At 36.6% G+C, this 72,089-nt stretch overlaps 3 protein-coding genes across 16 annotated transcripts; 2 read left to right on the top strand and 1 right to left on the bottom strand.

Annotated features, from left to right (window-relative positions):
• The first annotated feature begins 30,983 nt into the window (after positions 1-30,983).
• On the top strand, positions 30,984-35,559 carry LOC147481698 (ferric reductase-like transmembrane component family protein). 2 transcript variants are annotated; one of them, XM_086576323.1, is made up of 14 exons: positions 30,984-31,467; positions 31,570-31,732; positions 32,065-32,113; positions 32,204-32,317; positions 32,429-33,235; positions 33,320-33,421; positions 33,669-33,784; positions 33,865-33,967; positions 34,070-34,161; positions 34,234-34,387; positions 34,480-34,611; positions 34,753-34,881; positions 34,983-35,061; positions 35,273-35,559. In XM_086576323.1, exons 1-14 carry the CDS (start codon positions 31,119-31,121, stop codon positions 35,380-35,382), a joined length of 2,499 nt encoding a protein of 832 aa, XP_086432449.1. In that variant the 5' UTR covers positions 30,984-31,118; the 3' UTR covers positions 35,383-35,559. The 2 variants fall into 2 exon arrangements, with proteins under 2 accessions (XP_086432449.1, XP_086432448.1); XM_086576322.1 differs by having other exon boundaries at positions 32,429-33,421.
• Positions 33,634-39,180, bottom strand: LOC147481697 (dirigent protein 17-like). 13 transcript variants are annotated; one of them, XR_015203954.1, is made up of 5 exons: positions 35,798-36,289; positions 35,533-35,583; positions 35,304-35,432; positions 34,180-34,360; positions 33,634-34,088 (listed from the first exon to the last, which is right to left on the bottom strand). XR_015203954.1 is itself a non-coding variant. In XM_086576327.1 (4 exons), the coding sequence occupies exon 3, from the start codon at positions 36,287-36,289 to the stop codon at positions 35,804-35,806; it is 486 nt and encodes a 161-aa protein (XP_086432453.1). In that variant the 5' UTR covers positions 36,290-36,347; positions 37,331-37,802; positions 39,027-39,180; the 3' UTR covers positions 35,225-35,432; positions 35,798-35,803. The 13 variants fall into 13 exon arrangements, 5 of the variants coding, with proteins under 5 accessions (XP_086432452.1, XP_086432453.1, XP_086432450.1 ...); XR_015203951.1 differs by having other exon boundaries at positions 33,634-34,360; XR_015203950.1 differs by lacking the exon at positions 35,533-35,583 and having other exon boundaries at positions 34,176-34,360.
• Positions 39,181-43,971: 4,791 nt separating this feature from the next.
• On the top strand, positions 43,972-45,111 carry LOC147481696 (WUSCHEL-related homeobox 3-like). The gene is made up of 2 exons (XM_086579406.1): positions 43,972-44,555; positions 44,677-45,111. Exons 1-2 carry the CDS (start codon positions 44,202-44,204, stop codon positions 44,947-44,949), a joined length of 627 nt encoding a protein of 208 aa, XP_086435532.1. The 5' UTR covers positions 43,972-44,201; the 3' UTR covers positions 44,950-45,111.
• Positions 45,112-72,089: the final 26,978 nt, after the last annotated feature.

Below are 72,089 nucleotides of genomic sequence, written 5' to 3'. Positions count from 1 at the left end.
TTTTGAAAACGTTCCTAATCTCCTCGAAGTTGGTATCCCTGGTTAGCATGGCTAATTTTTGAGGGAATGGTGGTTTTGCTCTATATTTAGCGTATGGCTCGACTTGATGTGTAACCTTGGCTTTCTGTTTCTTAGGTTGTGGTTTAACTGGTACCTCTATAGTGGTAGGTTCTTCAGTTTCTATTTCAGTATCTAGTTCGATATCCGGTGTAGGGAGGACTAATGGGGTAACTATAAGCATAATTACTTTGTTATCAACCACTTTTCCAGAGCGGAGAGTGGTGATGGCATTTAGGTCACCTACTATTGTCGTTTCCGTACTAGTATTACCGTTTACCTCAAAGGCTGTGTTTGTTGTTTTAGGGTTTGGTATCGCATCACCCGAAACCACACGCTTTTTGGGCTTTCTCTTGGGCTAACTGTTGTATGCCCTGATTTATGGATTGTAATATCTGTTGGTTTGATTGAGTCATTGATTGGAAAAGTTGTTGGGTAACCTGTATAAAGGCGTCGATACGGTCCGGTTGTGTAGGTGTAGTAGTCCGCAGTGGTGCGACCGAACTATCTCACGTTGATTATTTATGGGTAGGTTTTGATAGTTACTATTGTTAACCTAACGATACCTCTATTGGTATTATAATTATTATAATTATTCTGACCTTGTGCTACACCTTGTCGGGTTTAGCTTAGTTGTTATAATTATTATAATTTCCCGACCTTGTCCCTGTCCTTGCCTAGGTGGAGCTTGATTATAGTTGTTTGTTTGCCTAACATTTTGGTTATTAAACCTTGGAGTTGTAACTTGTTGATTGTTTCGCCAACTAAAGTTGGGATGTTGTCTCCATGGGGCATTAGGAATAGGATAGTTATTAATGGAGCAAACATTATCTTGCTCTAATTGTTGTTGTTCATAGGCGAGAGGACAATAGGAGTCAGGGTGCTCAGGACTCAAACAGAAATTACATGGGTTGGAGTTGACATTCATGACGGGAATAGGCTTTTGTTGAATAGAAATAGCCTCTACTTTTTTAGTTAGAGATTCGATTAAATTTTTAAGTTCTGGGTCGGGTTTCATCTCAAACATACCGACGGCCTTAATCAAGAAGAACTAGCGAAGCGGGGATATCATCACTCCCCAATTGTTATTGCATTTAGTTTGTTCTTCTAAAAATTTATAAGCCTCTGAGGCTCCTTTACTTAGGAAACTACCCCCATTCATTATGTCAAGGACTTCTTTATGGTGATGTTGAAGTCCTTTGAAAAAGGCACGAACTAACGTGTCTTTTGCTAGGTTATGGTGTGGACACTCTATTAGCGATCGGTAAAAGCGATTCCAAGCCTCGAGAAAATGATTCATGAGGGTTACATTTTAAGAAATGAATCTTGGAAAGCATTTCATCCGTCTTTAGGGGTGGGTAAAAATGTTCCATAAATAGCTGAACAAGTTTAGCCCACGAGTCCACAGAGTTAGTTAGCGCTTTGGGCGTTAACCAAGACGCCGCCTTATATCGGCTAAGGTGAAGGGAAATACCCTCCGGTTTAATTTGTTCCGCACCAACCGTAGGATGATGGAATGTTGTAAGGACTTGTTCAATCCTACGCGTGTTGGTAAGGTTTTTCATGGCCTAAACCATGGAAAACGGGTAACAAATTAAATATGTTTGGGGATTCAAAATCCCCAATCGGGTCCGCTAGAACGATGCAAGATTTAGGGCTATCGCCAAAGCTTTGTAGAAGTCGGAGAGAGGAGTTTCTCTTTCTTCACCCATTATGTCGTATGGTTAGTGGAATAGTAGTTAGAGGTGTTATGATTGGTATACTTGATATGTTTGTTTGTTGACGGTTAATTACGCTCGTGTTTTTCTCCCACCGCACCTTAATCTCATGCAAGTCTAAGTCTAAACACGAAAACAACCCAAACAATCTTGATATATTAGTATGAACCTCTAACTGGAGATGGCGAGGTATGGAAGAAAGGAATACCGAAAGGGTCCTTGCTTCGCTTATGAATAGCGTCTTGTTTACGCGTGTTCAGTGTAAATAACAAGTTAGAACACTGAAAAACTTAGAAAATCGAAGTTCGAAACAAACCTGTAGAAATCCCCAAAATTTTGCTTAGGGGCGCAGGTGCTTCGGGAGAGAGCGCGGTCGCTAACCTAGTCCAAAGACGTGGCCGGTGGTCGTTGGTAAGAGGCGGGTCGCTTTGGGTCCAAGGGTGGTCGGTCGCCCAGAAGAGGGTGGGTCGCGCTCAAAGTCCAGACTATAGGGCGCAGGCGCGCTCCTTATAGGCGCGATCGCGCTCCGTGTAATTTTTCCCGGATTTTTTTTTTTTTTCAACGCTGAAACGAATAACCACAGTATGAATCAAACAAGGGTGGGTGGGTTTAATGGGACTTAAAAATGACTAATTCTACTATGAAAACAATGCTAAAGTGCAACTAAGATGGCAGCGCCGGTTTGATAAGAGCCCAAAACTGTAGTTTTAACCCTTTAACAGTCATACTTTTGGACCAATTATGTGAGTAATAATTAAGAGTTAACACTGATTACGTGTTTTTATACATTTCAGGCTTCAAAGTCCATTATGTGCAGAAATGTGCCACTTTAGTGAGATAAAGGAGAAAAGGTCGGTTACTAAGGAGTTCCGTGATTAAAGGCCAAGATTCAAGAAGATAAAGCCTTCCTAAAGCCCGGTCAAAAGCTGAAAAGTCGACACGGGCTGAAACAGCACACAAGTCAGCAGAACTTCCGAAAGCCGTATATTTGGATTCAGACCTCGGAATTGGGCCTACCTTATGTCAAAACGACCGGATCGGAAAGAGCTTTCCAATGGTCTAAGCCTTGATCCAATCAGAGGAGTAGAAGTGGACGAAAAGTCTATGGAAGCCAACTGCAGCTGAAGAGGCCTTTTTAGACTGAAAGAATTGGGTTTTGGGCCAAATTCTCTGGCCCAAAACATGGCTCCAAGCCCATGCACGATTTTTGGATCTGAAAGTATAAAAACCAAAGTTTAGCTCTTTGTTAATGGTAGCTAGTTAGACCTAAAATAATATAGATAATTCTAGATCTGTTTTCATTAATTAAATTAAGCTTTAGTTCCATTTTCAATTCTTGTTTTAGATTAAGTCTTTGAATCATTGTTCTTGATTGATTAGATAAATAAAATAGTTGTTTCTCTCAATTTCGAATTATGTTATTTCAATTTATAGATCTGATTTTAATTCTTGTTGATTATCATTCCGTAGTTTAAATAGATTGAACCATTGTTAGTTAATTTAGTTAAGTTAGAATTTTAATATGATGTGTAGTTATAATGAAATGGGAAATGATGGTTTGATGACTCAAGGCTAAAACCTCCATTAGAGGGGTTGATGAAGCCTTGATGAAAACTTAGTGGTATAGTGTAGAAACTTTGTAGAATCTATTCCAATCTAGAAGGTCGTGATTCGCCATGAGAATGGGTGGACGACCTCACATGCTAGTTAGTACTTGGTAGAAATGCCATGAACACTAGGGATTAGAACTCGAATTTCTTGCCGTAAGAATGTAAGAATCGAGATACAAGAATCTATGTTAGGCTATTAAGTTGGATTCGAGGTGGATTCAATTCCCCTCTAATCCTTTATCTAGATTCAAGCACAATCATATTTCCATAGCATTCGTAGTTAAATTCAAGTAATCAAATTCAGTAAGTATCATAGTATATCACCTTCGTAAAGCTCTCATTAGACTTAAGACCGAATAATTAGATTAGAAAACATTCCATGCTAGAGCACTAGGAGTGGAACGAATTCGTTACTCCACTCTATTTCGTTACTTCTTTATCTCGCTAAAGTGGCACATTTCTGCACATAATGGACTTTGAAGCCTGAAATGCATAAAAACATGTAATCAGTGTTAACTCTTAATTATTACTCACATAATTGGTCTAAAGGTATGTCTGTTACAGGGTTAAAACTACAGTTTTGGGCTCTTATCAGCAAACATGGAAATATTGGTTAAACCTGCAATAAAGCACGAGGAACGGCGTATATATGAATTCTCCCAAATCCGCACAGAAGCATCAAACTTCCAAAGCTCCTACCTCTCGAACCACTACTCCGAATGCGACAAGAGAGCTGCTCAGACAATCAGGGCGATGAACTCTACGCATTGGCGGGAAGTTGTAAAACTGCCCAAAATAACGGATCGCCATCGATCGCATTATGGGCCCACTATGTGGGGCACAAGATTGGATGAGTCATCAATCATGGAGCATGTCAAGACAAAAATAACAAATTATTGGTGCAAAGTTGACACCTTGCATGTAATAAATTAGATTAGGTGTTAATAGTGAAAAAAGGCAAGGTGTCACTTTGTTTTAATGTGGTGGATAAAATGAATTAATGTGGTTTGATGATTCACGTGGGAGGAAATGAGGTTTCTCTCAAATGGAGAAGAAATTAGACAAGGGTGGGGGACACTCCATTTACTCCCTTGACTTATTTTCCTCACATGGCATTATTTTAGTTCCTTAGTGAAAAAAATCATAAGTTAGTTTTTAGTTTTTGTAAGAAGCTTGTAATAGTTTTAATGGAGGAAACACTTGTTTTCTTCTAGAAAATAAATATATCAATGAGTTTGATTGTTTATCTTCTTCCTTTCTCTCTCTCTCTTTTGTGTTTTTTTTAGTTTATAAATTCTTGTCCCAAGGATCATGAGCTAACTTCCCTTTTAGGGAGTTAATCCAACTCATGTGAGGGTAAATCAATTTTTGTTGGTTTGGTAGGTTGTTAGGAAGAACAACTAGCTCTACACCCTATCCCAAAATGATAGTTGGTGTAGTGTCTAGTTAGGAATCAAAGCAATGAGCTTAGAGATAAGTCATTGCTTAGTTCTACTTGCTAGCATGTGTGAGCTCTTAAGTGAGCCATACATGCTAGGGATCAAATCTTTTCTTCCATTAGGGGCTTGTCTATGAGTCTAGGAAGGATCAAATAACCTTTTTCAAATCAACATCTAATGATAGTTTCACATGAGGAGGATTAACTCTCCACCTTTTCTTTCAAATCTCTATTTTGGTATTAAGTGCATGTTTTCAAACTTTAATGTCTTTCTTAATGTTTGTGTAGGAAGGAAATCCTAGCTTTAATATTATAACCTTACTCCTTAGTTCCCTTAATTGTAACATCCAATTTGTAGTTGTTCTAAACTTTAGGTTAGTTCGAATCCTTATTCAAACTCTACGAAACGAAGATCGTGAGTAAGAAACCTTGAGTGCTTTTGCATCAATTTAGAGAGTTCAAACCTCTAAGTAGTGTTAAACAAGCATATATCAACTACCCTTCATTCAGGGAGAGTAGTTGATAACAAAGTAACTATGCCTAAAGATCACCCGCAAATAGAAGCTAAAAATGAAACCATACCAAATACTGTCATAGAAACTGAAGACCCTACAACTGTAGAAGTTCCAGTCCAACCACAACCAAAAGGCACAACTTTACCGAATACCACCATAGAAATTGATGATCCTACACATGTAGAGGTTCCAATATGGACACCTTGATGGAAAATGGCTAAAGATAAAGCAAAGACTAATAATACTTCTGACCCTTATGCTAAGTATAGAGATAAACCACCATATCCCCATAGACTAATTTTGTCTAAAAAGGATGAGAATTTTGATGAGATTAGGGTAGTGTTTAAAAATCTTACTATAAACCTATCTTTTCTAGATGCTATAAAAAGTCTACTTGGACACGCTAAGTTTCTAAAAGAATTGTGCACCAAGAAGAGGAAAACCAACATACCCAACGAAGCCTTCTTAACTGAACAGTATCTTTCCTTATCTAAACATAATGGAATCGTTAAGTACAAGGACCCTGGTCGTCCTACTGTACAATGCACCTTGGGAGATTACTTCATAACAACTGCTCTATTAGACTTGGGGGCGAGTGTTAACTTAATCCCTTTTTATTTATATAAACAACTAGGTCTAACAAACCTTCAACCAACCAAAATGACTTTGCAGTTAGCCGATCGTTCTATTAATTATCCCAAAGGTGTAGTTGAAAATATTCTCGTTAAAGTTCAGGATTTTTACTACCCAGCTGACTTCGTTATTCTTGACACAGAAGCTGCTCATGATTCTATTTTCATCATCTTAGGGCGTCCTTTCTTGGCAACTGCCAATGCCCAAATCAATTGTCGGGATGGCTCAATGACTCTTTCTTTTGGAAATCTTTATGTGGAAGTTAACATGTTTAGACCAAAAACAGGGATAACTAAGTTTTCCTGTAGAAGGAGAAGTGAAGTCCATTGAGTGTTTTGTATATCATATTAGTGCTTCCAACGATCTCGTCCCCACACTAGTAGATACCCCTCTTATGCAAGAAGACAAATATCACAATTTTGACTCCTTGATCATAAATGAAATAGAGAAAGAATTTTCCACCCTGCCTTCCGACCCTATGAGAGATGGAGTCAATCTCACAATAGACGAGATAGATGAATTCCTCAAAGATTGAGATGAATACCATAATTATGTGGATGCGACCAAGCTAGATGAGGAATTATATAAGTTTCTAAGAGCTTGTGATGATCCACCCTCTCAAACACTACCTAGAGCACCACCCGACCACCATTCACATAAGCTAATCCCTCATAGAATCCAACCATTTTTTCCATTCCATCCTTCTAAAACTTATCCACATCCCACATATTTTCCAAAACCATCCAATTTCTCATGCTCATTCACTTGGCGTCCCTTTCGTTGGAGGAAGAAGAAGAAGGTGCATGCTCGGTTTGGTTCTAGATCCATCAGAATTCACTCCCATTCCACTAAGCCACGTCATAGAAAATCTTGGTGCTTGATTTTGTTTAATGGTGCATTACGTGTTAACTATTTATGGAAAGATTCACAATTATTTAGATTATTGATATATGTTAAACTGCATGTTAATACATATATATCACATTAAGTCTAGGGAATCTGACTTTAAAAGACCCAAGTTTTTGTATAATACCACTTTTCTGGAGTATGGGCCAAACAAACATTTTCAAACTTAAAAAGAGTTTTCCAATTTTGTTTGGGGGTGGCGTATTTTGGTATTTCATTTCAAAATGTTTTGCCACCCTTTGCCTGCCATGTTACTCCAATTTAGTTAGTACATAACAGTTTAATTGTGTTTCATGTTATCATATCATTTTTACAATATTTCTGTTACAGGTACTGCCAATTTTTGCTACATTTCTATGGTAAATTCTTTCCTTATCTCTTTACAATTTGAGGACAAAGCGTTCGATTATTTGGGGGTAGGATAGAAACATTTGCAAAAATTATACACTTAGTGATAATGGTATTAGTCTAGAAATGGTATTTAGTGATAATGATATTAGTCTAGAAATGGTATTTAGTGATAATGGTATACTAGGCACTTCGTGATAATGGTATTATTCATTTCTCCATGATGATATTAGTTTAGAAATCTCACGTAGTACTTGAATTAAGATTTAATTTTTGAAACTTAGATTAATATATAGGTAATAGTCATTACATCTTTTCACGAACATCTTGCATAAACATCTTTGATTGTACTTGGCAGTATTTTTCTGAGACCTAGGTTAGAGTACTTAATACATATCATGTGAGCATCTAGCCTAAAAGCCTTATAAGAGTGAAATATCTGAGTGATGACACAAGGGGAAGTAAATTCCGAGTAGAGAAATCACACATCCACTTGCTTGATTACCATACCATATCCTAAGCGAGAATTTAGGCCCTCTTTGGATCGATATAGCGAGAAATTCACACCTATATGAAATTTATTATCCGCTAGTCGCCCCACTGAGCCTTTCATTAGCCTTTTCACAAACCAAAAATCATTTACCCAATAAAATAAAATAAAAAATAAAATCAGCCTACCTATCTGGATAAGTCTGAGAAATATGATGAGTGAAGAAAAGAGAAGAGAAAAACTAGTGTAAACAAAAATTAGTTAGTTACTTTAAAAAAGAAAAAGAAAAGAAATTTTTCATCCAAAGAAAAGAAAAGAAAAATAGAATAAAAACTCCAAAAATAGAATAAAAGGAGTCAAAAAGCCAAAATAAAAAGGCTAAGGATGGAAACAAAGTGTAGAAGTAAAAGAACATGGTTTTCTCTAGTTACATAATATGAAGACCCTATTTTCTCAGACTTATCTTTTTGAATATCCATTTTCTTCCTTCTTTAACCAACACCTATGCCCCGTATCACCTAATAAAAACATCTAGCTCAATTAGGAATAGGTTGGTGTGATAGTAAGTGGTAAATGTGTTTGATCGACCTCGGCTTTCTTGGATTGTCATTGAGATTGTGAGGAAACGTGTGCCCACTGCACGCTGGAGTTAGCAAACTTGAGTGGAAAAATCAGAGTGTTATATGTTTTGACACATTCCTTGTGAGAACCTACTTGGGCACGCTACCCAAAAGTTTCAGAAACGGACCTGCCATTGCATTTCATATCATAGTTCATTGTATAGTTATTTATCTTAAGAGGATTTGATTATTATGCATGTATTAGTTTAAGTTTTAGAATAATTATCCCTGTTTAAATACTGGTGAGATGTATAGATTCTAAGATAAAATTAGGGAACAATTACATTTTTTTCTTAGTCGTTGTAGTATAAATGAAGTTTGTGAGTACCTTCTCTAGAAAACTCTCATGAGGCTAGAACTCGTCCACTAGAGAATTCTTAGTGGTTTAAGGCCTTAATACATATGGTCAATGTAGTCACACTCAGCGAAACGAGACTAGTTAAAAATACATTTTTGGCCATTTATTTTAATTTCACATATTTTCTTGAGGACAAGCAAAATGTTGTTTGGGGGTTGTAACGCCCGTATTTAAAATACGTATTTAGTTATTAATTTATTAATTAATTTATTTATTTATTTATTTAAAAATCGGCTGGATTGGATTTGGGATACGTGGGCCTGGTTTTTGGGCTCGAGTCTATATTGGACTTGGGTTTCAAACCCAAGTATATAATCACATTGTTCTAGAGAATAGGGTTTTAGAGAATAAAAAATAATAAAAATGGAGGCAGAGATAGAAACTCGTTTCTATAAGCGTTGGAACGCGACAATTCGGACTAGGAGGATTCGTGGAGCTTGGGATTAAGGTGAGTAGATTAGTTTTTCTATTTCACGTATAATTTTACTGTTCAAAGTTTTCGCTCATTCTTCGGTCATTATTGTTTGTCCTATCGTTGTTAAACATTGGTTAAAATTGTCGTTGTTAAATATTGGTTAAACTGTCGAAACTCTGTTGAGGCTAGAAAATCGACATTGAACTGTCCAAGCTTTATGGGCATTAATGGCAGATAAAGCCCAATAGCATGAAATCATCCTATACCTTTGGTTGAACTCTGTTGGGGGTGGTCTGGAACCCTTACTGATGAGGTTATAAGTGAATGATGTTGGTTGGGTTATGGGGGATGTCGGGTTTAGAAGCGGGGGATGGTGCTGTCGAAGCTCTGTCGGAGCTCTGTAAAGGTATTCATGGCGGCACCAAGAAATCGCTTGTCCAAATTTTATGTAACTGTCCTTGTTGTTTTAGTTTTGTTGTGGACTGATGATGGGTTGTAGATTCGTGGAGAGGGGTGTGAGTGCTGTTGAAAGCTCCAAGAAACTATTAATGGCGGCGGGATCGCCAGTTAGGATTAGTAATATATATATTTTAAATCTTGGTGTGTGAATTAAGTTTTGATTTTTGATGGGATGATGTTTGGTGGTAGTGGGGAGGATTGGGTGCTTGACAGTAGGGCGGATTGAAGCTTCGAATCCGGCGTTAATGGCGGTGCGATTCTAGATCTAGTTTTGAAGAATTATATGGATCAAATGATTTGAGGTGTTTGTGTTAATTAAAGTTGTTTGGGTTTTAAGGAGGAGTGAAACCACTGGAAGGAGGAGATGAGGGGTGGTGACCGGCGCATGAGCTGGTGGTGGAGGTTGCTGGAGGAAGAAAATGACACTGTTGCTGTGTTTGGGCATGGGGTTTTGGGCCGAATTCATTTCTTTTGGTTTTTGGTTTGGGCCGGTTTAGATTAAGTTGGTTGGGCCAAAAACTACTAGTTTTCCTTGGGCCTAAATCTTTTGTTTGGTTGGGCCGGATTCTAGTTTAGTTTTCTTGGGCCAGTTTCTATGATTTTGTTTTTGGGCCGAATCCAATTGAGTTTTGGGCCAGTTCAGATTAAAGTTTTTGGGCCAATTTCTATTTCTTGATGGGGCCAGTTCTAATTTTTGTATTCATGGGCCGGTTTTCTTTTATTTTGTGGGCTGGGTCATTTTGGTTTTAAGTGGATCTGTTCCCTTTAGATATTTCTAGTTGGGTCCGAACCATGACCTTCGCCATGAGCCCATACACCTTTGACCTTGGCAATGAACCATGGCTTTGACCATGAACCTGTTGAACATGGAAACGACAGTTTGACTTCGACCATGATGTGTTGACTTCGACCATGATGTGTTGACTTCAACCTTGATATGTTGACTTTGACAATGATGTGTTGACTTTGACTTTGACCGTTGACCATGGAATGTTGACTTTTTCCAATTTTTCATATATTTAAAAATATGGACAAATGTAGTAATAAAATATTGTCGAAAAGGGTATAATTTGGTTGTCATTATATAGGAAAAAGATTTTACGTTGATATTGTGTATATTTGATACGTGATGAGATAGAAACTTTAGGAGATATAATTATTCCTAAAACGCTATAAAAATGTTATGCGGTATGTTTAGAGCTATTGTGACGTTATGGGGTATGTTGAAATTGTTGTTCTATTAAAGGATATCATATGATTAAATATTGATTAAATGCAATATCTTTGAGAACTTTATATAAACTCTTCATTATTATATATGTGAGATGCTACTATGAGGTAGTATAGTATTGGTGAATATTTTCCCACGGGATTGTGGCTTAGTGCAATAATATATTGGCACGTGAAAGAATGAAAGTGGTTATGAGATATAATTCAGATATTTCTAAATATTATGGCATAGTGCAATAAGGTATTTGACATGCACGTGATATAGTGGAATTATTATGAGTCATAAATGGATGACACTTGAATAAACTACGTAACGAAAATCCTAGAACCTAGCTACCACAACTTATGTGATTTGGCCCTTCTGGCGTTTCAGTGAATCTGAATGGCCTTCGGGCGTAAGTAATGTGATTGGCCCTTCTGGCGTTTCAGTGAATCTGAATGGCCTTCGGGCGTAAGTAATGTGATTGGCTGATAAGCATGTAAATGTTATATTATTTACGGCCAATTTTATATTAGTTAATCCATTTATTTTATTTGTTTGATTAAATTAGTGCATTTTCGGTGATTTTGCAGGAAATCGAAATAATGTATGAAAGTGTGGTAAAAGCGTAAATTGTTCACTGAATACATGTGTTGCAGCAGTAGAAGGATGGGCCACCCTTAGTTGGGCCTTAGTAATAGTACAAACTTGTGAGCTATGGGCCAATATCTAAAGTCTAAAATCGCATGACTAAAGGAGGTGCTGAAGACCGGACCATGTGCAACTCAAGAGACCAGCCCATACCCACTAACTAAGGGCCACACCATTTCCCATCCGGCTTGATGTACCGTAGCAGCCCTTAGTTACTCCAGTTCAAATTCATTCCATCGCGAATAAAATCCCGAAAACCCCGCCTTTTTATCCCGACCAAAAGAGAACCTTCCTCCAAAGACAAAAAGGAAACTGCCGATCCCATACCGAAAGAAAAAAGGAGTTTCCTTTTAAAAGGGGATTCTCGTGTATAAAGTGGAGGCGACAGCAGTGAGTGAAGGGGCTCTCGGGGCTAAAAAGCGAGGGAGGAGAGAAAAACGAGTGGGGGTCGCCCGTTGGCTGAAAAAACGTGGGCGACAGCAGTGAAAAGAGAGGTCGTTCTTGGCTGGGGAAGGAACGCAGGACAGCAGTGAAAGAGGGCGTCTCTTGGCTGAAAGTGGAGTGCGTCTCTTGGCTGAAAGTGGAGGGCGCCTCTTTGCTGGAAAAACGCAGAACACAGCGGTGAAGAGAGGCTCTTGGCTGGTGCCGAACGCAACCGCTGACGCAGAGAAAGTGGAAGAAAAGGGAAACCTTTACGCAGGATTTTCGGTTTTGTTTTATGGGTTCTTTTACTTTTACTTTCACCGTTATATATATCATGTGTAACTAAGTTTCAAACTAGGACGATTTAAGTCCGGAACAGTTGTTTGTGTTTGGGATTGGGTATCCGATTTTCAAGATATGCTTTATTTTTATATAAATTCTTCAATCGCTCATGATTAATTAACAAAAGGTTTAATCTTTCATATGGTATGTGATGCATGCGATATTGTTTGGTCACTTTTGTTATTAGTTACACACATTTTTTGTTTTAAGTCCAGTTGTGTATTATTTAGCGGCCGTAAGAAGACGAATATTTATATGACCACGACCTTAGTGTTGAACCGTTAGAAGATATGTATCGATTAAGAGTTACCACGTTCACATCATCGAGGACGGCAAATAATACTCATTGCCAACGCCGCCATATTAAAAACTGAAATAGAGAATCCAATCATACAAATACAAATAACGGTTTAAGACGGAGTCATAGTCCTAGTATTCCCTCCACGCAATGTAAACCCAATTATTTAGTTTAGTTTCGCTTTTAGACCGTGAGTTAAGTAAAATAGTTTTAGCAAGAATCAATTCAAATCAACAAATATTGTTCGAATTAGGATAAGTAATATTTTAGTATTCAATTGTCTCTAAACAGCAATCCCTGTGGGATCGACCTCCTTCTTGCGCACCTATTATGATAGACCTCGTGCGCTTGTGAGTATTAGTATAAATAAAATAGGATTTAATTAGCCTGTTTATTTAAGCCGTTAATTTCCTATCAAGTTTTTGGCGCCGCTGCCGGAGATTGTAGTAGTACAATTGAGTTTTAAAGTTTTATTTATCGTGATTCGTAGTTTAAGTTTAGTCGTAGTTATATTATTTCATAGTTTACGTGTCTAATTTTAGTTATTTTTGCAGATAATTAAGCATAGATTTCTTCTTATAAGGGATAGTCGTGACTTTGTTGTGGACGTTGTGAATTGCTTGCTGTCGTCACCCGGCGTCGCAAGTAGCCCTCGAAGGCTCACGCCGGAGGTACGTCTTTTTCCTTTGTGGGTTGAATTTTGTTTGTTTCGTGGGTTGTGCTTGTTTTATTGTTTCTTGCATTTAGGAAGGTTAAATCACATTGACCAGCCTTAGGCATCTTGCATTAGGACAGGTTTTAGCCCGCTCACTAGGAAAACCTTTTTTACGTGTGGATCGAGTGACGGTGCTTTTTGCACAAGAACTGGGAATCGTGTAATTTGGGTTTAGGAGCAAATATATATTAAACAAGTTTTAAAATTCAATCTGGGTTGTAATTTTTGTTTGGTATTGTTTGTGTGAATTGTCTGCATCTTTTATTAGAGTCTTAGGTTTTAGAAGTAGTTTATGGTAGTAACTCGGTCTGATAACACACCTGTTACACCATTTGGTCCTGAGATTGAACGCACTCTCCTTAGGAGAAGTAGGCATCCCGAATTAGAGGTACCCGTAACTTTTGTTGACAATACACCAATTTTTGTTGACATGGAAGGTAATAACAATAACGTGGTTGCCCAAGTACCTAGATCTATTAAGGAATATATATATCCTACTAGGACAACCCGACCATCTTGCATCGTTCACCCTGCAACCAATGCTAATCACTTTGAGTTGAAGCCCAATCTGTTGGGGCTCCTTCCTAAGTTTAGGGAACGGAAGAGGAAGACCCATATCTTCATGTGAGGGAATTTGAGGATATTTGTGGGACTATTAAGCTTCAACAATTTAGTGACGGCTATAAAATTAAAATTGTTCCCATTTTCTCTTAAAGAAAAAGCCAAGAGTTGGTTTCACACTCTCCCATCGAATTCCATAACGGGATGGGAAAAGTTATGCATTGTGTTTTTAAAGAACTTTTTCCCTAATCATAAGGCGATTTGCTTTTAGAAAAGACTTGTCATCTTTTGCCAAACCGATGGAGAGTCATTATGGAAGTGTATGGAGAGGTTTAAGGACATGCTCTTGCAGTGTCCTAACCACGCCTAGAGAACGGTAGGCTAGTGTAGATTCTCTATGAGGGTCTCGATTTTAATTCTAAGGCTATGATTGAGACCATGATGAGTATTGGGATTTCTGTGATAAGATCAGAAGAAGCGTGGACCTTTTTAGAAGAAGTCTCGAGAAGGTCCAAAGAATGGGAAACTAGTCGTGAGCCTAAGAAGGTGGCTAGTAGTACTACTACACGTAAGGGTTTGTTCCGCGTGTTGACAAGGAATTCGACCCTAACGCTTAGGATGGCCGCTTTAATTAGGAGAGTTGAAGCTCGAAGCTAGAAAAAGAGACAAAGTCTCTAGCTCCAAAGAGCCAATGTTGAAGTCCCTGGGTGTCTGTTGTGTGAGAGTCTTGATCACGTTATAGATAATTGCCCTGGTGTAAATGCACAAGTCAATGCTTTTAATTCATACCAAAAGCCATGCAATAATCCTTTTTCTAACATCGTATAACCCTAGATGGCGAACCATCCCAATTTGTCTTGGTCTAAAGGTATACATCGGGGAGGCCCCGTGGTTAACTCAAACCCAAGATCCAAGATGCACCTCAACCACCTAAACTTTCACCTATAGAAGAGGCCATTGCTCAATTAACACAAAACACCATGAAATTCCAGGACACAACGTAACAGTTTATGCAAGCCAGTCAAACGGCTACTCAGGATAATGCTCAAGCCATTAGGAAGATTGAAATCACCATAGGTCAAATTGCTAATACTTTGAATGAGAGGGACAAGGGCAGGTTTCCTAGTCAACCAAGAGCTAATCCGAGGAGTCGGGTTGGAAATAAGTTCTAACTTAAACCAGGCTCACCAGGAGCAAGCCAAGGCTATCACTGTTCTTAGGAGTGGAAAATGTGTTGATAATAGGGTTGAGATGTCTAAGGACGCTGAGGTCAGATCTGATCCTATAGAGTGTGAGAAGGAGGAAGGTGAGGTGAGTGAATCTAATAGTCATAATACTTCTAGGAAGGGTGTAGAACCTCCTACTTTGTGGAGACTAACCCCTGTACCATCTTATATACCTAAAGCTCCTTTTCCCCAACGTTTGATTCCGTTAAGAAAGGTTCTAATCTTAATGAAATAATGGAAATGTTTAAACAGTTCAAATAAATATTCCGTTACTTGATGCTATAAAACAAGTTCCTTCCTATACCAAGTTTCTTAAAGATTTGTGTACACAAAAACGTAAGTTGAATGTGCACAAGAAAGCTTTCCTAACTCGAAAGCAAGTGAGTTCTATTATCCAAAACCAAACTCCACCTAAGTTTAGAGATCCAGGATGCCCTACTATTTCTTGTGTTATTGGTGATCATATGATTGAGAAAGCATTACTTGATTTAGGAGCTAGCGTTAATTTGTTGCCTTATTCAGTTTATTTACATCTTGGTCTTGGTAAGTTGAAACCTACATCAATTACTCTTCAATTGGCAGATAGGTCTATTAGGATTCCACGTGGTGTTGTTGAGGATGTTTTGATTCAGGTTGATAAATTTTATTTCCCTGTTGACTTTGTTGTTCTGGATACACAACCTGCTTCAAGATCCTAAACACCATATTCCAAATATTTTAGGTCGTCCCTTTTTAGCCAGTTCTAATGCTATCATTAACTGTCGTAATGGAGTGTTAAAACTTTCTTTTGGTAATATGACTACAGAACTTAATGTGTTTAATGTGGGTCAAGAACCTCCTGAACCTGATGATTTTTGGGACGTTAATCTTATTGCTAGTATAGTTCACTTAGACTTTCTTGGAGAGTTATTCTAATGACCCTCTTGAGTCTTGTTTAACTAATTTCGTAGTGGTTGTGATGTGGATGATGTAATTTGTGAAGTTAATGCGATCTTTGGATGCAACCCCAATTTTAGAAACCGATACGCGGAGAGCCACAATAGAGCACCCGACTCCATCCGAAGTCTACCCCAGTCTCTTCTATATAGAGTCCCCTAAGCTAGAGTTGAAACCATTACCCGATACTCTTAAGTATGTTTTTCTCGACCTCGATGATTCTTTGCCGGTTATTATTGCTTCTAATCTAGATAATGAACAAGAAGGTAAATTGATTAGGGTTCTTAAAGAGCATAGAGCAGCTTTAGGGTGGAATATTGCCGATATTAATGGTATAAGCCCAACCGATTGTATGCATCATATTCATCTTGAGAAGGATGCTAAACCAACCCGTGAGTTTCGAGACGGCTTAATCCTAACATGAAAGAGGTAGTGAGAGCCGAGGTTCTCAAGTTGTTAGATCATGGGTATCATTTATCCCATTTCCGATAGTAAATGGGTGAGTCCCGCTTAGGTTGTCCCTAAAAAGTCCGGGCTTACAGTTGTTGAGAATTCAAAGGCGCGTTAGTGCCCGTTGCCCATCCGTATGACTACCGGATGGCGTTTTTGCATTGACTATCGTAAGTTGAATTTGGCCACTAGGAAAGATCACTTTCCTCTTCCGCTTATTGACCGGATGCTCGAGAGGTTAGCCGGTCATAAATACTATTGTTTTCTTGATGGTTATTCCGTGTATTACCAAATATGTATTATCCCCGAGGATCAAGAAAAGACTACTTTTACTTGTCCTTTTGGAACTTTTGCCTATCGTCAGATGCCTTTTGATTATGTAATGCACCCGGTACCTTCCAAATGATGCATGCTTAGTATTTTTCCGATATGGTAGAAAGGTTTCTTGAGGTGTTTATGGATGACTTCTCGAGTATTTGGGGATTCTTTTGATGAGGGTTTTGCACCGCTTAGAATTAGTGTTAATTAGGTGCAAGGAGAAGAATCTTGTGTGAATTGGGAAAAGTGTCATTTTATGGTTCAACAGGTATTGTTCTTGGTCATATTGTTTCTAGTAAAGGAATTGAGGTCGATAAGGCCAAGGTTGATGTCATTTCTGGTCTTCCACCACCTAAGACTATGAAAGATATTAGGTCATTCTTAGGTCATGCTTTGGATTTTATAGGCTTCATTAAAGACTTTAGCAAGATTTCTCGCCCTTTATGCAATTTACTTGGTAAGGACGTCGCTTTTGTCTTTGATAATGATTGTTTGAAAGCTTTTGAGAAGCTTAAGCATTTATTGACTACCGCTCCTATCATACAGCCGCCTGATTGGAGTGAGCCTTTTGAGTTAATGTGTGATGCGTCTGACTATGCAGTTGGGGCTGTTTTAGGTCAACGGTTTGACAAGTTGCCCCATGTTATTTATTATGCTAGTCGAACCTTTAATGATGCAAGATGAACTACACTACAACTGAGAAAGAGTTGTTAGCTGTTGTGTTTGCTTTAGACAAATTTAGGTCTTACCTCATAGGGTCTAAGGTTGTCGTGTTTACTGATCATTCGGCTTTGAAATATCTCCTTACTAAGAAGGATGCTAAAGCGCGTTTGATTCGCTGGGTACTCTTGTTGCAAGAGTTTGATATAGAGATTAGGGATAAGAAGGGGATACGGAGAACGTGGTCGCTGACCACTTGTCTAGACTTATAGTAGAATCTTCTACTGATATTTTGCCCTAAATGAATCTTTTCCCCGATGAGCAACTTTTTGTTATATCACAATCGCCTTGGTATGCGGATATTGTTAATTATCTTGTAACGAAACAGTTTCCCTTTCATTGGAGACAACAGGATAAATCTAAGTTTCTTGCTGAGGTTAGGAATTTTTTCTGGGATGATCCATACTTGTTTAAGTCATGCCCTGACCAGATTGTTAGGAGATGTGTCTCTGAGAGTGAGTTTCATAGTATTCTCTCTTTTTGCCATAACCATGCATGTGGTGGTCACTTTGGTCCTAAAAAGACGGGTGCGAAGGTTTTGCAGTGTGGTTTTTATTGGCCTACTCTATTTAGGGATGCACATGAGTTTTGTTTGAATTGTGATAGATGCCAGCGTACAGGTAATATTTCTCATAGGAACATGATGCCTCTTTCCCCTATTTTAGTTGTGGAGCTTTTTGATGTATGGGGTATTGACTTCATGGGTCCTTTCCCTCCTTCCTTTGGTTATCTTTATATCCTTGTTGTCGTAGACTATGTTTCTAAGTAGGTTGAGGCGGTGCCATGTAAAACGAATGATCATAAAGTAGTAGTTAACTTTTTAAAATATAATATATTTTCTCGTTTTGGTACTCCTCGTGCAATTATAAGTGATAATGGTACCCATTTTACACACCGAGCATTTGAATCTTTAATGAAAAAGTACTCTATTACTCATAAGCTTTCTACCCCATATCATCCTCAAACTAGCGGCCAAGTTGAAGTATCTAATAGGAGATTAAGCGATTTTAGAAAAGACTGCATGACTGACCGTAAGGATTGGTCTCAACGCCTTAATGATTCTCTTTGGGCGATAGAACTGCTTATAAGACTCCTATTGGTATGTCCCCTTATAGGCTTGTGTTTGGAAAGGCATGTCATTTGCCCTCAGAATTGGAACATCGCGGCTTTTGGGCCATTAAAACGCTTAACTTCGATATGCATAAGGCTGGTTCACAACGTAAACTTCAGCTTGAATGAGTTAGCCGAAGTTAAGGAATGAGGCATATGAGAATGCCAAGATTTACAAAGAGCGGACTAAGATTTTTCATGATAAATCTATTCTTCGAAAGTCTTTTTGAACCTAATAAAAATTCTTGCTATATAATTCTCGCTTTGCGTCTTTTTTTCCGGTAAGTTACGCTCTAGGTGGACCGGTCCTTTCATTGTTAAAACTGTTTTTCCTCATGGTGCCGTTGAGATAGAAGATCCTACGGATGGTCGTGTGTTTTAAGGTAAATGGTCAACGCTTGAAACCATACCTTGACGGTTTGGCCGGCAGGGATGTGGAAGAGGTAAGTCCGCTTGATCCTATTTATCATGACCGATTGAGTATCCGGCTTGTTGATAAGCCCACATAGCACTGATCAGTTATGTGAAGCATTCGTCTGCTAGAGACGTTAACTGTAGCGCTTGTGGGAGGCAACCCATGTTTTTAGTATTTCCGGAAATTGCATTAAAAAAAAAAAAAAAAAAAACTCCATCGCCCATGTGGAGCGCGACTTCTAAAAACGCCGCGGTCGAAAAATTCAACTCTGGAAGCCGCCACTTCAAGTTGAGTGCGACTCTCGCCCAAAACACTATAAATCCAAAAACTCTGAGCGCGGCCGCGCCCAGGAGGAGCGCACCCGCACCCTGACCTCCGTGGACACGAAATTTTCCAGTTTTCTGAGGACTGGTCAGGTCGAACCCCACTGAACTAAGCGAAGACAACCAAAAAGAGTTCGGTGAACAGGATAGAGCAATGAATATGGCCATAATAGTTGGGAATTTATTTTCCATTTTATTGTTCGCATTTGCTTATATGCATGTTTTTATTTTTGAGTCATGTGTACCTTTCGCATATCTCATACATTCCACTTTAGCACCTTTTCTCCGTGTTTTTGGAGACGTTTAACTCTATGGAATGAGATATGTGCCACAGGTTAGTCGTCATAGTAAATTGGTTCCTTTTCTATTTTATCGATATTATATCTTTAGTGAGGTACTAATTTTCTATAGGTGACTCGAGTTTTATTTTTCGTTCATGGAGCTATTGGTAACTTCTTTCCTTATTCTTTTACTTGTCCATGTTATTACTTTTTGGAATTAAGCATATCTGTCAACATTGAGGACAATGTCCGAACTAAGTATGGGGGTGGGAACAAAATGTTTTGTTTAGCTTAAAAATAAAACTTATGTATACTATGCACTTAGGGGTAGTGATATTGTTTCCTTTTCTATGATGATTATAGTCTAGAAATCTCAGCTTAGCATTAGAATTAAGAGTAGTTATTAAGAAACTTAGGTTAAGATATAGGTAATAGTCTCTCGTGATCTTTTCATAAATATCTTGCATGAACGTTATATTTGTACTTGGCGATTTTTTTCCTACGACCTAGGTTAGAGTGCTTAATTTTACATATCCGTGAGAATCTAGCCTAAAAGCCTCATATGAGTTGATATCCGAAAGTGATGACACAAGGGAGAAGTTAATTCCGAAAGTAGAGAAAACACACGCCCACTTGCTTGATCACCATACCATATCCTAAAAGAGAATTTAGGCAATCTTTGGATCGATATAGCCAAAATTCAAACCTAAAGAATATTTTTTCCGCTTAGTCGCCCCCATCGAGCCTTTTATTAGCCTTTTCATAAACCGCAAATTCCTTACCCTATAAAAAAATAATAATAAATAAATAAATAAATAAAAATAGCCTACCCATTTGATAAGTTTGAGAAATAGGATGAAATGAAGAAAAGAAATGAGAAAGACACGTAGAAAAATCAAGAATTTGTTAGTGGCTTCAAAAAGAAAAAAAAAGAAAGAAAAGAAAGTTTCCATCCAAAGAAAAAAAAAAAAAAAAAAAATAGAAATAAAATAAAAAGTTAGAACTCCAAAAATAGAATCAAAGGAGTCAAAAAGCCAAAACAAAAGGGCTAAGGATGGAAACAAAGTGTAGAAGCAAAGTAAGAACAAGACTTTCTCTAGTTACGGAATTTGAAGACCTTATTTTATCAGACTTGTCTATTTTGTTTATCCATTCCAGTTATTTTTAAACTATCACCTAAGCCATACATAACACCTAATAAAGACCTTTAGCTCAATTAGGAATAGGTTGGTGTGATAGTAAGTGGCAGATGTGTTTGATCGACCTCGGCTCCTTTGGATGTCATTGAGATTGAGAGGAAAAGTGTGCTCACCGCACACTGGAGTGAGCGAAACCTGAGCGGAAAAATCAGAGTATTTTTGTCTTGACATATTTGTGAGGACCTACTTAGGGACGCTATTCCGAAGTTTCAGAACCGGACCTGCCACTGCATTTCATAGTTTTGTTCATTGCATGTATGTTTATTTGTAGATGATTTGATTATTATGCATATGTTAACTTAGGCTTTAAAATGAGTATTCTTTATTCCTTGCTAGTGAGAAGTATGAATATCTGAGATAAATTAAAGAAACATTACTGTTATTTCTTAGTCATTATAGTTTAGATGAAGTTTGTGAGTAACTTCTCTGAAAACTCTCACGAGACTAAACTCGTCCACTAGGGTAAACCTAGGGGTTTAAAAGGCTTGTTGCACATGCTAAGTGTAATCGTGATTCCTACGAAAATGAGTTAGGATATTTAATTTTTATTATTAATTAGTTTAGATTTAGTTTTGCTCGAGGACTAGCAAAATGTAAGTTTGGGGGTATTTGATAAGCATGTAAATGTTATATTATTTACGGCCAATTTTATATTAGTTAATCCATTTATTTATTTGTTTGATTAAATTAGTGCATTTTCGGTGATTTTGCAGGAAATCGAAATAATGTATGAAAGTGTGGTAAAAGCGTAAATTATTCACTAAATACATGTGTTGCAGCAGTAGAAGGATGGGCCACCCTTAGTTGGGCCTTAGTAATAGTACAAGCTTGTGAGCTATGGGCCAATATCTAAAGTCTAAAATCGCATGACTAAAGGAGGTGATGAAGACCGGACCATGTGCAACTCAAGAGACCAGCCCATACCCACTAACTAAGGGCCACACCATTTCCCATCCGGCTTGATGTACCGTAGCAGCCCTTAGTTCCTTCTCCAGTTCAAATTCATTCCATCGCGAATAAAATCCCGAAAACCCCGCCTTTTTATCCCGACCAAAAGAGAACCTTCCTCCAAAGACAAAAAGGAAACTGCCGATCCCATACCGAAAGAAAAAAGGAGTTTCCTTTTAAAAGGGGATTCTCGGGTATAAAGTGGAGGCGACAGCAGTGAGTGAAGGGGCTCTCGGGGGCTAAAAGCGAGGGAGGAGAGAAAACGAGTGGGGGTCGTCTGTTGGCTGAAAAACGTAGGCGACAGCAGTGAAAAGAGAGGTCGTTCTTGGCTGGGGAAGGAACGCAGGACAACAGTGAAAGAGGGCGTCTCTTGGCTGAAAGTGGAGTGCGTCTCTTGGCTGAAAGTGGAGGGCGTCTCTTTGCTGGAAAAAACGCAGAACACAGCAATGAAGAGAGGCTCTTGGCTGGTGCTAGAACGCAAACCGCTTTAGCGCAGAAAAGTGGAAGAGAAGGGAAACCTTTACAAAGCAGATTTCGGTTTTGTTTTATGGGTTCTTTTACTTTTACTTTCACTTTATATATATCATGTGTAACTAAGTTTCAAACTAGGATGATTGTCCGAACAAAGTTGTTTGTGTTTGGGATTGGGTATCCGATTTTCGGATGCTTTATTTTTATATAAATTCTTCACTGTTCATGATTAATTAACAAAAGGTTTAGTCTTTCATATGGTATGTGATGCATGCGATATTGTTTGGTCACTTTTGTTATTAGTTAAACACGTTTTTACTGTTTAAGTCCAGGTTGTGTACTATTCGTGCTGTAAGAAGACGAATATTTATATGACCCTGACCTTAGTGTTGAACCGTTAGAAGATACGTATCGATTAAGAGTTACCACGTTCACATCATCGAGACGGCAGTCAATACTCATTGCCAACACCGCTCGTATTAAAACTGAAATAGAGAATCCAATCATACAAATACAAATAACGGTTTAAGACGGAGTCATAGTCCTAGTATTCCCTCCACGTAACAGAAACCCAATTATTTAGTTTAGTTTCGTTTTAGACCGTAGTTAAGTAAAATAGTTTTAGCAGTAATCAATTCAAATCAACAAATATTGTTCGAATTAGGATAAGTAATATTTTAGTATTCAATTGTCTCTAAACAGCAATCCCTGTGGGATCGACCTCGTTCTTGCGCACCTATTACGATAGACCTCGTGCGCTTGCAAGTATTAGTATAAATAAAATAGGATTTTATTAGCCTGTTTATTTAAGCCGGTTAATTTCCTATCATTGGCCCTTCTGGCGTTTCAGTGAATCTGAATGGCCTTCGGGCGTAACTAATATGATTGGCTCTTCTGGCATTTCAGTGAATCTGAATGGCCTTCGGGCGTAAGTAATGTGATTGGCCCTTCTGGCATTTCAGTGAATCTGAATGACCCTTCTGGCGTAGCCGAATAGTGGCTTGATTATGCCGAATAGTGGCGATATTTTACAATAATGGCTTTCGTGGCTGTGTGAGGGTTACCCGGTGGGCGCATCCCGCCGGGGTAGTTACGCACGGAGTGGTTCATTATGTAAGGGGAGGCATGTGGATGTACATGTTCGGCATTGGGAGCGATTGTGGTAGCCAGGGAAACTAGGTAAGACATAGATATGACGTGATTTTAGGGACACGCAAAGAAAGCCTTAATTAATATAATTATGGTAATATGTTGGTTAATGATATATCTGTAGATAGATGATTGTATATGCTTGGCTGATTATAGTTTAGTTAGAATATAAGGCGCCTCGTGGAGGAACTAAATGCCTTTTTATTATGCGTATGGTTTGTTGTGTGGTTAGTGGGAAGTTAAGGCGCCTCGGTGGAGGAACTACCTGCCTTAATTATTGTACTTAAGGATGATGTATTAGTTGTTGAAAGTTAAGGCGCCTCGGGGAAGGAACTAACTGCCTTATGGATTGTGTATGTATATGTATAAGTATATATTTTATTTTAAAGCTACTCACACCAGCATTTTTATAATGCTGACCCGATTTGCATGTTTGCTTATCGGGTGTATTCATTAAATGAACATAGTTGATAAGTCTTGACAGGTTTAGTGTTGAAGAAGATTGGTTGCTGCTTGTGGTTTGCGTTAGCGTCGCATTTCAAGATAGGCTTTGTTTTCCTTTGAAGTGATATATATTTTCAGTTGAGATAAGGTTATTTGCATTTTCATTTGTTAATTTTTGTAATGAAGAGGACTTTTGTTTAAGTTAAAATTTTTATTGGTTTTTAATTATCCGCATATTTAATCTGTTTATGGGTTTTTGGAAGTGGAAAGTGCGTCACACCTCGGAGATCGAAGAGTCGGGAACAAATAATGTTTTTCCGAATTCTGTCGAAATTCGGGGTGTGACAAGGGTGGTTTGATAAGAGCCCAAAACTGTAGTTTAAAATCCTTTAATAGTATTTCTATTTAGCCAATTATGTTATTAATAATATAGGTTTATCACTAATTACGTGCTTTTGAGTATTTCAGGCTTCAGAGTTGAATAAATATTAATTCGTTACTAATTAGGCGCTAAAAGGAGCTAAAGTGATTGCTAGAGAAGTTCCATGAAAAAAGCCCAAGTTTATTGGAGAAAAAGCCCTTAGAAAGCCCAAGTCAACACTGTTAAGTGAAAGTCAAACCGGATTAGAGAGCTGAAGAAAAGTCAACAAAACTTCAAAAGGCTATATCTTTGGACTCAGGCCTCGGAATTAGGCCCATTTTATATCAAAATGACCAGCTCAGAAAGCTCTTTCTAATGGTCCATGGCTTGACTCGATCAGAGTAGTATAAGTTGGTGAAATTGCATGCTACAGTAACACAACTAGAATTGAAAGTTTTGGATTTACCCAATTGGGTTATGGACTTGATTTATGGGTCTATAACCTAGCCTAAAAACCATGCATGAAATTATAACCTAACCCTCTCCTATATAAAGAGGTTTAAGGCTAAAACAAAGATTGGCTACTCCCTCTTCAGTTTAGAATAAATTAGGGTTCTCTCTTTCTCTCTCCTCTCTCTCCTTTTTAGTTTTAGTTTATAAGTTTAGTTTGTAGCCTCCATTAGAATTATTAATAAAAGTTTTAGTTTACTTTCAATTCAAGTATCTTTAAATTATGTCTTCTATTCAATCTTTAGTTAAGATGATTCCTATGATACAAGGCTAAACTTCCATTAGAGGAGGTTTATGAAGCCATTGGTTGTGGATTTGTATTAGTGTTTTAAATTTGATTCTTATGATTGTTTAGAGATAAAGATCATAAGAGTTGAACTAGAGTTTAGAGCCACCACCAAAGAGATTTGTGGTGGAGCTAGACTATCATGCTAGTGAAGCCTTGATCCAAGAGGACTTGGTGTTCAATTCACTAGGGATCAATAGGCAATTTGATAATCAACCTAATGGTCAGTCAAATTGTGTGGTAGATTGAATCTTCTTTATACCATTTTATCATCATTATATCTACTATTTTGATATCTTATTTACTGTTTTCATATCACATATTACTCTCATCATTGTTCCTTTTGTTTGATTAGTTGAATTCTATTTATGTCTTGATAGTTTATGAGTGGAACGAATCCGTACTCTTTATATATTGCATAATGAATTGAGAGTAGGAATATTGATCTAAGTACTTGTTTATGTGATTGATTATTTGTGTTTACGCATAGATAATTATTTAACGAAAATTTGTCTTTATCATCTCCCCCTTCCTCTCTTCCCTGACTGAGACTGCGGCTGTTGCACAACCTTTTGCTTTTGAGCTCTTGTTTGCACTGCAGTCCTCTCTCCTACTTCTGATTCTGGTCTAGGCATAACCTCTTTATCCCCAAACAATTCGAGCTCAGCATAAGAAAGATCATCATCTTCCAAGTCTGCCAATTCCTCAAAAATATTTCTCTCATCACAAAATAGGTTTGCTTCAGGGTGTGTAACTCTCATTTGTTGAATAGGAGTTTGCATAACTACTAGAAATTGGTCCTCAGTAGGATGGTCTACAAAGTTACTCTCTACTTGTCCAGGGGAGACTAAGTTTATATTACTTAATGAGTGGATCTCACTGTGGCTCTGTTGGGTCTGATGCTCATTGTCTTCCATGTTACAGAGGCTTGTCTCTCGGAGTTCTACATTCCTAGGCTCCAACCTTTGATCTGAGCTGACAATAACAACTGCTAGTGACCCTGTTCCTTCTCTTTGATTCTCTTGCAAGTTACAGGTTCATTTCCTTCTTGACTCAATGTATCTCCTCCTATTCTGTCAGTTGTTGTTGTTTCAACACCATTTCTCTGTACTACCCTTTTGTCTCCATACCCTAGTTGTTCTACCATAGCACTGGTCTGCTGAATGCCCAAACTTGTTACAATTTGTGCATGACTTCGGTTTCCATGGATATTCCAGAGGTATTACAACCTCTCGGTTCCTAGCTTTCACTGTTATAGCTTCTTATAGTCATAGTTTACAGGGAATTCGATACAAAATCTTGCAAATGATAATCTTTTTCTTTTTGCTATAGCATCATCCATAATTAAACATAGGCATGCCTCCCACTAAGCTTGCAAGATACGAGAGGCCATCAAAAGTCCAAATTTCTTTTGGTACATCCATTAGTTTTACCCATAGAGGAATGGCCACCTTGTTCTTGTAATTATCAACCTCTACTGTCCATGGCTTAACTACAAACACACGGCCCGCAATAAAGATAGGACCTTCATCCATAACCATTTGACAATCTTCTAAGCTCGTAAAACTCATATAGAAAAGTTCCTTGTCTGTGGTGATGTCAAAAGAACCTTTCAGTTTCCACTTTTTTTCCAGGACATCCTTTACCGTCAGGAAGGACAATCTTTTATCCAAAAAATAACCCACCAAGTAATCATCCCATTCTTTTATACCTTGTTCAAGTAAATCCGACGGAAATTGAGCCACTCCATTTACATAAATAGAGAGAATGACTTAAAAGCAATTGTGAACTCTAAAGACCCAGACCGACCAAACAGAGAACTCCATGAGGTGCCACGAGAGTCCACAGACCTATTGGGGTTGCTTAAGGAAGCCATGTGGAGAAGAAGAAGAGGTAATATGGATATGAGAAGGCAAGAGATAGGGAGCTCTCTTACAACAAGAAGAAAAGTTGCCTATTTAGGAAAAGAAAGAATAGGTAAGGTGTTAGGCAAGCCTTGCACCTATCTTTTTTTTTTCTAAAAACGGGAAGTCAAGATAAGGTTTCAAGTGATTTCTAGAGAGAGAAAGGTAGAGCTTCTCTCACTAAACTCCATTTCTCTAACTCCTTTGAACTTAGGATTATTTAGGTTTCAAAATGAATGCTTAAGCTCGAGTATCAAAATGACCAAGTACTAAGAAGAGTAAAAACTTTGTGTAGTACTTCTAAGTTAAACAGAGCTAACTAATATACAAACAATCAAGACTCGAGAAATGCTTATTTCATATGGATCGAAGAAACAAACAATCATAAAAAGCTTGAAACAGGCCGGACTCCATTGGCTCGCGGCCGCTGAGAAAACCACGGATTCTGAGACCATGCCATTAGATCCATGCATGGTGTGTGCAACAGTGTTCGCAATTTGGAATGAGAGAAATAGTAGATTATTTAACAGTGAGCGACTCTCAAGGACAAATTGTCCGAAAAAGTAACTATAGAGGACACCTTTTTTTTAATCACTCAGAAGGACCAGGTGGATGAAAGTTCAAGTATACCCTTGATGGAAAATAAAAAACGGGTCGGGTAGATGAAAGGTCAAGTATATCCCTGACCTAGTGTATATAGTATGAACAATCATTGTTCATATATAAGACATACGAGCTCATTGTTCATACATATTGGAGTATGAACACTCATTGTTCATACCTATTATAAAGTATGAGCAATGATTGCTCATACAAACTAGAGTATGAACAAAGCGTGTTCATCCCTATTGGAGCTATGAACAATAGATATTCATAGCTCATGACTATGAACAATCATTGTTCATAGTCTAATTCTGGTATGAACAAAGAATATTCATAGCTCATGACTATGAACATTGACTATGAACAATCATTGTTCATAGTACAGTATGGACTATGAACACTTATTGTTCATAGCCTACCGAATTATGAACAATCATTGTTCATAGTCCAATTGTGATATAAACAAAGAAAGTTCATAGCTCATGACTATGAACAAAGAATATTCATAGCTCATGACTATGAACATTGATTATTCATAGTACAGTATGGACTATGAACAATGAGTGTTCATAGCTACCGAACTATGAACAATCACTGTTCATAGTCCAATTGTGATATGCACAAAGAATGTTCATAGCTTATGACTATGAACAATTATTGTTTATAGTACGTACAGTATGAACTATGAACACTCATTATTCATAGTTCATAGTAGCTATGAACAATGAGTGTTGAGTGTTCATAGCTATCAAATTATGAACAATCACTGTTCATAGTCCAATTGTGATATGAACAAAGAATGTTCATAGCTCATGGCTATGAAAAATTATTGTTCATAATCCAATTGTGGAATGAAAAAAGAATATTCATAGCTCATGACTATGAACATTGATTGTTCATAGTACGTATAGTATAGACTATGAACACTCATTGTTCATAGCTCTATGAACAATGAGTGTTCATAGCTACCGAACTATGAACAATCACTGTTCATAGTTCAATTGTGATATGAACAAAGAATGTTCATAGCTCATGACTATGAACAATCATTGTTCATAGTCCAATTGTGGTATGAACAAAGAATATTAATAGCTCATGACTATGAACAATCACTGTTCATAGTCCAATTGTGATATGAACAAAGAATGCTCATAACTCATGACTATGAACAGCTCATGACTATGAACAATCATTGTTTATAGTCCAATTGTTCTAGAGTTTAGTCGATCGGTTGATTATCATATCAAAGACTCAAAACCTGTTTTGATTATCATAATATCGAAACACGGTAACAAACTAACAACTCTAACGGATTTTACAATCTCTAGATGGTCGAGAAGAATTAAATTAATTGCCATATAAACCATTTGTATTACTGTGAACATGAACTTAGATTGAAGTAAAAGAATGAGGTTATAAAAAAAAAAAATAACTCGTTATTGATCAATGATACTAAATATATATTTTGTTACTTCATCCGTAATTTTGTTTATTAACAAGAAAGGGTAAAAGTGGGATTTTAAAAAAAATAAAAAAGATCGGGCCAACTTATTTTGTCTTTAAGGGTTATTAAAATTTAAAAATTGGGTTCGTGGGCTATACGTGGGAATTGGGTTTGTGAGTGATTATAAAAAAACCATGTCCTGTAGAGTTGTTTTGAAACGAAATTGGGCCTTGGGGCTAATTTCTTGATTATTTAAAGGCAAGTTTTAGAGTGCTATAGTAGTCTGCAATGGTAAAGAAGATGAAGACCTTTCTAGCTACAAAGAACTATCAAAGAGGCAGAGTGATAGATACTACAGCAGTAAGAAGCAGGACTACCGATAAGCTGGACATTGAAATGCAACTAAGAACGACTTTACATACCAGTAATGTGCAATTGGATTAGGCCTCCTGAATAGGTAGATAAGATCAATACAGATGGATCTATGTCAGCAATAGGAGCTGGCTATGCCGGATTAATTAATTAGGAATCATCATGTTTCCCTACGACCTGAAACTTGGACACATGTCCTAAACTTTAAAACCCTTGTTATCAATATCATAGCCCAGCTTCATAGTAAAGATGGTATTCTCCAAAATCTTACACATCTTCTAAATATATCCTTCTTCATCTAGTTTGAACGTCGTAACAACCTTGTTCATCAATCCAACTATAAAGCCTTACCCATCTCAAGTATTCTATCCGATGCTAAACAATCATTCCTACCAAAAGAACCTATCACTCCCATCAAATATTTCATACCTTTACAACACATCCCAGAGTTGTACCTTATTGTTTCTGATGGAGGTTACAAAACCCAGTGAACCTCTCAGCTGGAATTGGTTTTGCAATTAACAAATGGAATGAAAACTTATTGTTTGTAGGAAGCAATCAATGCGTAGCAAGTGGAGCCGAGGAAGCGGAGTTTCTTGCCATAAAGTGGGCATTACAAAAAGCCTATCAGGAAGGACTTAAGAAGGTCTTGGTTTGTTCTGATTGTCGAAGTCTAGTCCAGTCTTTGAATGGTTGCACTGATGATCTACAGTGGTAGCTTGAGTCTACCCAACTAGAGTTGCTGCAGTTGAAGAAGTCTTTTGTTTTCTGTCAAGTTGTCTTTTGCCCCAGAGATGTTATCCAGCATGCTCATTTGCTGGCTGATTTAGCAAAATCAAATATTGATTTGGGTTGTAATAATTCTATTCCAGTGTCTGTTAGTATTTCGTTTGATAGAGTCAGAGACAAGTTGTATGAACTCTTTGCAGTATGTTAATGAATATGGTTTGGTTTTTTTAAAAAAACCATGTAGACACTAAACTCAAAACTTACCTTTGTAGGTATTTGTCAAAGGAAAATCTATCAGTGTGTTGATGCATGCAGGAACCGAGCTAATGATGTTAATGAAGTAATATATTAGTATTCTTAATTTACAATATTATAGTGGTTATATCCATAAAGCAATAATAATTTTTATCAGTCATCTAGACATGCAGTTAGTGCTTCGTTACTACATACACTAAATTTCAGATTGAACCTATAAGTGAACAAACAAATCATAATATACAACAAAGATGTATTTGCTGGCTAAACCTAGGCATTGACAGTCCCTACGCATTGACGGTCCCTCAGCCTATGGTTGATGGGGTTGCTGATTGTGGTTTTCTTGTCAGTGTTTGTTCCTTCGGAAATGTAAGTGTAGGGAGAAATCCCAAGTGTTTTAGGCTTGATGTCTTATATTATGTGTACCTCCCTCTAATAATCATACTCTTTAGGGAAGATATGTAATGTTTCTCCATGTGCGATAAACAGGTAGGGTCTGCCTTAACCCCAGCAAACTTTTCAAAAAAAAAAAGATGTACATGAATGGGAATTAGAGGCTCATTTTGCAACTATTAAAATAGAAATTTGGGGATAAGGATTTGGCCAACGTTGATATTTATTTTCTATTTTTGAGGTATTATTTACTTGACTAAAACCCATTTCAACTCGTAGTCACAACCATTCATTTCCTTCATTAACGGTTTTAAATATTTTTTGTTTTTCTGTTTCTTTCTCCCTCCTCAATCTTTGCGTGTTGTCTTGTTGACCCTCTGTCTCTTTTGCCATCTTTTCTCCAAAACATGGTACTTTCACCTCCCTTCCTTCATACATGTACCTGAATCAAAAGAGACAGATTATAGAAGTCGTAGTATCAACGATATAGAGCGTACACATTCCATGAGTGGACGAAGCAGTTCATCTTCGAGGTGGTTTCTTCATAATAACTCAGCTTCTACAGATATGAACCCAATGGTAGACATTGTCATCGATGATAACGCTAGTTCTAATCCCAAACCACCAAAACCACCTGGCCAGATGAACTTAAATGGACCAAACCATATTACCAACAAGGTTCCTGCATTGTCTAGAACAAATTCAAGTGCATCTAAGGGGTTAATGAGTTTGAGATTCCTTGATAGAACAATGACTGGGAAGGAAGGTGATGCGTGGAGACCTGTCGAGAAAAGATTTGGCCAACTTTCCGTTAATGGGAAGCTCTCGAAAGAAAACTTTGGACGTTGCATTGGTGAGTTAGCACTCATGCATTCTCCTCTAGGAACGAAAATTTGCCTTTATATGTTTCTGCAACGTAAAATGCTGGAATCATTAAATGTACCATTTTATATAGGAATGTCTGATTCAAAGGAGTTTGCTGCTGAGCTCTTTGAAACGTTGGCTAGGCGTAGGAACTTGAGTGCACCGGATGGCATCAACAAGGAGCAATTGAGGAAGTTTTGGGAAGAGATGACAAATCGAGACCTTGATGCTCGTCTTCAAATTTTCTTCGACATGTAAAAACTAGGATAGATTCAACATTTTCATTTCTCCTAATTAAAATTCTGTTAAAACTTAGGAGGGAACTTTTTTGCCACCCTCAAGAACAGTGTTTCTTGAAGAAAAATTGCAAAGGGTGGGCATGGGAGAATTTTTAATGGAAATATTCTTCATGAAGGTCTTGAAGGTTCCCTTGTTCCTACCAAAAAGTGGGTTTACCAAGGAAAAACTCCCGTAATTCAACGCATTCAACACATTCAGATTAAGTTGGCATACTTGGTTGCATTTTACCCCTTAACATTTGTACTCATTGTAATGAGGGCAACTGAGTTCTTGTTGTATTCTCCAGGTGTGACAAGAATGGTGATGGGAAGCTCTCAGAGGAAGAAGTTCAGGAGGTGAGGTCTGTAACCTTATAAATTCCTCTTCTTCAAATCATATTCGCTTTGAATGTCTAAAAACTGCATTTCCATATTCTTTTGGACAAGGTTATTGTGCTAAGCGCCTCGGCAAACAAACTAGCAAATCTAAAGGGAAATGCCGCGGCTTATGCTTCTCTTATCATGGAGGAACTTGATCCTGATCATAAAGGATACATAGAGGTACCATACTGTGATGAACTAGCTTTCGTCTTTGTTGGAATGCAATAAAACTTGATCATTGGAATGGTATACCGGTTGTTAATTTGATTTCCCCCCTCCCCCCCCCCTTAGATGTGGCAACTAGAGACTCTACTGCGGGGTATGGTGAGCACTGGTCAAGGCAGCACATTCTCCAGACGAACCGAAACACTCACTAAGACAATGATCCCAAAGCAATATAGAAGCCCAGTCAGCAGATTCATAAACAGGAATCTTGAATTGATGCATGAGAACTGGAAGAAAATATGGATAGTCTCATTGTGGTTGAATGCTAATATGATCCTCTTCCTTTGGAAGTACGAACAAGTAAAGCGGAGTAATGCTTTTGAAATTATGGGACATTGTGTCTGCATTGCCAAGGGAACCGCAGAAACACTCAAGCTCAATATGGCTCTCATTCTCCTACCTGTTTGTCGAAACACGCTTACAAGGCTCAGATCAACGCTTCTAGGTAGATTCATTCCCTTTGACGAGAATATAAATTTCCACAAGGTCATTGCGATGGGTATCGCTATTCAGACTTTTGTTCATACGTTCATGCATGTAACTTGTAATTTCCCGCGGCTCGTCTATTGCCCGAAAGACAAATTCAACATTTATCTTGGTCTCGCTTACCATGTGGAGCAGCCTACATATTCTCGATTGCTCTCTACCAGTGTTGATATTACTGGCTTCCTCATGATCATCATAATGGCATTCTCCTTCACACTTGCCACCCACTGGTTTAGAAAGAGCGGTGTCAAGTTAGCACCGCCGTTTGATCAGTTGGCAGGGTTCAATGCCTTTTGGTATGCACATCATTTGCTAGCATTTGCTTATGTCCTATTGATCCTTCACGGCCAGTACCTTATTTTCGACAAGCCATGGACTCAAAAAACAGTAAGTCGGCTCGTCATCTTGAATACTCAGATAGGAATAATAGAAATCAATGCTGACTGGATTTTTTTTTTTTTTTCTTTACAGACATGGATGTACATAATGATTCCGGTCCTCCTCTACATTAGTGAGAGAATGCACGCATCTTTAGTTGGAAGCCGAAGCCACAATGATGTGGACGTTATTAGGGTTCGTAGTTACCTACCTAAAGTATTAAACAGAGCATATATATCAGTAGGTAGAAACTCAACTGGCCTGAAACTTAAGCAACCTGATTAAAAAAGTACTTTCAACCCAGCATTAATATCATTTAACTAAGATGTCTCTATGATTTGATCACTTGGAGTTGAAACGATTCCACAACTCACCATGTTGAAAGTTTTCATTATTAGGTACTTCACTGCACAAATAAGCTAATACTTTTGCCACTTGATAGGCTGTCATATATAAAGGAAATGTTCTTGCATTGTATATGAGCAAACCACCAGGATTCAGATACGAGAGCGGCATGTACATGTTTGTGAAGTGTCCAAATATATCCCCCTTTGAGTGGTACGTGACAAGTTCCTTACTGACAATATAATGACAGTTTGTAGAAAACAAATAATGACTTTGACCTGAAAATTCTATAGGCATCCCTTCTCCATCACTTCCGCGCCTGGAGATGACTACTTAAGCATTCACATTCGGACCTTGGGAGATTGGACAACAGAACTTAGAAACAGATTTCAAGAGGTAATCATTTAAGCTGTATAGTTTGTTGCTTGATTGGTAATTTAGGCAACACAAAAGGTCTCATTAGAGGATACTGAAGATATTTGAGCTTCCTCCATGCAGGTTTGTGAAGCTCCGGCTTCTGAACCAAAAAAAGGTAGACTAGCAAGAGTAGAGACAACTGGGATGAAAGATTTCGTTAAAGCACAGGCTAGGTGAGGCAAGTTACCCACTTTCTTATTACTTGAAGATGGCTCAGGTCTGATATGTTTCTATGTGGTAAAAAGGTTCCCAAAAGTGCTGATTAAAGGACCATACGGGGCCCCTGCTCAAAACTACAAGAAGTACGACATTCTCTTGCTCATAGGCCTGGGGATCGGGGCAACACCATTTATCAGTATTCTGAAGGACCTCCTGAATAATATTAAGCCAAGTTACACAGTGAGTAATGAAAGTTTATAAATCCAGCATTTGTCTGGATTAAGGAACTAAAAACTGGTACTGAAATGGCTAGGAGTTTAAAACAAATGCAGGTAAGCAGATACCCTTCGGGAGGGAAGGGAAAGGGTCCAGGGAGAGCATACTTCTATTGGGTTACAAGGGAGCAAGGCTCATTTGAGTGGTTTAAAGGAGTCATGGACGATATAGTAGATTTTGATCAAGATGTAAGTTTCCAAAAAATCTGCTTGATACTGTGTGTGTGTCCGTGTGTCTGTTTTTGTGTGTGTGTGTGTGTGTCTGTGTGCGTGTGAGAGAGAGAGAGTATTATTCTTCACCAAACTGACAGATTATACTGGGATACATAGCACGTCATAGAAATGCACAACTACTTGACAAGCGTGTACGAAGAAGGTGATGCGCGATCAGCACTCATTACCATGGTACAGTCACTTCAGCATGCAAAAAACGGAGTCGATATTGTCTCCGAGAGTCGGGTAAATAATACTTTTTTTTTGCTCTGTTTCGGGTAAATGGATCATAAAGACTTGTTTGCTATGGGATTTTACCTTATCTAACAATGCTTTAACTGACCCAGATACGAACACATTTCGCAAGACCAAATTGGAGAAAGGTGTTTACTCACTTAACTAACGTCCACAGATCTTCTCGAATAGGTAAGCTGTATCTCACTTGTCCCCACGCATTAATATTCAAAGGCGGCAGGGGAGCTTCACGTCTTTTACTTTTAGTTTTCGCTGAACCAGAGGTTCAGGTCTAACTCATAAAATACTGACTACCTAAAAATTTGTTAACACCGGCTCTGTACAAGTACTCGTGTCAGAAAGAACAGAACCTTGTTTGCTAATTTATGAAATGGTTTTACAGGTGTATTCTACTGCGGAAGCCCGGTGCTTACCAAACAACTGAGGGACCTTTGCCAAGAATTCACCCTCAACACGACCACTCGCTTCCAATTCCACAAGGAAAACTTTTAGACCAATAGGCCACTAGAGCATTGTACGAACAATTTTCTCTCTTGTAAGTCCTGTAAAATACAAGTTCCGTAGTCCGCATTTAAATTTTCATTCAGCTTAGCGTTTAACAAGTGTACAAAAGAAAACAATCAGAGAAACTTGAACGCATACATTTAAATAGGGAAATAGATGCCCTCTTGTGTTGTGTTTTTGCTTTGAGCCCTGTGATGTCAAAAGCAGCTTATATCCTCTTATATCGCATTTTAGATTAGGCTGGCTTATAAGTTTGGCCAGCGGATCAGCTGGCAAGACCCTTGGAGGAGGTCTCCAGTTCAAACTCATATATAATACGAGGGTAACTTATAGGTCTGAAGCGAAAAAACATAACAATAATAATAAGCAGTTTATTTTCTTCCCTGGAAACATTTCATATTACCTTCAACTACTGATTAGCTCTTCTGCGTTTTACATCTGCTGGTATGTGCAATCTTCTTGATGTAGGATGGTTTCCACTTGACTTCTGGGCATTCTTCTCATTCTTCCTCAGCCTTTTCAAAGCCAGAGTTTTCAGTGGAATTGCAACGTCCAGCGGCACAAGTATCTCCTCTAACTCGTGCCATTCAAGATCTTCAAAATCACCATCTTCATATACCACCCTGTACCAAGCTGTTTCTCTTTCAAATTTAGTCACTTTGCCAGAATATAGTTGCTCCCCAAATGACTTTTCAACTACCCTGCCTTCCAACCACTCCCCAAAACCAGGGTCTCTTTTTGATTGTGCATCATTTGCAGTGACAGTATGAGGTTGAAAATGGTTACTAGAATCCACATTGGGCACCCCATCAATTACAATAGCAGGCTCTCCAGGAATCTCATAAACATTGGCTAATGGGGACCCACATTCCAGCGTTTCACAAGTACTATCCATTTAACCTGAAACCCTGGGGCTAAAATAAAATCCTTGAACGATGCCCCTCAAAATTTACCTGTAGATGGAACAAAGAGGAACAGAAAAAATTATAAATCACTCGCTAAGGTTTCCAGGATATGACAATTGTACATACAAAGAGAAGTTTCAGGGAAAAATAGTCTAAAGTGTTAAAATTATGGCGGTTAACCAAGTATTTCACCAGTTTATTACTGTCTTCCAAAAGAGTATCCTGAGAGGTGAGAGCAAGCAAAAACTTCCACTTCCCCACACATTTCTATATTCTTATCATCAATTCCACAAAAATGCAGCATTCTCATACTCCTAACTTCTTTTCTCAAGATACTGACATATTCCAAATAATCATTACATTTTTTCAAGAGTTTCAGATCTGAAAATCTACATCTTGTGGCTATAATGCAAAGAAAATCAGAAAAGGCAAGGTTACGAAGAACTTGACATCGCTGACCTCTGAAGGATGGCACATGTCTTGACTAAATTATAAATGATGAACAGGTTTTCTTTTTTCCTGGGTTGAATTATTTTACTCTAATAATCAACAAAAGTGGTGTGACTGGTAAATAGATATAAAAAAATAACATTGATAGTAAAATTAGAGTATTTATGAAAAGACATAAGGACAATTAATGATTGTAAAGTAGACACATATATAAGTGGTTCAGCAAGTCCATCTCTAGAGTTGGATTGTCTGTGACATTTAATAACACAAAATTTTCCATTTGATGCATACGAAAAACTCTCAAAAAATCAGAACAGGATTTTATACTATTCTTTCGTATCTAATAAAACCTTAACATGATTTGTTGATAGTCATCTAGCCTTCAGTATCATAAAATAAATACACCATCTGGAAAATAATATGACTAAGCACATAAAATTCATTGCTTATTGTACCCGACATGTATTTAAACCCCTTTTTTCCCTTCAGTTTAAACAAAAAGAACTTTATCAATATAAAATATATAGTGTGATCGAGTACAATCTGTTTAGATCAAGGTAGTAATATATCATGCATCTCACCTTGAGATCATCAACTTGAAGACCCCTATTATTAGGAAGATCATCCAACCCGAATGGCCATCTTAATGAAACACAAAACATGGTCAAAGGAAGAGTATTGCCTTCAAATATACTTAAACTCGTAAGAAGGACATTTTAGCATATAGCAAGGCAAGCCAACTTAGAACTTCAGCATTGCCATCCACAAATACCGTCCGCCATCTGAATGAAGCCAAGGACTAGCTCCAGATCCACCATCATCAAATGGATTCCTGATTACTCCTACACAGAACACGTAACACATCTGTTTGGCCAGATATTTATCTTCGGACAAGGTCCAACCCCATATAACAGCACTCTGAAAATGATTTTGGAGTTCCGAACCCTCCTGTATGGTAAACTAGAAGTGCCAGGTTTCTGTGTAGCAAGGTTGATCATTAACTCAAGAACTGGAAACCAGTCAGGCGACTAGGCGAGATAGATCATTAATTTCCTGGCAAAAAACAGGCCGCTTAAGAAGTTGAATTTTCAAAAGCGACTCCCGTTAATACAAACATTTTGTTGTTCAAGAGCCTCCTATTTCTTACTGAAGTTTTTATAAAATGTATATCTATTATATATTATATAAAACCTTCAGTGGTTTGTACTCCATTGTACCATGTCTTCCCAAACCACACAAACTTCTGCTTGTGATAGTAATGCACATTTTTTCTTTGGCAAGTTAAAAAAAGAAATATTAAAAAGTATCGATAGAGGGAGTCACACGACAACCCAACTTACAAATATATTACATCAGTGCACTGCCAAATTTAAGTCTTACCATCTTAATTGTAACATCAGTAAACCTAACACCCTTTGTCACAAGATTAACAAAAACCCAATTCCATATCACAGTCTTGACTTTACATGAAACGAAATAAAATGAATCCCCAAGTCCTCAAAAAACTCTTTTAATTCACTCTAACGAAATCCCACGCAAATAGAATGAAAGAAAACCTTCCAAATAACACGACCAGCTGTGGAGAAATTAGAGCATTTCCAATTGATTAGACCATTTACTAATGAACCCAGTAGCTCCAAAAAACTCCTTAAAGTAGTTAGATTGACTTCTCGGCATGGCAACATATGACACCTGTTATCAATCACGTTACCATTTCTCCTTAAGTTTTCGGGTTGTTTATTTATGTCTTTAGGCTAACCTCAAATCTTATCTAAACCTTTCTTTTTGGCAGGTCATCTTTGCCGTCTCCATTAATCTCAAGAGCCTCATTGGAACCAACATCGACCACTTCTTCCTCCTAAAGCTCAATTTGTAGTATAAGAGGAGCAACAACAATTATCAAGAAGAACTAGTTTATTTCAATTACAACAACTCCCATTTATTCATTTTACCAAATTTGTACACCTCAATCTTGAAGAAATTGTCCGACCGAGGGCTGAAAAAAATATCAATCCAAAGCACAGTTTTTGAAAAAAAATATCATCAATCACAAATTACTTGTAAAATTCTTCGCAAACCAACCAAACAAGGAACACAAGAAACATCTGAATATAATAATAAAACAAACAATAAAGATATAAACACGAACTAGTAATTAAACCTTCCATCTCCTCCTAGGCAATAAGTGAAGTGTTTTGCTAAATAAACATGTTAAAAGTAAACTTGAATGGAATAAAAAGTTATGATGTCATGAACTATAGCAAGTGTTAAAATTACCAGCAAGTGTTCTCGGTTTTTCATTGGGACAAGACTGAAGAGGTGATAGACCTTTCACATGCAATTCGAGGTTGACTCTTTCCTTTTTAACATGCAGGCTGTACACGTAATTTTGGGTTTCGAGAGGCAAATTTAGCCCAAAGCCCAATCCCCATTTTTACGGCTTTTTTTTACATTTATACAGTAATCAATATTTTTGTGATGACGTTTGTTCGATCATTCACGCAATCACATATGATCACACCAGTCCTCATTAGTCAATTTTGATTTCTGACACCATTTAAACGCAATTGGAATTTCTATTGCCTTTGTACATCCATGACCCATGTTGTCCCCTTTGCATAGATAGTTTCATGCACCCGTCAATGCATCTTCATGGGGTCTTGGTTGGGACTTGGGATGTATAGTAAGTTTTTACGGATTTTGTTTTTTTATTTTTGTGGGTAGAGATCATCAATAGTTTATTCAGTTTTGTTGCTATTTGTTTTTGTATTTATTTGTGAGTCATTCTATATAACTTCACCTTAAATACTTTTTCAAGAAAAGATAGTCGTACGCTCGTACTATTACAACTTACACAAGAGTCTAGACAATACGACGGATCCCCTTCTATATCAATAGTAGTTGGTGCTCTCTAGTCTCTACACAGCCACACAGGCTTCATCTAACGGGAGGGTAAACAATTAACGGGTAACCACACGTCCACACCACAACGATTTATACTTTTGTAGTAGTCAAATTTTATAATCAAGATTTAATCCAATTTCACAATGAGGTAGCTAATTTTTTTTTAATTTCTATTTATTTTATTTTTATTTATTTATTTCCATCTGGAATATTTTACAAGCTAATAGGTTAGGAATTCCCGTTTAAATAGATTACGTAATTTAGAATAGTGATTCCCATTTTAAATAGGAGAGGAATTCCCACTTTAATAGAATTTAGAAGTGTGATTCTTGTTTTAGTAGGAGAAAGATTTCCAGTTTTAATAAAATTTAGAAGTGTGATTCTTGTTTCAATAGAAGAAGGATTCTCGTTTACTTTAGAAGTGTTAGAGTTTTTCTTTTCAATAGAAAAATGAATTCCCGTTTTAAAAAGAGATGATAATGTGGAATTTTAATAAAGGTCGAAAAATACTTTTGTAGGAGCGAGCTTTAATATTAAGACTATAATATAGGCTCGTGCATACGCATTGGCTCTTTTGAAAATTTGTTTAACGATCATAATTATACATATAAAAAATTTATAATAAATTGTTTTATTTGGGGGAAAAGATTATCATTTTAGTTGCTAACCCATTTTAATTTTCTAACAAATTATTTTAATTAAATTTTAAAAACCTGTTTTTTAATTGGGGGGAGGGGTCCCATTTTAATAGTTGACTTTAATTTAGATGTGTCTGCTCGTGCATACGCACTGATTTTTTGTGGGAGCTTTAATAATAAGACTAGTTTGTATGCCCGTGCATACGCACTAGCTTTTTTGAAAACTTGCTCAAGAACATATACAAATTTCGTTACAAAATTGTTTTAATTGTCTTTTAAAAACCCATTTTTAATTGGGGAGAGATCCCGTTGTAATAGTATACCTAATTTAAAATTGTTGTTCTCATTTTAGTAGGAGAGATCCCGTTTTGATAGAATTTAGAAGTGCGATTCTTGTTTTAATCGGAGAAGGTTAGATTCACGTTTACTTTTGAAATGCTAGAATTTTCCTTTTCAATAGGAAGAGAAATTCCCGTTTTAATAAGAGATGATGATGTAGAATTTTAATAGAGCTTGAAAAATACCTTTTGTATGAGCTTTAATATTAAGATACTAGAAAGTAGACATGTGCATACGCACCGGCCGACTCTTTTAAAATCTCTTTTGAAATGCTAGAATTTTCCTTTTCAATAGGAAGAGAAATTCCCGTTTTAATAAGAGATGATGATGTAAAATTTTAATAGAGCTTGAAAAATACCCTTTGTAGGAGCTTTAATATTAAGATACTAGAAAGTAGACATGTGCATACGCACCGGCCGACTCTTTTAAAATCTTGCTCAACAATTATAACTATACATATATAAATTTTCTAACAAATCGTAATTCATGTTTTCGTCACTAACCCGTTTTAATTTCATAAAAATTGTTTTAATCAAGTCTTTAAAACCCGTTTTCATTTATTAACAAATTGTTTTAATTAATTTAGAAGTGCGATTCCCATTTTTAATATGAGAAGGTTTCCCATTTTAATTAGAAATGCTAGATTTTTCTTTTTCAATAGAAGATGAATTCTCACTATAATAGGAGAATGATTCCTGTTTTAATTAGAAGTGTTAGAATTTTATCTTTTCAATAGGAGAGGAATTTCCGTTTTAATAGGAGTTGATGATGTAAAATTTTAAGAGAGCTAGAAAAATACCCATTGTGGCCATTTTAATTTCTCAACAAATTGTTTTAATTAAGTTATAAAAACCCGTTTTTTAATAGGAAGAGGGATCCCGTTTTAATTAGAAGTGCTAGATTTTTCTTTTTTCAATAGGAGAGAAATTTTTATTATAATAGGAGAATGATTCCCGGTTTTTAATTGGAGGAGGGATCCCGTTTTAATTTAGAAGTGTGATTCACGTTTTAAATATATAAGAGAATGGTTTCCATTTTAATTAGAAGTGATAGATTTTTCTTTTTCAATAGGAGAGGAATTTCCATTATATTAGGAGAATAATTCCCATTTTAATTATAAGCTAGAATTTTTCTTTTCAATAGGAAATGAATTCCTGTTTTAATAGGAGTTGATAATGTGGAATTTTAAGAGAGCTTAAAAAGTACCCCTTGTGGGAGCTTTAATATTAACTAGAAAGTAAACCCATGCATACACACCGACTCTTTTAAATACCTTATCAACAATTTTTTTTTTGCTATCAACTTTCTCAACAATCATAACTATATATATATAAATTTTCTAACAAATCGTGATTCCTATTTTCGTCGCTAAGTTGTTTTTAATAGGAGAAGGATTTCCGTTTTAATTTAAAGTGCTATATATTTTTTTCTTTCAATAAGGGATGAATTTCCATTATAATAGAAGAATGATTCCCGTTTTAATTAGAACTGTTTGAATTTTTCTTTTCAAGAGGAGAGAAATTCCCGTTTTAATAGGACTTGATGACGTAGAATTTTAGGAGAGCTAGAAAAATATCCTTTGTGGGAGCTTTAATATTAACAAGGTTTTAGACCCCATCAAATGGCAGGAATCATTTCTAAAATTCACATCTCCGAAATTTTTGTGAGAAATTCAATGACTAATAATTATTAGTATAAGTTTTTAGAGTTGATTTAGCAATGTTTTATTATTGGAGTCGTATAAAATTTCTTTGTCAGATGTTGATTTATATTAGGAAACTTCTTAAGATTAAGAGTTCATGTTGTATTAGGAAACTTCTTATGATTAATTAAGAGTGTCCATGTGGCATACCTATGTCTCAAGAATGCACCACCTAGAAAAGAGATTGTCCAATATAGAGAGAGATGATATATAGATAGATAGGTATGCCGTATAGATATATAGATATAGAAATAACATACCTGAGTTGAGCAATAACGTGACTCGATCAAGACCAATTAGCAATGAGTGGAGTGGCTTGAGGAACTTATTTACTGGCACACAGTTCCTCGATCACAATATTCTCGACCTTTAGGTTGACCATTGTTAAGCTGCCAAAAGCTAGCTCTCGTCCTTCGAAAGGATGCATATCCAACCTGACCGGGGTTGTTTTGTTGGCTACTACAGTACTTCTATTTAGGAAGAAGCTTAACTGATTTAAGTTTAAACAGTGAATTTGTTGCACGTTGGTTTCAAGTAGCCACCTAATAATGTCATTCTGAGAGTGTCTGTTGAAGAGGTCTTCATTAGTTAAGATAAGTCACTAGTCATTTATGAAGAATTGAATAAGCATATTGTTCCAAGTTTTCTTTTGATAAGTGCATTATTTCAAGTTCGCCACGTTCTGCTAGGACAAGTCATAGGTCCCACGACGGATAGCGCATTGCTTACCTTTCAAGCTCTATGCAAACGATTGATACCACTGCCACAAGTGGTATTCCTTCTTGGGCCCTTCAGTTTTATTATGTTTTACCGGTAATCCCTACCCTTTGTTTTCTATATATATGCACATCAGCACATGGTACTTTGCTTAAGAAATTTAAACAGTGCTAGCATGTGCTACCTAAATTTGAAGTACTGGGGGTAATTAGGATCATGTAGAACCGAATTTTGCAGTTAAATTGGACGGGGGAAATTAAGGATGCGGCCAAAACAAACTGATGAAGAGAATGCAATGGAACGCTTACACGTCTGACGCCTTGCATATAAAAACTTAACATTTGAGTCTATACCATGTCAGGATGCGAGTCAATGACATAACACTTCAATGGCCTGTTCTGTGCACCTACAAAAAGTTATAAACTGTCGGACAATTATAGTGTGGTCTTGTGAGATTGCATGATTTTATGATTCCGAATTGGTTGTCTAGATGTTACGTTTTGTGCAGTACTTGGTTTTAAAGCTGAACTTTACAACATATGAGTGTACAATGATACTAGTTGTGGATTCCAAGTATCCAACAGACAGCATGCATACACACGTAGTCATCAAGTGTTGAAGTCCTGAAGAGAGAGAGAAAGACAGAGGTACAGTCAGAACTCAGAAGTAATGGGGATGGAATGGGAGAGACCTGCTACATATGTCTACTGTCTAGTGTCTATATGACTACATATTCAGTTAAGGAGTAAATAATAAGGTGATGATGACGATATCATTCAAGCAATTCCTCACAATAGAGACAAGGAGAAATGCATAGAAAAGCATGGACTGAAAACCACATTAAATACCACTCTGAAGGAAACATAATCAGAAGCAACTGCATGCATGCTGCTTATTAGTACTGTAGTACCTTCAATTCCTTTTTAATTTACCCCCTCTATCTACTTTGCTCCTCTCTCTCCATCCTTTTTGTCTCTGATCTCGACTTTTCCTCCTCTTTTGTCTTTTATTCATACCTCAATCTCTTTCTCTCTATTTATTTTGATTCCTGCTGTCTAGCTACTTTGTCACATGCATCTCTCCAAAAGTTGAAAACAAATCAAAGAAGAGTGGAACAGGGTGAAACTAGGGTATAGTAGATAGAAGAAGGAGATGTCACCTGCAGCTTCAACAAGATGGTGTCCAACACCTGAGCAGCTGATGATACTTGAAGAGATGTATAGAGGTGGGATTAAGACACCCAATTCTACTCAGATTCAGCAAATAACTGCTCATCTTTCACTTTATGGTAAGATTGAAGGCAAAAATGTTTTCTATTGGTTTCAAAACCATAAAGCTAGAGACAGGCAGAAGCTTAGAAGGAAACTGTACTGTAGACAGCAACAGCAAATGTACCTGCACCCTACCAACCTCTACCACCACCACCTCCTTAATCATTTTGAAGCAGCTTATAATCCTCTTGGACAGCCATTTTACAATTATAGCTCTCTCCAGTTGCTCCCCCAGGCAAGCTTTTATGTATAGACGATTTTTTATTCATATTTTTACTTACTTTTTCTGTATAGAATAAATATTAATTGTGGATCTTAGTCATATTGTTGTATAATCTTTTCTTTTGATGGAGTAGGAAGGGCTAGTACCACAAGAGGCATCAACTCAAGTGCTGAATTACACTAGGAAGATGGACATTATTTCTCCAATGACCGAGATGGAGAAGTGGATGAAGATGTATGGTAACGATAGTGCGACTATGACGGATATGGTTCCAGCACCTGCTTGTTGCAGCAACACTAGGCCTCTCAAGACCTTACAACTCTTCCCCATCAACAGCACCTGCAGTCTCAAGAACGACTGCAGCACACCCAAGTCTTTCTCCTGCTCTACCACCAGCAATAATTAACTAACTACATAATAACATAAATAACTATAGCTACCTAGCTGCATGGCTCATCTTCTTATCACCTTATGTATCAGTTTTTAATTAGCTTATCTACTTGTATCCTGTCTATTCATCTATGTATTTTCATGTTCTTTAATATGCATTGCTTTCTGTTAGGTTGTACTTGATTGGCTTGAGTTTCACTTCTGTTTATTTTTTTGTTTTGGTTTTATATTTGATCCCTCTTGTCTCGTCTTACAACTTCAATTCTAAGTACCTCTTAAAGCTGCTAAATGACAGTTCAGTGCGCATGACTTGTAGAAATCAGCTTTTAATGGGAAAACAGTCAACCCCTCACGTTGAGGACTAAGGCATTGTTCCTGCTGCTAGGTCCATAGGGTGATAGGGGAAGGGGAAATGAATTTGAAGAAGGCTAAGTATGGATATTGACTAGACGGATGCTCTTTTGAAGTGCATTCTCTCTTTTGGAAATATAAAGGGTACATGTTGGTGGGTCCCATTCTCGATGATTGTGATCTGAATGACCTAAATCACCTAACACATTCCCCTTGGCGAATATTTCCACTCTCCAATTGGGATGGTATGTCAAACCTATCAACTAACTAACGAACTAACAACAGGAAATTGGGCAAACACCTTATGAATCCACACATGTGGTAATTAATTACTTAGCGTTATGTACAATGGATGCTACATGATCTTAGCATTGTGAATTTTTCAATTATATGTACATAGGATTGAACACATTGAAGCTTGCGCTCTCATAAAATAAAACAAACAAACAAACTAACTTGCGCTTTTTTTTTTTTTTTTTTTTGCGCTTTGTGAGTAAAATTGTATTAAAATAAAATTAGGCATACATGCATGCCTTATCCCTTGCAAGTTGAAAGAAACAAAAAGAAAAGTCCCATACAGACATGTGACTCTACACATCATGCTTTTAACTAACATTAGCAAAATCTATAAGCTCTATATATGGAGCTTCCCAATGTAATAATCATGAGGCCTCCACTCAAAAACTTTAGTTTGGCTGAGTTGAAAGCTCGCACCTGTTTTCGCAAACAAAGTTTGCAGCGAAGTTGCATTCTCTCCAAATAGAAATAAGTTATGCTTAGAGCTAGCAGCGAGCTTACATGTTCTCCATCTAGGCTGTTGAAGTTGTCCATTTCCAAAATCATTTACAGTCGCCGGGGAGTCTATGCTTCAATCCATAATTATTGTACCCATCCCCTTTGAATTGCTAACTCTATTCCTTGGAGAATTGCTATGCTTTCTGCTCTAAAGTTAGCGCTAGTGCCAATTTTTTTTGCACAAAACCAATTTAATAAACTCTCCAGAATTATATCTAAAGCTCATTTCGATACCTCTTAGACCTAGATTGCCGAAGGCTGCACCTCTGTGTTGAATCCAGTTATCTAGGTACTGCATTGTTATGTAAACGAATGCGGAAGCGTGACAATTTGGACAAAGAAGATTGAATGTGGTGATGAAATTGACAGAACAATTAATAAAAAATATTTACCAATGCAAAACGAATAACAGATAGAAGTAGAGACGAGATTTATGTGGTTTGGCGTTAGCCTAATCCACCAAGCAAAAGAGGAAAATTTTACTAATCAAGAGAGAAACAAATAGAGTATAATCACTCACAAACGAAATTCACAAATCTCACAAACTAAACTAGTGTAGAAATCATAGCTTACAAACTTGGTTTCCAATATGAATATATGGAAACCCAAGACAACTATTCCAAGCACCTATCCCATGTGACCTGGTCTCAACAATTCTCCACCTTGGTGAAGATTTCTCCAAATCTGAGCCGATAAATTGAATAACAAATCTCCTATTCAATGCACAAATGTCCAGAGGACCAAACAAATAACAAATGTCCCGAAAAACCAAACACGATTGTACCGCATAGAGTGTGGCTGCCTACGTACCATTGCAAAAAGATCAAGCCGACTGTAGTTCACCAATGCCCCTTAAGGGCCAAATCACCTCAAATGAAGGATATGAATCAAGTCCAACCAATGTTGAAACTTGATCCCATAAACCATTTTAGTCAACATATCAGTTGGGTTCTCCTTGGTGTCTATCTTAGTGAGTAAGATATCACCCTTTTCCAAAATTTCTCTAACAAAGTGAAATCGCACATCAATGTGTTTCGTACGGGCATGATGAACCTGGTTCTTGGCCAAATATATCACAGTGAATCTCGAGCTAATCCTGCACAATACCCAAGTCATCTAATAAACCATGCAACCAAATAGCCTCTTTCATAGCCTCAGTCATTGCCATATATTTTGCCTCGATCTGTAGTAGACAATATAACTTTAGACTGTAAAATAGACCTCTAACTCACCGGAGCACTAACTACAGTAAATATATACCCAGCAGTGGATCGGGGCTTATCTAAATCACATGCATAGTCATAGTTCACATAACCCACACATAGCTAACTAGTATCCCTCTTAAACATCAAACCAATATCTATTGTACCAAGAATATACCGTAGAATCCATTTCCACTTGCCAATATTTCTTCCCAGGGTTATGCATATATCTACTAACAATACTAATAACTTGTGAAATATCCAGCCTAGTACATACATCAAACTACTAACAACGCTATCATATGGAACATGAGTCATGTATGTACTCATGCTCCTCATTGGACTCGGAGACATAGTAGCACAAAGTTTAAAATGAGGGGCAAGATCAAGGTGTACACACTCACAGATTTAGTGTTCCCATAAATACACCAGACTTCTATAGTACCTTCTTTAAATATGTCTTTTGAGATAAACAAACTCTGCCATTTGCTTTATCTCTCTGAATCTCCATGCCAAGAATCTTCTTTGCTTCACCTAAGTCCTTCATCTCAAATTCTGAGGACAAAAGTTGTTTAAGCTTATCAATCTCAGTCTTGCTTCTTGAGGCTATAAGCATATCATCAACATACAAGAGCAAGTAGATGAAATAACCATCATATAGTTTGTGAAAATAGACACAATGATCATAGTGACTTCTTGGGTACTTAAGCCCTAGTATAAGCCGATCAAACTGTTTGTACCACTGCCTAGGAGACTATTTAAAACCATATAACACCTTTTCCAATTTACACACCAAATCTTCCTTTCATGTAACTTTAGACCTACTCGGTTGAGTAATATAGATCTCCTCTTCTAAATCACCATGTAAAAAAATAGTTTTTTACATCGAGCTGGGTAAGCTCCAAATCATATGGAGCTACCAAGGCCAAAAGAATGTGTATAAAGGAGTGTTTCATAACCGGAGAAAAAACCTCATTATATATAATCAATCCCCTCCCTCTGAGCGTAGCCTTTAGTTACCCATCTTGCCTTGTAACGTAACTCATCACTTAAAGATCCTTTTTTCAATGCAGACACCCATTTCCCCAATCGTCTTATTACCCTTAGATAACTTTACAAGCACCCAAGTATCATTCTTATGAAGAAATTACACCTCCTCATCCATAGCTGTCTTCCACCTTTATGACTTGGAGCAATAGATTGCTCCATAATATGAGGAAAGAACATCTTCATCAAGACTTTCAATAACAGAAAGTGCATATGTGACAAACTTGTTTAGCCAATACAATGGGGGAACATTCTTCTTAGATTTACCAATTGCAATAGGCTCATGAACCGGAGCCAAATGACCAACATTCATCTGCTTTTATAATGGAGCCACATTCTCTGCATCATCATCTATTCCATCATATGTATTCACTACTCCCGTGTTTTCAATTGGAACATCAACTAACTGACTACCCATGGTTGCCAATCTACTAGATACAGGACCATCTGGACTAGGTGAAGATGCAGTCTCCACATGTTGCAATACCTCTTTGGTCGTACTTTCCACTTGATGAGAGCTAGTAGATTTCAATATAGAAGCCTCATCAAATGTCACATCTCTGCTCAAAACAAATTTATTATCTTGACTCGTTTTCCATCCAAAAATAGTGTCTTTAGTCACCTAATCAACTTCAAGTCCTGAAATACACAAAAACACGTAAACAGTACTAACTCTCGTTTATTATAAACATAATTGACCTAAGTAGAATACTATTAAAGGGTTTAAACTATACTTTTGGGTGCTTATGACACCACCCCCAAACAGCATTTTGCTTGTCCACAAGCAAAGATGAGAAATAAAAACAGATAAGTGGCCAAAAATGAGTACCTAACTAATCTCATTTCGCAGAGTGCGATTGCATTGACCATATGTAATAAGGCCTTAAACCACTAGGAATTCCCTAGTGGACGAGTTATAGTCTTGTGAGAGTTTTTCAGAGAAGGTACTCACAAACTTCATTTATACTACAACGACTAAGAGATAAAAGTAATATTTCCTAATTAATATAAGATATCTATACATCTCAATAACAATATAATAAGAACAATTCTTTTGAAACCAAAGCTAATACACGCATAATAATCAAATCATCTAAAGATAAACATATATGCAATGAACTATGCTACGAAATGCAATGACAGACCCGTTTCTGAAACTTTTGTAATAACGTCCTTAAGTAGGTCCTCACAATGTGTCAAGACAAAAATACTCTGATTTTTCTACTCAAGTTTTGCTCACTCCAGCATGCAGTAGGCACATATTTCCTCATAATCTTAATGATGTCTAAAAGAGTCGAGGTCGATCAATCACATTTACCACTTACTATCACACCAAATTAATCATAATTGAGCTCGAGGTCTTTATTAGGTAATACGGGGCTGAGGTGATGGTTTAAGAAGAAATGGAATAGATATTCAAATATACAAGTTTGAGAAAATAGGATCTTCAATTATATATATATATAGAAAACTTTGTTCTTACTTTGCTTCTACACTTAGCTTCCATCTTGAACCCTTTTGTTTTGGCTTTTGACTCCTTTGATTATGTTTTTTGGAGTTCTAACTTTTTATTTTATTTTCTTTAGATGGAAACGTATTTTATTTTTCTTTTATGAAGCAACTAACTAATTTTAGTTTTCCACAGGTCTTCCTCTTTATTTTCCTTACTCATCCTATTTCTTAGACTCATTCAAGATAGGTAGGCTTATTTTTATTGGTTTTAAAGATGGGTAAAGGATTTGTGGTTGTGAAAAGGCTTAATGGGGAGACTAGCGGATAATTACTTATAGGTATGAATTTTTAGCTATATTGATCCAAAGAGAGCCTAAATTCTCGCTTAGGATATGATATGGTGATAAAGCAAGTGGATGTGTGATTTCTCTACTCAGATTATACTTTTCATTTGTGTCATCACTTAGATACTCACTCATATGAGGCTTTTAGGCTAGATTCTCTCAGGGTATGTAGAATTAAGTAGTCTAACCTAGGTCTCGGAAAAATACTGCCAAGTACACTCATACATGCTCATGCAAGATATTAGTGAAAAGATGTAATGAGTATTATCTACATATTAATCTAAGTTTTTAAGAACTACGCTTAATTCTATTGTTACTTGAGATTTCTAGACTAATATCATCATGAAAAAGGAAATAATACCATTATCCTAAGTGCATTGTATAAACTATATTTATGTTTTTTCTACTTTTTATACGACAAATAATACGTAATATACAACCTAATTAATATGTGCTTAAACATTTACAGCATGTTTCTATACCACCCCCAAACAGAATCATGTTTTGTCCCTAAAGTATGGAATGAAAATAAAGGATAGAGAGTACCATAAAACGTGCTTGTAAATGGGAGCACCTATAAAAGAAAGTTAAATGATACAAAATATAAAGAATTAAAATGCAGAGTTCTATCCATTATGGAGATAACATGAATTAAAAATCGATGGGGGCATAAGCGGACACTAACATGAAATTATAAATATATATTACCATATATAGTTGTGCTAATCAGGCATTATACTCCCTTTGCTCCTCAATTGTGAAATGAGGATCCTTTAAGTTTTGGCAATCTATGACTACTTTCCATGCCTTCATTTTGTTGTCATCTACCTTAACTAACATATTTAGTGCAATTTGGTCGGACGGGGTATATGGGACTACTAGGTGAGGTTGGAGGCGCTAGCCAGGACAAACCATAGCACATAAAGAATGAACTATAGCATTGGTCATGCGCATTGTGTCAACCTTCACCAATCGGTGAAACGTGTATAGAATTCAGGGAAGAAAAATAGCATAATGCGGCAAACCATCACGGGCATAAGAAGGAACTTATGCCTCATTGTATGAGCTCGTGCTAGACTAGAAACTAAAGTCTGTAGAAGATCAAAATTCATACGTCCCTCAGCTAAAGCAAGGAAGATGTTACAAGTGGCACTATTCACAGTAGAAAAATGTCATTCCCCTAAAATATTAAGCATTATAAAGAACATAGTAGTTCCTATATTAAGGGACAGGCTGCCTAGGGCTACATTGTGTTGCCCTTGATCCTCTAAACAAAAAATTCCTGCCCCATAAGTCTCATTAAAATATTCATAATTGTAATAGTAGGCATTGTCTGACATATATCCCCATATGTTTTGTGGAGCAGGCATAGATAGTCCTAGGGCTAATGCTAACAGATATTTGCTTAATTCAATTGGTTCATCGTTTGTTGTAACAAAGAACACTTGTTCCCTATCTGGTTGATAGAAAAAATTACAATTATCATAGAAATAAGCAGTAAGTGTAGAAGAATAAGTTTCATCAGAGTATACCAATAGAGGGTCCCATCCTAACTACACAATCATATCTCAGAAGAAGAAACCATATATAAGTGTCACTTTCAAGCAATTCATGAAAAGATTGTTAAGGTATAATTTTTGGAATATTCATAGCAACCAAGTAAAGAAAAGAACTACTGGAAGTGTTAGAAAAAGAACCTGGAAGTCCGGGCCTGAATGTTTGTAGTGTGGGCGCATGTCACACTCTTTTTATACCTTTAGAGGGCGCAGGTCGCGCTTAAGAAAAGTTTGATCAGTTTTATATAAGGGCGGGTCGCCCTCTTATTGGTCTATGGAAGGGCGCGGGTGGGCTCTAAGATGCAGCGGAGTGTTTAGGGTTTTGAGGTATAAAAGTACATGCTTAGGTCTTGTATTTATAGTGTTTGGTTGCTAAGTCTAAGGCCAGATGATTGCTAAATAAAAAGATGTGCAAAAACATATTTTTAGGAATAATTTCCTACACATGTATTTTATTTCAGTTTTTGGAATTTTTATATTTGATTAGCTTTCGAAATTCAGTGAAATACTAATATGCCACGAAATATAAGGTTCCTAATTACATTAGGGATCCCAATTTAAATAAACAAGGCCCATAGGTGATATATTGTGGGATTTCTATATAAGATTAATTTTTGAAATTTTGCAAATTTTTTAAATTCTTTGAAATATCAGGTACCTAATTACATTTTGGATCCCATGTGAATAAATCTAGGCCCAAGGAGTCTTATATTTTTGGCCCAAGACATCTAAAAATGTGATTAAAGCATGCAATTTTATATGTGCACATACATTGTGCTAAATTTAAATATGCCACCCCTGATAAGAGCCCAAAACTGTAGTTTCAACCCCTTAATAGTATTATATTTAGACAAATTATGTTTATAATAAATAAAAGTTAGTAATGTTTACGTGTTTTTGTGTATTTCAGGTATTGGAATCAATTATGTTAAGAAATATGTCACTTTTGCAAGAGAAATGAGTCAAATTGATTGCAATAGAAATTATATGATTAAAGCCAAAGTTTTAAGGATAAAAAGCCTTTTTAAAGCCAAGTCAAAGCTAAAAAGTCAAAGTCAACAAAACTTCCGCAGGCCGTATCTTTGGACCTAGACCTCAGAATTGGGCCTATTATATGTCAAAACAACCGGCTTGGAAAGAGCTTTCTAATTATTTAAGCCTTGACCCAATTAGAGTAATAAAAGTGAACAAAAGAGTGTTGTAGTAAATTCCCGCAGAGAAACACTTTTTGGACTTAAGTAATTAGGTTTTGGGCTTGATTTAGTGGCCCAAAACATAGCTCCAAAGCCCATGCACGAAATTGTAAACCTAACCCTATCTTATATAAAGAAGATTAAGGCAAAACTCTATTCTCTATCCCTCTTATTAGTTAGAATAATTTAGCTGTCTTCCTCCCATTAGTTAGAATAATTTAGCTCTCTCTCTCTAACCTAAACAATAATGAATGAAGTTAAGAAAAAATGAACAATCATTATAGTCATCTTGAAATCCTAGAAAAAAAAAAAAAAGAGACATGTAGAATGAAGAAACTATATAAATTTTATTCATAATGAAATAACTTACGTAAGCTTCTTCTTCTACAATGAATTCTTCTAAAACTTCTATCTCTACTAATAAATCTAAGAATGAATTGAACTAAGGAGTGAATGAAGAGTGGAGAGAATGGAGAATTGAATGTCTTGAATCCTCCCCAAAGGCCTTTATTTATAGGCTCACATTGTGCTAACAATAGAAAACTTTCCTTCTCAAAACAATTGAAAATGGTAGCAAAATATTCTCTTGCATAAAATATTAATTGTAGAAGCTTCCCAATCCGGGCTTGTCCTTGATCTTCAATTTGTATTATTTCCAATGATATCATGGTGTTTATGGAATGGGAAATATTGAGAATTAATGATAATGGAAGGGAAAAATATTTAGGTAGGAAGATTTTCGTATGAAAAAGGAAGGAAAAAAATATTTGGTGGAAATATAATGGCTTGGAAATGATTTGGATGGGTAGAAAATGGAAACAAGGAAAGTTGACTTAATATAAAGATATGATATTGTGAATATGAATTGGTGTAAATTAAAGATACCGAGAATATTCCCAAACAATATCTAATCTAATATTCTTGATCAATTCTTGACTGCCACCTTACTAAGTCACTTAATAATTTGGGCCATCCATTCTAATAATGTTCGGGCTTGGGCCTGCAATTACAAATAAACTTAATCAAATATGTATATACCAATGTCACATTAGTATGGGACAATAAATTGCACACAAAACATGAAAATATATCGTTGGACTCATGAAAATGAGTACTTCGCAATGAAATAATAAAAAATGCATAATTTTACGTGAAAATGATAAATTATAAATAGAAGAAGATTGATAAGGCCCCGAAATAATATATAAAAATAGACATATTTGGGCACTTATCACAACCCGCGACTAGCATTTTGCTAGTCCCTTACCAAATATGAGAAAAAGAAAGAAGTGAACAAATATATTTTAAAATACACTAACTCACTTTCGCATGCATCACGATTGCATTTACTATATGCAACAAGGCTTTAAACCTTTTAGTTACCCACCCTTAAAGGATGAGATATAGCCTCGTGAGGGTTTTCAGATGATGTACCCACAAAATCCTGGTGTTCTAAATTAAACTAAAAAGACTAGATTAAATCTAGGTTATTACCCTAAGTTATCTCAGCAAAGTCTTTTCATCACTTTCTGGAAAACTGCAACTCAAATGACATCAAAGCTAATGAAAATGCAATAAACACATTAAACACTATGCTATGAAAATATGCAATGCTATCTATAAGTAACTTCACTTCTGGTATCCTTAGAAAGAATCCTTAACTTGGGTTCTCACTGGTTGTGTCATAGACATGTGTCACTCATATATTACACTCCCAGTTAAGTTCTCTCTAGTGTGAGAGGGCACACTTAATCCTTGCACTCTCTATAACTAACCAAAGGAGCTGAGGTCGATCATCACATTATCTACTTACTTTCACACCACACTTGGCCTAGGAAGCTAGAGGTTTTAAATAGGTTGTAATGAGGCTTAGGCAGGGGTTAAGAAGAAAATGAATGGATATTTCAAAAAGCTATTACTTGAGATAATAGGGTCTTTACATCTACTTAGAGAATCTTCGAACTTTGGTGCTTCTTCAAATTGTAACTTTTAACGAGGCCCAAGATTTGATTTTTTTTTTTTTTTTTTTTTTTTTTGAAAGGCAAAACTTCTAGCCATTTTGACTTGTGGCAAGGTCTTTGAAACTTTCACTTTTTGGTTTTGGAAGCAACTGATTTAAGTACATACTTTCTCTATTTTCTTTACTATCATCCTATTTCTCAAGTAATAACTTAGGTAGGCTATATTATGGGTTAAAATATATAGGTGTAGGAATTTGGTTCACAAGAAAAAGGCTTAATAACAAAGGCTTCAAAATGTATTCTTGGGAAATTATATATATAGGTGGGATATATCAAGCTTAAACTGTTAAGCAAGGCCTAAATTCTTAGCTAGGTGTCTGTGTGGTGATCAAGCAAGATAAAAATGTGCATCTCTCTACTCGGAAGAGCTTCACCTTTGGTGTCATCACTCAAGAAAAATCACACAATGAAGGCTTTTGGCTCAGACTCATAGGATTTGTCTAGTTAATTCATTTGACATGTGGATTCCAGAAGTTCATTACTCATAAAATGCAATGCATGATTCGTGCAAAGATACTCAAGACTAATGCAAGGTTTATTACAATCTAATTAACTTAGATTTCGATGAATCAAAGCAACCAAATTGAGACTTATAGGCCTATTTCATCATCGAAAGGGTATCAAACCTTTATTATCAAAAGAGTTTCATAGTTGAAATCTAGAACACTTTTTTTTTTTTTTTTTTTTTTTTTTTTTTAAATAAACTTAAACATCAACTTGTTCTCTCCACCCAAACCTAAATCAAACATTGTCCTCAATGTTAGAAATGCAAGAAAAAATAATGGACAAATGATGATATGAAAAGATAGGAAGAATATTACCATGAATGAGGTGCGAAGAACATGTACTTTCTTAAGACAACATAAAAAAATTGAGTTAACCAAAAAAAATATTATCTAACTAAACCTAGGACCTATACTACAATGACTCAAAAATTATTATAACTAAAGCAAACTAGATAGGGGTGGTTTTTTTGGTATCCAAATGAAACGATTTTTCTTTTCACCCATTCCATTATAGAAGCTATCAATCTCAACTTTAGGTTTTGGTATGAAATAATTAACAAACTGATCAGATTCCTTAAAGATTTTCTTCCTAATAGGGCAACTAAACTTGATGTGACCTTGTCTTCCACAATAATGACAAGTTTTGATAGACTTAGAAATATCGACACGTGGTTTAACACTTTTTGAAAACTTTTCGGTGACCAACCTCAAATTTGAAATTTCATTTTCCAAAGAGTTAATTTTTTTCGAAAACTAATTGCAACTGATTTTCTACACTTTTATTCTTCTCAGCCAAAATAGAATTTTCACTTTCGAGGGACGTGACCCTCTTGGATGATCTCTTATTTTCCTCAATTTTTTATTTTGCCTTAAAAGTTCAGTATAAGCAATTTGCTCTTTCTCAGTTGGCACTAAGGCATTATTCTCACGGAAAATAGAAGGTAAATGTTCCAATTTCTCTATATGGCTAGTTATAGAAGGTGTAATTCCTAACAATGCATCAATCTTCTCATAATCACTTTCTTCATCAGAATTAGAGTGGAGAGTGAAACATTCACTTTGGCTCTCTTCAAAACTCGAGTACAAAGAATCAATAAAACAAACGGACTCAATTGCATTATGGTGTGAATTTGAAATATTAAAAACATTCAACTCGACTTTTAAATTCCCAAAAGGCAATTTCACTATCCCATTTCTACAATTAATGATGGCATTTGCAGTTGCCAAAAATGGACGACCAAGGATAACAGAGATTTGTCTTCCCAACTCTAGAACAGGTTCGGTATCAAGGAATATAAAGTCCACAGGGTAGTAAAACTTATCAATTTGAATTAACACATCCTCTATCATCCCCCTAGGAGCTCTAACAGACCGATCTGCTAACTGTAAGGTAACATTAGTAGGTTTCAAATTCCCAAGACCTAGTTGCTTATATACTGAGTAAGGAAGTAAATTTACACTAGCCCCTAAGTCAAGCAATATATTTTCAATCTTTTGGTTTCCTATTATGCAAGAAATTGTTGGACAACTAGGATCCTTATATTTCGGAGGGGTTTTATGGGTTATTGAAAAAGCACGCACCACGTAATTATTTGTGTCGTTGTTTGTGTTACGTATCTTTTTAAATCTTACTTAGCTTATTAAATATTGATTAGTATAGTGGCTAGCAAGGTATCAATCCTACTCTAAATAACTAGTTGATGATAATAGAAATTCCTAATCTAAGTTACTCTAATGGATGTAAGTAAAAGATGTGGCTAAGTAATGATGAATATATAATTGATTTGATTTGAGATTTAAACTATGCATAAACTAAACTAAATTAAATATATGAATATGAATCAAGAGAGAGAATATCTTGGGAGAGATGAATCCACCAAAATCATAGAATTAGTCTAATAGATCTACCTATCATGGTTAATATAAATCACCAATTGAAACTCACCATACCTACAAACCTTATGTTCATAACCATAATGATAATATGTGGCTTTCAACGTGCTTTCTATCTTTTCATTAAATACTTCTTCAATCTCCAATGATATCTTCTATCTAACCAAATTGTGCTTTAAGTGGCATTCAATATACAACTCTAGGTGCCATGGAAAATCCACATGTGGCATTAACCATACAACTAATTGAGGTGCCATAAAGAATCCAATCATCACACTAGAACACTAAAAACTAGAAAAAAAGAATCTAGGGTTTGTAGTATTTGGCTCTACACAATCATGAATTACCCTAAGATCTCCTAACCTCCACAGGAGCGTTAGATCAATGGACGAATAAGAAGAAACTCAATGAGGGATTTAAACTAAAACATGATAGAAGAAGAACTAAACTAAAACATAAGAAAAAGGCTTCATCTCCCCTCCCAAGAGAAGGGAGATTAGCCCCTCATACTATGCTATGAACACAATATGAAAAGGAATAATCTTTATAACTATTAATGGTGAAAAAGATCTGAACTTTCTTCTCTCTTAATTTTAGATCTAAGATACAAAACACTAAATTTCCTAGATGATATAAACTGAGGTTTTTGTGCCTTATATATTGGCTTACATGCTCGTCTGGATAGATCCGAATCCTATGTTTATTTGGTGTCAAACTCTCTGTAATCTTTCTAGAAGTAATATTGGAAAAGTTAAATTCAGTTGGACCAAAGTTGGACGTGGTTCACTTTGCCCTGCAGGCTATTTCCCAAGCTGCAGCTTCTGACAGCTTTCATTTTTCTAATTCTTGTGAAACTCTGACTTCTTCTCCATGTTGATCTCAATTTCCTATGAAGTCGAAATTAAGGCTTTGAGATTAGATTGAAGACTCTTTTAACTCAATTATTATCCTATTTTAGAGTCCCATTAGGCTTGGCATTTATGGAGACAAATATGGCATTTTTGCCATAGGCCTTTAAATTTGTAATTCCGGTGACTCCTTTTTGACTTGTTTGACTTCTTTTCCCTCTATATTTCATATTTAGGTTCTTTGACCTGCAAAAACTCAAATTGCATCATATTAGAATATTTAAATATAAAATGGAGACTAACATACACATAATTGGGGTTATAAATCATTACTTTTAATCACTTATCACAACCCCAACTAGCATTTTGCTAGTCTCTTAGCAAATATATGTTATACTAGAGAAGTGTTCAAAGCTAACAATACTAATTAAATAATAAACTAACTCACTTTCGTAGGTATCGCGGTTGCATTTACCATATGCAACAAGGCCTTAAACCTTTAAGTTACCCTTAAAGGACGAGTTATAGCCTCGTGAGGGTTTTCAGTTGATATACCCACAAAATCAATTTTACATATGAACTATGGTGAAATCTAGAGAAAACAACTTTTTCAGTTAAAATGTCTAAATCAAAAAGTTATTACTTATCATACCCATGATCATAAAACATTAGGCTAAGATTCTATTCATAAAGATAGAAAAGACTGACTAATCATCCTAACTCGAGTTTATTCATTTTTAACAATTTTGATTCCTTTTTCTTTTCCAAGCAACAGAATTTCTACCTCACCTTTGGATTAGTATTTCGACTTCAAATCTCACCATTTCATACACTCACAAGGAAATCTCTCTCAGATAAGTTTTCTATTTTACCTCTATATGCAGGGAAATAAGTAAAAAATAGAGCATCCTACATATTTAGTCAGAAAGACGGAAATTTGCAAATATATAAATAAAGTCTCATGGAAAGAATGTCAATCACATTTGAAGTGTCGGGTCCTTCACTTTAGCATCCTCTCACCTATTGTACACTTCATATCATACTTTAGTGATAAGTCCGGGTATTAAAACGGGGGCTTAGGACAAAGTTAACAAGAAAAGGGTAAAAGGATTCAAAAATTTAGAGAATATACTAAAGACTTTTGCTTCTAACCTTTTGGAAATTTTCTTCACTTGTAGACTGCAACACTTGAACTCTATCACTACTTTTGCTCAATTATATATATATATATATATATATATATATATATATATATATATATATATTTTTTTTTTTTTTTTTTTAAAGGAATGATTTTCTTCATTTGACTTTGGTAAAATTTCCTTCAAAATCTTCTTCGTTCTAGCTTTCTCTTTAGTTCTTTAGAAATCTTCAGAAATATGGATAAAGCTAATAATATGGGATATACTCCTTATCTGGAGTTGGGTTTAAGATGATTGGTTTAAGAATAAAAGGTTTAATATATAAGGCTCAAAAGTGGTTAATATGATAATCCTACTAGGTGGGATAAAGGCTGATTGGTTCACTACTTGACTTATCAGTATGATATTCCGCTTTGAATAGACTACAAGACCTAATTGCTATCTCCCCAGTTGATGCCACCTCGTGATTGACCAAATCAAGAATAAATGAGACTACACAACGAATTTAAGCACTGAAAAATGGTTGAGTCAACTTGGACTCAGATTTATGTAAAGACTCTCCAAGAAATTAAAATTAAAAGGCTCAAGTCTCACAGGTCAAGTCTCTATACTAATTGATAAGAGCCCAAAACTGTAGTTTTAACCCCTTAACAATCATACTTTTAGACCAATTATGTGAATAATAAGTAAGAGTTAATACTGATTACGTGTTTTTATGCATTTCAGGCTTCAAAGTCTATTATGTGCAGAAATGTGCCACTTTAGCGAGATAAAGAAAAAAAGGTCGGTTGCTAAGGAGTTCTGTGAATAAAGGCCAAGATTCAAGGAGACAAAGCCTTTGTAAAGCTGGTCAAAAGCTGAAAAGTCAACACAAGCAGAAACAGTGCACAAGTCAGCAGAATTTCCACAGACCATATCTTTGGACTCAGACCTCGTAATTAGGCCTACCTTATGTCAAAACGACCGTCTCAGAAAGAGCTTTCAAATGGTCTAAGCCTTGACCCAATCAGAGGAGCAAAAGTGGACGAAAAGTCTATTGAAGCCAAATCCAGCTGAAAAGCCCTTTTCGGACTGAAAGAATTGGGTTTTGGGACCCGATTTTCCGGCCCAAAACATGGCTCCAAGCCCATGCACGATTTTTGGATCTGAAAGTATAAAAACAAAAGCTTGACTCTTTGTAAAGGAGGGATAGTTAGGTTAGAAAATAAAAAGTAGCTTAGAATAGAAAGTAGCCATTAGAATAGCTTCTAGATCTAGATTTAATTGTTTTTAATTAAGTTTAGTTTCAAATCCAATTCTTGTTTTAGATTAAACTCTTAAATCATTGATCTTCATTGATTAGATAAATAAATTAGTAGATTCTTATTCAATTCTTTTTTCTATCATTACATTTATAGATCTAGTTTAAATTCTTGTTGATATCATTTCTTAATTATTAATTAGATTTTAATTATTGTTTAATTTAGATTAGTAAATTTCAATTCTCTATAGTATGTTTACTTTTAATTTAATCGGAAATGATTGCGTAATGATTCTCGGCTAAACCTCCATTAGAGGGGGTTGAGAAGCCTTGATGAAAGCTTGATTTGTGTTAGCGTAGGATAGTCGTAATTTCTATAAACGATTAGTTCACCATGAGAATGGGTTAATCGTTCACATGCTAGTTATGAATTGGTAGAAATGCCATGTGTAATTAGGGATTAGGAAGAACCAATTGTTTTGCGTAGCAGTTCAATTCGGATTACGACGATTAGTCGTTAGTAAGTTAAGTTGAGTTAAGGTGGAATCAATCCCCCCCTAATTCCTTATCATAGAATCGACGTAGTATTTTCATAGCTGTTTATTTAGTTGACTAGTTACATCGTAGTCTAGCTTATAATTCGTAAATCTCTCATTAAACTTTAGTTAAGATTATTTAAACGTAGAGAACATTACCTTGCGAAAGAATTAGGAGTGGAACGAATCATCTACTATACTATATCTCAATAGGATTGAGAGTAGAAAACTTTGATAAATTAGGCACATAATATCGTTTAGTTTTACTTACGTTTAGAGTTTCATCGCTTTATTCATTAGTAAAACTATTCTTCTTTTTACGTTTATCACTAATCATCTAGTTTGGTAGAAGTTTAAGTTGCTTTTTCATTTGAAATTCCTCTAGTGGTGTATTATATGAACTTACTCTAGACTAAGACTTTTATTAGTGAGATCTATTTCTAGTAATAGAAACTTAGTCTAAAAGTCTTACTAATCTTGGTCATGACTTATAATTTCCAATTTCATTAGCCAGTTTAAACGATAAAAATATACTTTTCACCTAGAATCACCATAATTCACATATAAACTTTCCAAATATTGTAATTAAAATATTGCAAAATTTTAATTCTCACCCCCCCTAACTAGATTAGGCATTGTCCTCAATGATTAAATAAAATAACTGAAAGCTTACCATAATTGAAATAATCAGAGAAAGAGGGATATTACCTTAAATGCGTGCAAAATTACATCAGCTAAAATCTGTAGAATTTATATCCTTAACAAAACAAATAAGAGTGATGATTTATAAGGATCAATAATTACTACAATGACTAAATATTTGTCATGTGCTCCATCTGTAGAGTGATACGTCTCTAAAAAGGTAGAGAAAAAAAAATGCTAAAGTGGAATACATGAGTCACATGTACAAATGCCATGACTGAAAAATAAAAAATAAAAATTAAACAATGAATAATAATAATAATAAATCAATAGTTTCATTGTTGCACGGAATACAAGATTTGTCTCTATCGTAAAATAAATAAAGCCATATTAGACAATCAAGTACACGAGTGATCAAAAATATTTATTAAGAAAATGCAGAACTGTGAGAGTCCAAATTTCTCTACCAGAAAATCAGTTAATAAGTTCAGATTGATTATCCCAATACAACTCCATTTTCCCAGGCCACTCGCCTTCTCATAATCGATTCGACAATCATAAAAACATCAAACAATATCTTCGTGACATTTGTCCCCTTAGAATAAAAGAAACAATCCCAACAACGATTTTCACATTCTTGTTTTAAAAAAAATTTGTTCATGTCATTGTTATCAAACAATTCTCCATAACAGAGTTCTGCCTGAATTTTTCGTTCGGTTGTCATGTCTAACTGTTTTCCAACTTGTCCTTGAGTCATTATTATATATTGGCCAAACTTAAGAAAAAGAACCAACCAATACAAACACACCTAATCAGTGAAGGACGGTGAATCAGTCATTAAAGTTCAAAACTGGATCACAAAAGAGCGAACAAGTCCTTAAGGTTCAGGAACTTCTTTCTATCAAAATCCTCTCAAGCCTAAACAAATACCCATACTTCACCATTCCTTACAACCGAAACCACCTGACACCATTCACTTTTGCCCATTCTCTCTCCGAACAATGCCAACAAAAAGAAAAGATGAAGTTAATCTCCAACCGAATTCAACTCTACTCTCTTTTCTAATTTTTGTTGTTCTTTTCCTTATCAAATGAGAACTTAATTCACCACGTCATGAAGAGAGTATAAATTAAATACAGAAGTCTAAAATTTGGGGATCCCTTATCCGAAACTGAGAGGTGAAGCTAGCAAAAATTGGAGGAGTTAATTGGGAAAAGGGGACGTCAAACAAGTTGAAGTTTTGAGTGGTGATGATGATGAGCAAGTGGTAGGGGTGCAGCTGTAGGTAGGAGATGGAGGCGATGAGTTATGGTGGTGGTGCGACTGTTGGTAGGAGATGGAGGCGATTGTTTTTTACTTTTTGTTTCTCTAAGAAGACCCCAGTTGATTGGGCATTTCTTTAGTTTTCAAGCCCATGTTACTCGATTGATACTTAGAATAGGATTTGGTTCTGAAACAAAAAGGTATTCTACCTCACTTGACCGAAACAGAGAGGAATTTCACCTCACTAGTTCGCGCAGTGATCCAGACGCATCACATAACACTACTAAGCTCATATAAATTAACTTCTTATTCATAAAAACTAATCACTCACTCTATAAACTATTGACATTTTAAGAAATTAAAAACAACTAATCCCATGACAGTAGAAAATAAAATTAACTTCTACGTACCCTCTTCGCAATACTATACCATAATGACTAAAAATAGATTAACTCTCCGTACTCTTGATACTTCAAGCTCCTTTCCGAATCTTTTGTGGTGATGGGATAGAGAATACAGAGATATAGAAAGTGTTGATGTAGTGAACGCAGGAGACGCTACAAAATATAGCTTTATAGGAAAACTTTCAGAAGTGATCCACGTCGTTACTAGTCCTAATCATGAAGCTATAGCTTCCTGACGCTGGGCAGATTTCAACTCCTATCTTAACTCGAATTCCAAAATCTATTGCACTCTCCCTCTTTTTCCTTGCATGAACTGGGTTAGTTATCTTGGTTATATTGGAACTTCCCTAGTCCTCTATCATTGTTTGAATTGGATTTGGAGAAAACTATTCACAGTTGGAAATATAAAAAGCTCAAGAATCATCAACTCACCGAATTCTTTAGCTTTATATTTTCAGCACAGGTTCAGGTACGCATCTATTTTATTTTATTTTTTTTTCAATTTTTTTGTCATGAGCTACTATCTATTTAAACTACTTGGGTTGTGATAAGAGTGAAATGAATAAAAGTAATGATGATAAATGTAATGAATATGATAAAAATGAATAGTCTACCTACGAAATGAACTATGGATTCACAACGTAAGTAAACTAAACTTATACTTTTACGCTCAATTATCAAAGATTTCTACTCTCAATCCTATGAGATATAGTGGAGTAGATAAGTTCGTTCCACTCCTAGTGCTCTAGCATGGATGTTTTCTAATCTAACTAGTCGTTTTTAAGTCTATGAGAGTTTTACGAAGGGAATTATACTACGATGCAACTACCCACAAGATGCAACTAGTCGGTTATCTAAATAATTATGGGAAGGCTACGTTGATTCTATGATAAGGAGTTAGAGGGGGATTGATTCCACCTTAACTCAACTTAATCCACTAACGACGAATGCATTAAGTAATCCAAATGAATCGCCATGGAAACAATTTAGTTATTCCTAATCCCTAATTATACATGGCATTTCTACCAATCATAACTAGCATGTGAACAATTAAACCCATTCTCATGGTGAACTAATCATTTCTAGAGTGGAATAGAAAATCACGGCGACTTCTACGATAATCGGACTCAAGCTTTCACCAAGGCTTCACAACCCCCTCTAATGGAGGTTTAGCCTTGAATCATTCCATAATCATTTCCATTTAGATTAAAACTAAACATAATATAAAGCATTGAAATTTACTTAATTTAACAATAATGAAATCTAATTTAATGACTAAATTGAAATAAGGACATGAATTGAAATTAGATCTAGAATTGGATTAACAAAAATCGAAATTGATAAAGAATACTACTTTATTGATCTAATCAAATTGAAGAACAAGATCCAAGGGTTTAATCTAATAAAGGATTTGAAACTAATTAAATAAAACAATTAAATCTAGATCTAGAAGCTATTTTAATGGCTACTTTCTATTCTAAGCTATCTACCCTAATTCTCTACTATTTTATCTACCATTAACAAAGAATTAAGCTTTTGTTTTTATACATTCAGATCCAAAAATCGTGCATGGGCTTGGAGCCATGGTTTGGGCGGAGAATCGGGCCCAAAACCCAATCTTCGATCCAAAAGGCCTCTTCAGCTGCAGTTGGCTTCCACAGACTTTTCGCCCACTTCTGCTCCTCTGATTGGGTCAAGGCTTGGACCATTGCAAAGCACTTTCCGAGCGGTCGTTTTGACATAAGGTAGGCCTCAATCCGAGGTCTGAGTCCAAAGATATGGCATTCGGAAGTTCTGGCGACTTTTGCTCCTTTATCTCGCTAAAGTGGCACATTTCTGCACATAATGGACTTTGAAGCCCTGAAATGCATAAAAACACTTAATCGATATTAACTCTTACTTATTATTCACATAATTGGTCTAACAATTATGATTATTAAGGGGTTAAAACTACAGTTTTGGGCTCTTATCAAACCACCCCCCAAAACAACATTTTGCTTGTCCTCGAGCAAAGATGAAAATTAGAATAAGTGACCAAAAATGGAGTTCTACCTAATCTCGTTTATTTGAGTCGCGATTGCATTGACCATATGCAACAAGGCCTTAAACCACTAGGAATTCCCTAGTGGGCCGAGTTATAACCTCGTGAGAGTTTTCGATGAAGGTACTCACAAACTTCATCTATCTTCTGATGACTAAGAAAATAAAACTATTGTTTCCTTATTCATGCTCAACTATCTATACATCTCTCTAGCAATTACATAAGAATAACCATTCAAAACCCTAAGTTAATATATGCGTAATAATCAATCATCTACAATAAACATATATATACAATGAGTAGTACTATCAAATGTTTAGCGGGTTTGTTTTAGAACTTCGGAATAAGCGTCCTTAAGTAGGTTCTCACAATAATAGTCAAGAAACAACACTCTGATTTTTTCCACTCGGGTTTAAGCTACTCCGATTAATACGGTGGGTACACTTTACCTTACAATCTCAATGACAACAAGGAAGCCGGGTCGATCAAACACATCTGCCACTTACTATCACACTAACCTATTCCTAATTGAGCTAGAGGTCTTTATTAGGTGTTCTGAGGGGGATTAGGAGGTGGTTTAAGAAGGAAGGAAATGGATATTCAAAAGGACAAGTCTGAGATAATAGAGTCTTCAGTATTATGTAACTTAGAAAAACCTTGTTATTTTCTTTTACTTCTATACTTTGTTTCCATCCTTAGCCATATTTTTTCTTTTTCTTTTCTTTGGCTTTTGACTCCCTTTTATTCTATTTTTTTTTGGAGTTTTATTTTATTTCTATTTTTCTTTTCTTTGGATGGAAACTTCTTTTCTTTATTTTTACTGAAGCAACTAACAATTTTTGTTTACCGGGTTTTCTCTTCTTCTTTCTTCACTCATTCTATTCTCGGACTTATTCTAAATTGGGTAGGTTGATTTATTTTTTTTTTTTTTATTTTGTTTTGTTTTGTAACGGGGTAAAGGAATTGTGGTTTTATGGAAGGGCTAATGAAAGGTTCGAGTGGCGACTAGCGAAAAATAATTCATAGGTTTGAATTTCTGGCTATATCGATCCAAAGAGCTGCCTAAATTCTCACTTAGGATATGGTTTAGTGATCAAGCAAGTGGGCGTGTGATTTCTCTATCCGGATTTACTTCTCCCTTGTGTCATTTCTCAAATGTTTCGCTCATATAAGGCTTAGGCTATATTCTCCGCAGGATTTGTAGAATAAGTACTCTAGCCTAGATTTGAAAACTTCTTGCTAACAATCATAGATACTCATGTAATATATTTATAGATAGATGCAAAGATTATTACCTACGTTATTAACCTAAGTTTCTAACAATTATTACGATCAACAACTATGTGAGACTTCTAGATTGTTAAAAGCATGGAGAAAGAAACAATACCAATATTCCTAAGTGTATAGCATGACTTATTTATTTATAATTTTAAATTTTTGAAATTTTAACTAGAAAACAAATGCATATTATGTCTATCTATATCGTAACAGGATGTCTTAATTACCGTGTTTCTATGCCCCCAAAACAAAAGCATGGTTTGTCCTCAAAGCATTTAAATAAAGAGGGTAGGAAAAATACCATTGAAACGCGTGAATTTCAGGACATCTGCAAAACAAAGTTAGAACGTACTAATATAGGAAATAAAAACTGACACAACTCTATAAGAGTTCTACCCATTATGGGGTTAACATAATTAAATTGCTTGGGACATAAGCGGACACTAACGAGAACTAAAACTTACCTCCACTCCGTTGTTATTAAATCATCTTCGTCATCCTCTACTTCTATAAAGAAGTGAGGTTCCTTCGCGATCTGCCATGCTATGATAATTTGCCGGGCTTCACGCCATTTATCATCTATGGTTGCTAACCTATTAAGTGCCACTTGGTCCGATGGGGTGTAGGGTGCAACCTGGGGTGAGGTTGTATCCGCCACCCATGCCAAGTCATTGCCGGAAAGATCGAATAATACTATTGGTGGGTCGCACCGTGTCTACCTTAATCCAATCCGTGAAGCGTGTACAAAAACAGGAAAGAAACAAACATAGCATAATCATTGAAATTAGAACGGGCATAAGAAGGTACTTATGCCTCATGGTATGGGCTCGTGCTAAACTAGACATCAAAGTCACGGGAAGGTCATAGAACCGGCGTCCATTGGCTAAAGCAAGGAAAAACGCAAAAGTGGCGTCATTCACGGAAGAAAAACGCCATTCCCTAAAATGTTTAGCATAATCCAAAACATAACAGGTTCCTATGTTCATGGACCCAGGGCTACCAAGAACAGCGTTATAGTCCCCTTGGTCCTCAATCTGAAAAATGCCTGCCCCATAAGCCTCGTGCAAAGACTCATAAGTATAGACATGCATATTATCGACCCAATAGCACCATGGGTCTTGTATCTCAGCGGGCATAGCAAGTCCAAGAACAAATGCTAGCAAGAACCTGGTAATTTCCATTGGTTCATCGTCAATGGTGATGGAGAACAAGGGAGAACACTTGTTCTCCATCCGGTCTCTCAAAGAAAATGCAGTTATTATAAAAATAAGATGCAAGTGCTGGAGAATAAAGTTCAGCCGGTCTTACCATAAGAGGTTCCCAGCCAATGTATGTGATCACCTCGCGAAACCAAGCACCATAAGTAGTGCTTTGGAACAAATCTTCGAAAGACTGTTCCGGTATTATTATGGGAGATGTCATCTCAAAACTATGTTCTGGAATAGCTGCAAAACGACCGGGCACTGCGCGCAAAAAAACTGGAATTTTTCGGTCGAGAAGTCGGCGCGGCGCTCAAATAGAGGCGCTGGGTATCTTTTGTATTTTAAATTCCGATAACTTAAGCTGGTCGCGCTTTGACTTGAAGCGTGAAGCGGCGCTCGAAAGCAAATTTTTCGACGAAGTGTAGAGCTTAACGCCTTCAACTAGAAGCGTAGCCTTCGCCTCCGAGTTGCAGTTTTGTGAAAATGGAGACAAAACGTGGGAATCGCGGGTGTGAAGGGTGAGTGATGGGGTTTAGGTGTAGTGTGAGTTGTGAGGATAGATTGTATCAAGTTTATATAGGTATAAAGTTGCTAGAATGGATCGGAAAGTTGCCAAACTTAATTACGGCAGTTTCCGGAAATCCAAAAATTTCCAAACTCGAAAACGGAAACAACTCATCTCCTGGATTCTAATTCAAACCCAGTATCTCTTATTTGGATTTTATGACTGAATGTACCTATTTAATCTAGATTTCATCCTACAATGATTCTCAATCATAGATAGGCCTAAACTACCATATTTTCACCTTCTTCCGCAGTAAATTCTAACACTAGGGTTTTTTATAAAAAATACAGCTTGACATAATCAAACCACCCCCAAACAAGTTGGGAAGGTGGGGTCAATATGAAACAAGCACACAAACTGAAAATACCCCCTTATATTAAAATTTTCATTCGGAGGTCCTTTCACTTACAAAATTCAAATTACGGAAATAAAAGTTACATTACAATAAAAACAACAAAAGTACATAAAACAACAACTTATAAAACAAAAATAACTACGACTATCACTCCTCATCCTCTCTAAACACCTCGCCCGATTGGTGGTGGGGAACCTGACCGATCTCTAGTGGTGGCTCACGGGCTCCGAAGGTCCAGCAGCAGTCGTCCTTCGTCGGCGACGCGCTCATGCCTCGTAGCTATGTCCTCGGGGCGAGAAATATGATGAGGTGGGAAGCGTCTTAGCATATCCACTCTAAACCGGGCTGGCTTCCATCTCAGCCCTCGCTTTGCTCCCATCTCTCATCCTCCCCTCGGGATGCGGATCTCGAAGTTGTGATGAATGGTCGCCTGTCGAGTCCGGAGGTCTGCACAGAGAGTGTTGAGTGAACGCATGCCCCTATGAAGCATAGTCATGCGCTCGGCATCAGACCAACACCTCTGGAAGGCATCCGTATCAAAGCAAGTGCCATCCTCCTCCGAATCATCCTGCTGTCCCCGGCCTCCTCTTCTTCTTCCTCTCTATCCTCAGCCCTCCTCCATACTTGTTGGGCACACTCCCTATAGATCGCCGGGTTACGGTGCGGGGGTAATGTAAATCCTCTCGGATCACGGGGAGTTGCTTTCATCTTCAAACATGATCTTAGTAATAAGCACGGGGAGAGGTGCCAAAGACCTTCGAACCCCTAATAATGTTCAGCAAAAACTGCAGGATGCAGAAATCATACTTCTGCTCCTGGAGTACCCATAGGACGTGGAGGCAGGTCAGACCGATGTCACTGACCTTGTCCTTGCCTAGGACATTCCGACCAATCCACGAGAAATGTGGCCGGTTGGTTGGTCCTGAGGGATGCCTGGCGAACACAATGAGAGTTTGGATTGTAACTCCCATTGATGACAGTAACGCCCATCAACAGCTCTACCCCGTCAAACTGAGGATCCTGTAAAGTGGCATCCAGATTGATTCTAGGCGGAATGCCTAGAATCTCAGCCAACAGGCCCGTAGTCAACTCCCTTCTCTTCTTCCTGACCATCACAAAAATCCTACTCCCCTCCAACTCCCTAGTGTTGTAGAATCGTCGGACCAAGTCTTCGTGGTAGAAGTCTTCGGTCGAGTACCAGAGACTATTCCAGTCTCTACTAGCCATTTTGTCACCGTAAAACCGGCGGAAAATGGTCGGCGTTGAAAACTTGCTCGGTATGATTCGGCGTTGAGCCATCTAGTGTTTGGAATGGAGTGAGGGTCTAAATCTGATGTGGTGGTGGTGGATTAGCTTGACCGACCTAAAGAACAGTGGTGGTGGTGGAGTGGTGGCGGCGCAGCACCAATTTTTATAAATTTCGGTGGTTTTCTTGGTATAAATCGGTGGGGTTTGTTGTGGTTGTTGTTTGAAGTCGATTTGGGGTTGGGATTTGATTTTTGGCGTGGGTTTATGGTATTTCTTTTTAATTTTTATTTTCTAGGTTTGGAGGTTTTTTAATGGCGGTGGAAGATGAAAACGATGAACTGTTGCTAAAGAAGGTAAAGGCGAAAGCCTCTCCATGATGGGCTGGTTTGGGAACAAGCCCAAAAATCGAAATTTTGATTTTTTTCGATTTTTTTCCGCGAATTTCAAATCAAAATTCCCGCCGTTACATGTCCGATTTTTGCGAATGAGATATGGAAATGATCAGGAGAGAATTTCCTATCCAATGATCCATAAAACACTCTATTACAACTTCGGATGACATACGAGATAGTGGAAAACGCCTCGAAGTCGCGTGCATGGCGTAAGTTATCGCTTGACGAATGAAATCTAAATGAATAGATCATGTCAATCCGAATCGTAATACAATAAAACGGCCTAAGCAACTCTAATGGGACATAAAACATTTTAGTATTTGAAACACGAACACCCCACCCCAAACAAATTTTTACAACGAAGCTTAGAAAATTTGTTTTAGCGATGGGTCTTTTAAAGTCGATTCGAGACTTCATAGATTACTATGTTTATTTTATTTTTTTATTTTTTATTTTAGTTTTAGTAGGAAAAACAATAAGCAATAAAGACATAATTCACACCATAGAGAAACATGACTCAAAAATCCGAGAAAAACATGCAAGAGTGGAAAACGCGTGAACTATGTGAACCGTGGACTTAGGATCCGGTACTTACAGCCACACACTCCATAGGGAGGGCCCGGTTACCTTAATGGTGCACTCACCAATATATTGGAATGAAAGGAAATGCACCAACACAGAAATTTGAGTCGTTTATAGTCGGGATACTCAAGACTTTATCTAAAACATATGTATGAACATCACAGTTGATCATATATCAACAACCTAAATAGTTGTGGATCATTCCATAAATAAATATCACAGAAAACATATCCAAACACAATGAAGCACCAAGATTTCCTACGACACAGCCTAGTGGAATCCAAACGAAGTCGGATAACCCTATTGTGTAACCTATCATGCACCTTCTTTTTCATTTTTGAATCGTGGGTGTTTTAGTAAATAAGTGTGGAAAAGTGAATGGTTGTGGAGGATATGGTGGATATGGATAAGTTTTAGAAAGACAGCCACATTGCACAATGAGGATGTGGTTTTGGCAATCGAACTCATTCATTGTGTGTGTAGGGACTGTCTCAATTCTGAAAATGAAGGTGTCAAATAGTTTGTCCTTCCTTCAAGTATCCGTTTTTGCTAGGAGGATTTAAAAAATTATGAAGCCGGGAGAAACAAAAGGATCGAGTGCAAACTTCGAGATTCCTTTGAAAGGGTGGAAGGAGGGGAATCGAGGTGGATGTTGTGCAAGTTAGTTCTTGATAGGGTGAATTGTCACCTACCGAAGAAACTCATCAAATTCCTCATCTAGATTGGTCATATCCACATTACTATGGTAGTCCTCTACATCTTTGAGAAAATCCTCTATCCCTTCCTCATCAATAATATGTGTATCGACTAGTGTAGGGATGAAAATGTTGGAGTCGACTTTCCAAAGGAAAGAATTTTGGGCATATGACTATCGAGGAACGCGTGTTGTTGAAATAATCTCGAGCAAAGCTCTCGATCATGCTAACCTCTCCATCCATAGATCTTAATCGGGATGGCGTGTCCTTGTTTTAAAAACATTGACTTCAACAGCAAGATGGCCAAAAGACATGGACATTGAACCATCCGCGGCAATTAATGAGCGTTGGCGGTTGCCAAGA

This window comes from Coptis chinensis, chromosome 8 (genome assembly GCF_015680905.1).
Source record: "Coptis chinensis isolate HL-2020 chromosome 8, ASM1568090v1, whole genome shotgun sequence".
Lineage (NCBI taxonomy): Eukaryota > Viridiplantae > Streptophyta > Magnoliopsida > Ranunculales > Ranunculaceae > Coptis > Coptis chinensis.
Note: the sequence above shows the minus strand (reverse complement) of the source record. Positions and strands in the feature narration are given on the sequence as shown.

Bases quoted from the DNA above. Each gene is read 5' to 3' on its own strand.
- LOC147481697 (XM_086576327.1), bottom strand. From the start codon at position 36,289: ATGGATAGTACTTGTGAAACGCTGGAATGTGGGTCCCCATTAGCCAAT.
- LOC147481698 (XM_086576322.1), top strand. From the start codon at position 31,119: ATGAGTGGACGAAGCAGTTCATCTTCGAGGTGGTTTCTTCATAATAAC. The intron at 31,733-32,064 runs GTAAAAACTAGG...TGTATTCTCCAG, and splicing joins CTTCAAATTTTCTTCGACAT to GTGTGACAAGAATGGTGATG. The intron at 34,882-34,982 runs GTAAATAATACT...TAACTGACCCAG, and splicing joins ATATTGTCTCCGAGAGTCGG to ATACGAACACATTTCGCAAG.
- LOC147481696 (XM_086579406.1), top strand. From the start codon at position 44,202: ATGTCACCTGCAGCTTCAACAAGATGGTGTCCAACACCTGAGCAGCTG. The intron at 44,556-44,676 runs GCAAGCTTTTAT...TTGATGGAGTAG, and splicing joins CTCTCCAGTTGCTCCCCCAG to GAAGGGCTAGTACCACAAGA.